Below are 72,089 nucleotides of genomic sequence, written 5' to 3' on the forward strand. Positions count from 1 at the left end.
CGGCAGACAGTGTAATGAATTTTTATAAAGCGCACTGCAAATAAAACTAAAGACACACAAAGGAGATTGCATGTTGATGGTTGTCGGGCGATGCTGACAAGGAGAAATGGGTGAGGACGCTGTTGAAACTTGTAGCGGTGCACAGTCTGGAAAGAAAACATCCAGTAGCCTGACGCTGAACTCCAGATCTTAAAAACAAAACAAAACAAAAAACTTACCCACAACATCGTGGAACAATGGACTTCAATTGAACCTGGGCTTTCACGTGTATAAAGAGGAGCGATCAAACAGGAAGTGAAAAGTTTGAAATAGTTTTATTGCCACAAGAACTGCGACAAAGACAAACACGCTCCGTTATTTGTCCTGCAATCCGAACACACAAACGCACGTGGCACATCGAACGCAACCTCGTTTACACAGGCGTGATCGTGTCCAAGGGCCGACACGACTACATGTATCCACAAGTGTGTCGACAGCACACACCCAGCATATAGTCTGACATTCTCCTGGCCACAATACACCACACAATTAAAATAAATCTTGTACGAGGGCCACATGGTGCTGCTTTTCTTTCTTTTTTTTTTCTAACAAGGGAACAACTCCATAGCAACACCAGAGAAATGTTTACTTATGAATATATTTGGATTTGCACTGTCGGAAACATAAACAGGCTTAGTGTCATAATTTAGTTAGGAACAGGAGTTGTCTTTGTATTGACTTAAAGAGTCAAAGAAAAGAAAATAACGTGAGCTGGAAAGTCATGAACTTCCATTTTTCTCGCAGTGGGATTGTGACAGTGTGTGTTCTCATTACGAGCACACCGACAGCCCTCCGTGGGTCTCACTCTCTGAGTTTCTCTCTCCCCCATCTATCTCTGCATTCCCAGACAGCTTTAGCAGTTCAAACCCTCGCACTGCGGCATTGTCACACACTACACTGGTTGCCATGGAGAAATAGTCCTCCTGGTCTCCAAGGTACCCGAGTCTATTGTCTTTGGCTTCTTTATTTAGATGAAAACATGATTTGTTGGAAGGGATCTACTTGTTTTTTCACTGCTTTTCTTTGCTGCTTTCCCTTTCTTCTTCTTCCTCCTCACGCGCATCAGTGTAACGTTGCATGATGTGCATTGTTTCATCCTTCTCCTTTCCAGGAGTTTGACTACGCGCATGTGTGCGTCAAGCTCGTCTGATGTTTTGTAGCAATTAATTTCAGTGTGTCTGCATGTCAGCGCCCCAGGAGGGGGGCTGTATAAAAGTTTTCCCCATTGCCACAGCTCTTGCCAGGGCTTATAATTGCCTTCTATTACCAGGGCTGGGTGTCACAGTGCCTGCCTGTCTGTCACCAAGAGACTCTCAACTAACGACAGATGATGAGGCAAAGGAGTTGGAGTTTTCTTACTGCCGCTCTTTTTGGCAGAAGAGATAATACAGGATATATATATATTAGGCCAGCGGTTCTCAAAGCAGGGGCCAGGGACTCTCAGAGGTCTGCAAAGCGATTTGGTGTAAATGATCAAATTGGGCTATGATGTTTTAAGTGCAGATAAACACACGTGGACCAATTTATAGCAACAACTTGAGCGTACTGCATCCATTATATTTAGCTCCACAAAAAACCTTATACAGCGGTGTCACATCATGTCATGCCATGAATGCAAATAGCTTTGGCAATGGCAATGAGAACTACAAAGGGCATTAAATATATGTTCGTAACTGGTTCTTCTTAGAGAGAAACTCACTCTTAGAAATCTGCAGACCACAAAACACAGAAGACAGAACCACTGGATTATGAAGTAAGCAAGAAAGTGTGATATGTGTATGCTCCTGGTTGTTGTGTTATGCAAATATATCACCCACAGTGATTTCTGAGATTTTGCTGCTGCAAAAGTTGATTTGGAAACACTTATGTAAAAGCCATGCAGTCAAAAACAACAAGCTTAAGTTTAAAGCAAAAAGAAAGAAAGAAAGAAAAAAGAGTTAAGTGATTCTAATGTGGCTTTAAAAGCAGCTGTGAGAGCTTACAAACACTTACAATCAGCCAGCTTTAACCTTTGACCCTGTTTATTTGCATGTTTCCAGCTCCACTCGCAGCTGTCACCAAGCTGCTACTTCTGTGCTTGCTTGCAGTGCAGCTGAAAACCAAACAGGAAGTGACATCACATCCGTTGCTCCGTGAGTGGAGCAAGCGGCTGATGGGTGGAAAGAGGAAGTAGACTGTGTTTCGTTCTCATTCAGTGGCTGTGGCTCAGACGTCCCAGACTCTGTGGTCTTGTTTAAGGGCAGCCAGACAAATAAAAATATCTAATTTAAGTCACTTATCTGCTCAGTCACATAAAGTTTCCCTTTTACTCTCAGATGGCGGTCTTAAAACACCACATATAACATTTTTTATAAACATTCAAATCTCCTGAGAAAGACTTTCTTGAGCTGTGACTCACTCATTTCTGGTACTTGCTTTCTTGCATGTTTTATAAATTACTGACCTTAACTCAGTGTGTTTCCCTCGTCTAACTCAGCCATTCTGTTTTATCACAAACTCAATGAGCAATATTTGCTTTAACTATGAAGTTGACACTTTTAAACCAAAGTTTTTTCAGAAAGTGGAAGTAATTTGGATGGAAGTGTGTGTTTTCCTAATTCTCTTCTGAATCTACTGAATGTAACTCTTAAACGGAACCTGTTAGTTTACTAATACTCCTACTTTATGTTTTCTCTTTTTTTTTTTTCTTCTTTTTTTTTTGTCATGCATGGTGATGCAAAGGTGGAAGGAGAGGTTTCGGAAACTGTGACGCGGTGCTTCGTCAGCGCAGGGTGCAAACCAGGGTAGGTTACTGTTGTGTGCTGTTGTGGGAGAAGCGTGCAGCGGCTTGTTGTTCTGGCACGAAGGCTAAGTGCTGAGTGAAGTGGGTGCAGGTGAACATGCTAAGACAAGCCAAGTCAGTGTTTGTCTTGCCTTGCTGACATGTATCACGTTTGCACACCTACTGTTTTTTTTCTTTATCAGTTTCTCGTATCTTTCTGTGCTGAAGGATTTAAGCTTCTACTAAGGGGAAAAAAACCCAAACAGCTAAGAGTAATAAATCTGGATCATATTATAAATAGACTTGGTCTTTTTAATAATTTCAGATAAGGCATGGATGACTCCCTTTCAATCTCTGAATCCTGTAAGTTTTTGCAAGTGTCTGCCCACCTAAACCTGAACAATCCTCTCTCTAGATTGAGCAGTAGTGTTTCATCATCGATTTGTTGCTTTGATGATGATGGTGATGATGATGATGATGACGGTGGTGACGATTATGCGCTGATGATGATAGTCTGACTGGGCTAGGATAGAGCCACAAATAGGCACAAATTGTTTTTAAAAGCTGCCTTCATTTCTCATTTTCGGAATGGGGAACCAGAGAAAAATGAGTCAGAGCAGATGTGGTGAGCTGCTGAGACAGCAGACACTGATCTGGGATCAGTTCTACATAATGGTTTTATAGGGAAACAGAGTCTATCAGGGTTAAATGAAAAAAAAAATGGTCCAAAATTTGAGTTCTGCTAAAGGTTGGTGTGTAAAGTGCTAAAAAAAAAAAATTAGAAAAGGAGATGACCGACTGTGAGAAGAAAAAATAAACCAGGAGTTCTACAGTACAGGCTGTTGGGAAAAATGTCCACATGGACACACACACGCACGATATCACTCATGAGTGAACGAGCCAGCAGGAACAAGGGGAAGCAAGTGGAAGTGAGGGGAGAAGGAGGGGAGGACTGTGGGAAGAGAGGCAGGAGGGAAAGAAGGTCTGGAGTGAGTCCAGGGGAACTCCAGACTTCTGTTACCCAACATTCTCTCTCAACAGTGGCTGGGAGACTGCTGCTGCTGCTGGTAGAGAGACACAAGGCCCAGAAAGTGAGCAGCCACACACACATTCAAAATTCACATAAAACCCTTATTCCTGGATACACACATATGCTGCCGTGGCTGTGTCACCATAGTAACACAGTGACCCCGGCCTTACAGTTGCACTCCCGAGCCTGATCTCCTGCAGGGTTCTGAGGACGGGGTGGAGTAAATCTGTCTATTTTTAGCTGGCTCACTTTTTTTTGTGCTGGTGACAATAAGACTTTCTCCAAAGTCCGGTTTACTTTACATCAGGCTATCCAAGTTCCATGTACATCCACATGGTGTGAATTAGGGATGAATGTGGGAAAATGAGAAAATGAAGAGAAGGCAGGAAGTACTAACAGGGGGGGAAAAAAGAAAGGCAATAGATGTAAACTAGCAGACTGAAACTATTAAGACTATTATGTGTTCATATAGTCTTTCAAACAATCTTGATTCTACAATGTGAACAGACCAGCAGTGTACTCTGAGTGTATTTATGTGTGTGTGTGTATGCGGCGAAACACACCCCCACATGAACGCAGACCAGACTTTGACCAACATGACTCGGCAGCATTTGGGTAATTGCCCCACAGTTGGCTTCTGCTTCCAGCTACACTGAGCTAGCAGAAGCGGAGTGTAACTTTAGCTGGACTGAAACCCACTCTGGCCCTGGCCGCGGTCCAAGTCCGCCGGTCTGTTTGTTCAACCCGCCTCATCACAGCCGCACTGATTCTAACTGAATGCCAGCGCACGGAGGTGGGTTAAGCCGAGGCCTCACAATACCCTTGACACAAAGGGTGGAGAGGAGAGCTGCTCCAGATAATGGGGCTGATATTGATACTGCTCTTTCTTTGCTGATACAGTCCAGGAAGTGATCTGAATATCTTCAGCAGTGTCACGCCGGTGCAATTTTAACGTTATTTTTTCCCCTTAGTTTGTTTTTTTTCCCCTTCTTCTTTTTTTGTTTTTTTCCATGTCATGTATTTGTAATTGGTCCCTCTTCTCTTTCACTTTGCATTTTCCATTCAGCGCCCATTTCTTAGTTCTCCTTTCCTGTGGTGTCAAATCATGAGCCACAAGGTTAAAATAGCCCATCGTATGCTATTTTTACGCTGACTTATGATGCCAGATTTGACCGATTTTGACGTGGCTGTCATTTCACTTCCTTAAATTCAGCAACTGGTCTTAGGCACATGACCTGACCCCAGTCATGATACATATCTATGGAATGTGTTGTCTTTGATACGAACAGACTTCACTTCTTGTGTTTTTGTCTGTCTTTGGCACACTTTCATGGCTAAGCCGTTAAAATGATCAGTGACATCACATCTACGTCAAAACTATGGTCGGTCAGTCTCTTTTCTGGCTAGACATCAGCCATGTGACCGTCATGGTCAGTTGTGTCTTAGTGGCTAACTGTCCTGACTTCACTAGCTCCTCTCTAATCCTACAGCTTGTTAATTGGTTTAGGCTGTTTCCTTTGTGGCAGACTGCGTCACAAAGTAAACGTAACCTCAGCCCAGACATAAGTATATTAACATGGTTAAGTAAAAATAGCTACGGGTGGCTAAATAAAACTTCGATGTATGTGGAAGTGAGTATTTTGGGCACCTGTGATCTTGTTATTGGCGTTAAATTTAGCTCTGTGGTCCTCAGTGAGGAGTGGAAACAGTGACAGGGACCTGTTTTGCCACAACACACTTCCTGTGCACTGTGAGTAGTGAGTAAACCACAACCCAGTGACGCAACGTTCGGAAAAAAAAACAAAAAAAAACAGAGCGAGCAAAAGAAAAAAAAGAAAGTAACAAAGAAGAGAGGAAAATCAGTAATCAGGAAGTTGTGGCTTCATTTGAAAAAGGAAAATTGTTGACTGAACTGTAAATGGATACTGTAAGTGAACTTGTGTGAATTTCCTGTGTGCGGACTTTCCCCTTTCAGATAACACAATGATAAGGTGAGCATAGACCTGAGTATAGGGCTGCTATTATTGCTGTTGCTAATGTGCGTGACTGAAGAGTCATATAGTCATATATACACAGGCATATATACACAGGCATATATACACAGGCATACTGGCCTTTTATTTCTCCTTTATATTTTCGAACTCTTGAGCCGTTGTAGCTCTTCTCACTTCCTGTGGGCTATTCTTTGTGACCTGAGCTACAAACGCAGCACAAAGCCTTTGCAGGACCACAAAAAAGGGACTTTGTACTATAGACTCAAGCGTGCTGCAGCTTTTCCTGATAATGTATGATAGTGGAGTCTCATATTAGGAGGCAGTCTTCTGAAAATACCCCGTTCCTATAAAGTGCTTATTTACACGAGTGAATTTATAAGAAAACACTGAGCAAATGTTGCCTATTGTTATGTGATTATGACATTTATATCCATGACCACGAGCTGCTAGTCAGAGGAAATGTGAAATGACTGCATGCGAAGATATTTTTGGTTCATTTGTGTCAGTTACCCTAAAAAAGCATAAATGAAGATGCACACTTTTTTCAGTTTGTGTGGGAGTTGGAACAGTGTAAGCTCGGGAGTATATGTGTGTGTGTGGTTGTTTGTGTGTGTATATTTATGAGTGTGACATAGAGTGTTGGAAAGAGGCAAATTTATAGCGTGAATTTTCTCTCACTCTCTCAAACAACACTGAAAGTCATGAATCATCTCTGCTGCACAGAGCTAACCACAGGAAGTACCCATGGAACACACACACTCATATATACATGCACCACTCAGTATACAAAGCACAACCAAATACAGTGAGAATGATCTACTGGAACAAACTACAGGCCAGAAATAACCCATAAACACAGACCCATAAACTCTGAATAGTTCAAGAGTATCAATTCGTCAAGTTTGTTTCCAGGGATTTCTTCATATCGATTACAAGTCTCAACAACACAAAGCAAGATTTTTCTTTTAAACGGGCACCAAATCTTGTAGATCAATAAGCTTTTGTCGAGACCTCATCACAACATCTCGGCCGTTTCCTGCAAAAGACAAGGTTTCCATGGTGACCCCTACACACTTGGGAAGTACAGTATGAAAGAAATAGGAAAGTGTGTGTGTGTAGCTTGTGGGAGACAGGGAGAAAGAAAGCCAGTGCCAAGCCTTGACCCCTGAAGTCTCTCTTTTTGTGTATGCTTGTTTGGTACACTGCAATATAACAGAATAGTGGCTCATTATTCCTGCTGTATGAGCCTGGTCCTTGGAGGAGCAGTACAGGCTAGAGATGGCACGATACCACTTTTTTATGTCCGATAACGATACCGATATCATAAATTTGGATATCTGCCGATACCGATATGAATCCGATATAGTGTTTTTTAATCAACAAAACTGTTTTTAAAATATCTTTCTGCATTTTGTATAAGTTCATACTCAAGTTTAAAACAACAACTACACTAAAGCTATTCTGTTATACCTGTATGCAAAAAAAAAAAATTTCATAGTTCAGCAATACTGATCAATCTAATAAACTTAGACCTACACCATCCTCCCTATTCTGGTATTTTAAAGAGTACTTAGCATAAATATTAAGCAACCTAACTAATAGGGTTCCAACTCCCAGCAACAACAAAAATAAATAAATAAAAAATAGGGACCCACCCCTCACGCTCCACCTCATGATGCTTAATCGACGTAATCAACCTTAATTTGATGCAGTGTGAAAAAAAAAATACACAGAAATCAATTCTTTTTCAAGAAATATTAAATAGATTCAACATCTTTCTTCAACAAAATTGCAGACTGCACAGATGGTACCTTCCCAAAGGAAAAAGTACTATAGCTTACTAGGGTATATTAGACTTAACAGTTACTATATACAATAATGGACTTCTATACATTTTACATCAGATTAAAACTTTGGGTGTAAGATTCAGATAAATATTAAATAATTAAAAGCTAGACATTTTAAATGAGAATAAGAAAGAAAAGTATGTCTTTGTGCCCCCTTTTCCCTGTTAATGCCCTATCGGCCCCCCTGGCTAAACTTTCCTAGATCCGCCCCTGCACAGTTACCAGCGTCAGCTACGTAGAAAAAGATCCTGGAGTAGAAAGTAATAATAAATAAATTCTAACAACAGCTGATCAAGCTTAAACGTGCTGCTGTTGTTTATCCACTGGTTTCCTCTTTCTGGTGCAAAGTGGGCCAAAAGCAAACAAGAGACACGGACTCGCGACAGAAAAGCCGATCAGCTGATCATTAAGCAGTTTCATGATTGAAGTAGCAGCCGGAGAGCGAGAGGCAGTCGGTTAAGCTTAACGCAGGAATGCTTTACAAACATTCAGAGATGGACTTACACACTTGCTTTACTTCTCTCGGGGATAACTTTGTCGGAGATGAAATGCCGGGTTGCTAGCGAAGCTCCAAATGCTATCCAGACCACCGACAGGTCCTGCATGCCACAGCCGCTCTATCACGTGATGCATACTGCTCCGACGTGCTAACGTTCTGAGGTGAGTTACGGCGTGTTGCAAGTTTTGTGAGGTGCTTTCGTGATATTTAATGGATCGGATTACATTTTTTATTTTTCTCCGATATCCGATCCAGTAATTTAGGTCAGTATCGGACCGATACCGATACGTAATATCGGATCGGTCCATCTCTAGTACAGGCACACGAATGGACGCCGTACAAATCACATTGAGCACCATCATTTTGCCTTTCTGTTTCTGTTGGTATCAGTCAGGAGCCTTGGGAGCTGAAAAATGAACCAGAGAAGGAAGAGCAAGGAATGCAGTTCCCCAACTAACCACATGAGGCTGGCTGCACATGTCAGTAGCCAACTTTACAGCAGAAATAAACATGTTTACAGCCTGCTACACAAATAGTTTGGTCTATAAAGCATGTAAAGCATGACCCACCTATCTGCATTTTATTAAGGCTTAGCATGACAGGCTGTACTGACAGGTGGGTGTATCTGCTACCTATTGGCTAATCTTTATCTTAGCTATTTCCTGCACTAGACCTGTTGACCATGTTTTAAGATTTTGATTACTTAGGAAGCATTTTTATAAATATTAGGTAATCTAATACTAAAAGTAGGAAATCTGTGCTCTGGTTTGTTAGGGGACATTCTAGTATTTTAGTTGTAAGATAATTAGCAGGAGCGGTAGTTGGCACTGTGGCCTCATAGCAAGAAGATCTTAGCCTGTTCTCTTCATGTCTGCATGGGTTCTCCATGCAGTTAGTGGGGTTAGTTTAACAGTTAAATGGGCTGTTAGTGTGAGTGGGGGTATGAATGGTTGTCTGTCTGTGTTAGCCCTGCGGCAGACTGGTGAACGGTGCAGGGTATACCTGTAATTCTGATTAGGATAAGCAGAAAAAACAGATCGATTAGCATATGTTTGTGTCAATGTGATACAGTAACACAGTCTATTACTGCAGTTTGCTACCATTAATAAATAACTTAGATCTCCACCTTCTTCGCAAAATCACAAGTATTGGTGGCCCAAATGCAAAAAGTTAGAGCTAAAAGAGGTTTGCAAACCAATGGGTGAAGTCAGCGTTGTTGCATCTTCACTGGTTAGAATATAGTGAAAGATGGAGTTGTGAAGCACTTACAGAGAGTAGATGCTCCTGTCTTGTTGCCAGTTGATGCCATTATTTTGATCCCTCAGATGCAGCCACAGGGCTGGCATGCTTGGTTGTCCAGGTGATGGCTACCGTGCAGACAGAGGGCCTGACCGGTCTTGGCCCACTCTGTTACACCAACTGTGCCAACTTACCGTCAACTGGACACTAAACGGCAGCGACACATATGCCGCCTTTCTCTGCTTTAGACCGTGGGCACATGTTTTCCAATCTGAGAAAAGATAACCTAAAAAAGGTGCAGAGCCACTTGAAATCAGGAGATCTGAAATCAGATTTGCCACCCTCAGATCTAACCACATCAGTTAAAAGCGCGTTGAATTATCTGACCCGGCATCAGCGGTGTGGGGGGGAGACTTTGTTGCTGGTGGGCTATAAGCAACGCAGAGAAGAGATTTGCAGAGACAGCCCATAACAGCTCCCTTGGAACCAATGACTCAGATATGCAGATGTGTTTACTTCCCTTCTGTTTCCCACCTCAACCAGCACACAAAAGGCAGGGGGAATGAAAGTGCCTGATAATGTCTTTAAGTGTTGCATTTATATATTTATATACGTTATAAAGAACTCATTTTTTGCTAAAACTTAGACAAGCACTTCAAATGGGCTCTTTGCCTCTTCCCTCTATTCCCTCCCTCCCTTCTGAGGGTATTCATCTTTTGTCTAATGCGTAGCGCTGCTCTCTGTTAGTTTCTTTCTGACACCATGCCAGCAGAGTCATCTGCAAAGGGACTCATGTAGGGATTAAAAACCATCAACAGATCCCCTTTAACAGAGCAGCAGAAAAAAATGGTTGAAAAAATGCAAAAAAAATAAATAAATAAATAAATATAAAAACTCCAGACAGTTTTGAGAAAACTTGCAGAAAGAGAATGCAGATTGTCACCTGACCCTGAGGCAAAGCAGCCCTAAATATAATAAAGAGAAGACAACAGAAGAAGACGAGGCGACACGACACGGGTAATGTGTTTTCTCTGCTGGTGTCGTCTGGCAGATCTGGGATGATTGAGTGCTGATGCCTGCCTGGGCTGCTTCAGAGAAGATCGTCTACCCCCCCCTCAGCTCATGCACACACGTGCACAGCCTCTCTGATGACACACACTGACACATGTGCGCACACACACGCACGCACACACAGATTTCTGTTGTCGAAGTGACAAAAACATCAAGGCGTATTAACTGTCATCATCTCAGCATCTCTTCATCTCTCTTTTTGGTCCAGGGAATATTTCAAGGTAGCACATTATTATTGTAGTGTGTGTGTCTGTGTAGGAGCGCGTGTTGTTGTTTTTTTTTTTTATAGTGGATGTGTGTCTTAATTAGAACGGGGTTTAGTGAATTAGGCCAGGATGTGTAATAGACTCAAATTTGCATAATCTCTGTTGAATAAATCCGAGTGACAAACATGCAAGCACAAAATCATACCTACTTACTGTACGGTGTGACTTCACTTGGAAAAAAAAGTGTTTATGACAGTAATCTATAGTCTTTGCTTACAGAATCTGCGTATTAATCTCTGTGCATTTCTATAATCGCCCTGTATTGTGAAATAACAGCAGCAGATACAGACAAACAGGTGCTGGCTACAGAGGAAGTTGATTGGCTTGATTCCACAATCCATTTTCCCAAGGCTTCCACACCCCTGCAGCTGTCCTCAAGAATATGAGAACTGTATGTGCGCACGAGCTCGTGTGTACGTGGGTGTGTACATGTGTGTCGTTGAAGTGCATGTTTGCGGTTATGACAAATTCACTCCTCGTGGCTTGCCAATAAGCAAGACAATGATCTTTATTGACAAAGAAAAATGAAATGCCGGACCTAATTCTGCGCCCACAAATGAAAGTGAAAAATTTTCAGTCCCGAGACCGATTTATCAGGACTGATTTTTTTTTACATTTTCTCAAAGTTTTAAAAAGTCTGACCTGCTTGAGAATGAGCTTCCTGATGTTCAAAGCAAAGTCATATTACAGGTTTGCGGGGCTTTTGGCTGTTTTGCATGGCAGAATGTTTTGAACTGAGCGGTGACAGCCTCAGCCCGACTGAAGAGTCTACTTCAACTCACCTCATTTCTATTGGAAAACACTTCCACTTTCTCTCCCTCTGCCTCCCTTTCTCTCTCTATCCCTCTCCCTCACCGTCTTCTCTCTGAAGCTGCAGATCACTTGAAAAAGAAAGGGGAAGGAACATGAATAAAAACTGAAGGCACTTCTCTTAGATATGTCTCTTGATGCTCTTCAGATCTTTAAGGCTTCATCACAGGGAAATGCAGGGTTACTCCAAGAAACTGAAGGACTGTGACTTCCTAATCTACTGTACAAGACCTGAATTTGAGAACTCATCTTTATAGCAGTTTCTCCTTTTCCTCTCACGCAATTTTGATCTCTAGTGTTTAGTTTTTATTTATTGATGGGCAGGTAGAGGTGCGGCATCCTTCAATCAGTACTTTTTCGCTTTTTCTTTTGGATGAAAAGGAGAAAACCAGGGACCATATAGTCAAAAGAAAGCCTGTTTGTCCTTGATCAGTTCACACTCTACTGCCTCTAAAAAGAAAGGAAAGATTTAAGGAAATAAACTTTAGATTTCTATTTTTTTTTCGCTTTCACATACCATAATTAATCTATTTTCTTCAAATGGAAATAAAAATAACTGTGTTTTAATAGGCTGGAGAAACAGTTGCAAGCACTCCGTTTTATTTAAAGGTTCAAGATCTGTAAGAGGACATTTGTTAAAGCTGCCCTCCTGATGAACATTTACAGAGATTGCTTTAAAGGAGTTGGAGCCAAACCCGTGTCTGCACTAAGTCCTATCTCCTCCATCCAGAGCAGGTCAGACGTAATGACTGATGTTCCAGACATAATGAAAACATCCTTGCAAAGTGAATCTGATTGGATATCAGCTATCAGTCATCGTTTAGCAACAGCGGTGCACATGAGCTGCCAGCCGAGTCCTTTTCTCTCTCCCGGTGTGTTTAAGCAGGAGTTCACAATGAAGTGCAGCAGTTTTTACCTCTCCAATGTAAACTGTGTGTGCATCAGATAGAGACATTTTAAAATCTAGGGGAAAAAATCCTCCCAATTTTATTCAGTAAAGGCTACTTTCCATTTAAACGATAGTACGGAAAGTTACCTTTTTCTTTCATTTATCTCTTCAATGAATAACATCATCAGTTTTGGAGACTTTACAGAACACATGGTAGGGCTGTTTATTACAGTTAAATATTTAGCTACACCACCACAGTTATTTTTCCCATGACGATCTTAGAAAAAAACTAAACCAAGGTATCATTTACTCAGCTCTTCTCCTTAAATAGTGTCCAATTTAATGTGCTGAGCTGAAGAGAAGCAGGACTTTAGTCAAGGCTTGTGCCAGTAGGGATGTTAGTATTAAATTAAATGTTACTTGGTCTGAGTCTCCTGTTCTTTACAATAAACAGCCACACTGTTCAGACCCTGTAAGATCATGGGAAACAGCGTCCCCTTTTGGAGAGCAACAGCACTGCTTTAAGGAGCGGCCCCCATTAAAGTGATTTGTGACCTTGCACTCAATTACTGTATATGTATTATGTCCTGCAGTCCGAAACATGAAGTTTAACTTTGTATGATTGTATTCTAGTTTCTTGATTGTCACATTTTTTGAGAGTGGACTATGTGCCCCGCTCTTAATTGTCCCTTCCTTTCCTCAAAATATTATACAACACCCCAGTGAAGACAGCTGAGACTGAGCTTTCTATTGTTCCTCTCATCTCTTGTCGCCGCCGCAGCTCCTCAGTCTCCTTTACACTCCCTGGGCATCGCATAGCCAACAGATTAATTAGACGAGTGATAGCAATGTTCTCTCTTAGTGCTGGCCCACTGAGTTTTCTTTTTCTTTTTCACTTCTTGTAAGCCTCTAATTTCTCTCTTTACATTAATGGAGCTTACTCGGTGTGCTGACCCATGGGAGAGGAAAATTAAGTCTCTTTTTCCCTCTAAGGAGGGGGGGGGGGGCTGCAGTTTATTCCAGAACTAGTTTGTTTCATGCATTTGGAGAGGAAACATATTTTACCAGAGTATTATGTAGGATCGTAGACATCCTGAATTTAAAAACAAACAAACAAAAAAACGGATATATCAACCATCTATAAGAACAAGCGTATTGTATTTTGTGAAAGCGGGCTCTGTTTTAATGCTCCTCCATTCAATGTCTGTCAACCCTCTCTGGACAAGGGTCCTGGTTGGTTGCCTTGGAAACGAGCATATGACTATTCTGAGAGTGAGAGACGAAGCGAGTGTAGTAAAGGTAAGTCACTCAAGGACCCTCTGGTCAACCTGATAAAGTGTGATGAAAATCAAAGGCCACAACTCAGCAACGCCTGCGATTCAGCAGAGAAAGAAGAGAGCGAGAGAGGGGAATAAAAAGTTGTTTTCTTTCCTGAAAGATTTGAAAAGAAGCGAGCACAATGGAGCAAATATTGCACCGCTTTGAGAAACATGTCTTATAAAGTGTAGGAATCAATAGGAAAAGATCTTCTTTTTCATCCCATGTACGAACACAGTCAGCGCAGTCATGTGTGACCGACTCTCTGTCACTCATTTTCCTATGCACATTTCTTACATACGTCTCTGCACAATATGTGCATTCATTACACGTGTTTGGAGTTCAAGCCACCCTCTTTACACTAAACCGTTATGTATGAGTCCAGGTGTCGAGCTCCAATGCTTTTTATTCATGTTCTTTGAGGAGGCTGTCAGGCATAATTACGACAACATGCTTCTAACCAGCATGCTTGGAGAGCCTCTGCTTCCCAGCCCCCTCCTCCTCACACTTCGCTCTCTGCTTGAATTTGCTGCTGCTAATGCACATGTTAGTATGTATCACAAAGCACATGTAAGTGGATGGTAACAGTGACTACAGTGCTGTGGTTTTAGTTAAGGCAACACAAAGCAGGAAACTGTTACGTGTTGCACTTGTTAACGCCTCACATCTTATTTAATGAACAGCAGTGCAAGGATTTAATAGCATAAAACCCATCTGAGAACTTGTTGCAGCTCTCCTACTATGCCTCGTGTATGAGTAAGATAAAGTGAATCAAGGTTGCGATGGAAAAATAGAGCAAGAATAAAAAGCAGGATGAAAGAAAGGATACTGTATTACTTTTGTCATAGTAGCCATTCCTGCTGCATGTCATGGAGTTATACACATGCGTATACAAAGCTGCCATGAGGTCAGCGTTTGCTTTCCGCCTTTTGTCTTCATCTTCCTTCTACTCTTGTGATCCAAGGTGACAGTGCAGGGCCAGGGTGAAGAGGGAGAGCGAGCAAGTGCAGTGCAAGGGCAGAGAAACTGGCCTGGGCAGCTTGGATTGGGAAATGTGGGCCTGTTGGTGACAGCTCAGTATCTAGATGGGGGGCCGATAGAGCCACTCCAGAGGGCATAATTCAATCGCAACTTAACCATGATAAAGACAGAGAGACAGAGTTGGGGAAATAAACCGAGAGAGAGTTGGAGGCAGAAGAGTAGAGAGCAGATAGAGTCATGAGTAGAAAGAATCAGATTACCATGCTTTTAAATGGGAGGGCTCGATGACACTCATCCGACCTGATTTAAACGACAGAAGCGTAAGGAATGAATTCTTCAGCTTGTCTGTCCCCTGACCCTGCCGGCGAGCGATGAGAGCGCGAGAGGGGAGCAAAAGAATCGCTCATGCTTGGAGTGAGATGGTGCCTAATCGTCCAGAGGCCGGGACTGAGTAACTGTGACTGGATGCATCCACCGCGGACGACGGGCAGGGACGATCTGAAAAGCTAAAAAGTCCTAATCAGGTTTTTTACGCAAATGGGCGGCCTGCACGCGGACCGCTCGGGGCTATGTGTGATGAGGCCGTCAGCCGCTAGTGGTCCACAGACATGACACAAGTCATTTCACCTCAGCTCCGCTCAGCTCATGCACATTCACAGGATGCTAATCGTTCCCTGCTTTCCCCGGCTGATGCTGTCTGTGTGAATGTAGCAAGTCTGTGTAGCTGGTTGGCTGGATTGAGGGCTTTTAGTCTTCTTATCTGAAATTACATATATTTTTTCCCATTTCACCCTCAGTTCCAGACGCTCTTTGCTTTTGGGCTGTCTATTTTTACCTGTCTTCAACAATCAGGTATCAAATACTGGTAAGAAACAGTTTTGCCTCTACAGTAAGAGCCCCTGTGATTATAGTTGAAGGGCCAGGATATTTTCCTTCAAGGTGTGTGGTGTGTGCGTTTGCCTGAGTTTATGTCAGTGTGCGTGTGTGTGCGTGCGTTTATGCCTGCACATGTTTGTCTTAGACTATTGATCTGGCCAGCACACAGCAGGCATTAAATGAGAAGAGGCTGTGGCCGACAGATAAAGAGGGAAAGAGTGATGGGTGGCAATAAAAGAAGGGGATCTGTAGGCAGGGAGAAAAAAATCACCTTTTTTGAATTAAAAAAAGCTTTAAAGATATAACTTTGAATTGTTTTCTCTTTATTTCTTTTTTTCTTTGCAGTTTTCCACGTTCCTGGATTCTCACTGTGGTTCCTGCATCAAGCTCAGTCACACCTGCACAAAGTTACGAGCCGTGGACAATGATATGGTACATGACAAAAACAGTTTCTTATAAACCCTTCATACTCTGTACAAGCACACAAAATGTGTACCCCTCAACAAACACATAATAAATGTGCTCTTATAAATCAATTTGGCTCCACGATACAACCGGATCTTGGGAAGTGGCTCGGAAATATCAAAACAACCTTGGGGACTTTGGGTTCACTATGAATGTTGTGTGCCTTCACTATGTGTGCTCTTTATATCTGCTCTTTATTCAATCAATCTGCTCCCTACTCTTTCATCCATTAATTTGGCCTCTCTCTCTCTCTCCATCCATTATTTCTGTCATTGTGCTGTTTGTCCTGTTCAGTGGGCATCATAAAGCAGTCAGGAAGACTAACTTGCATGTGATGCTCGCAGAGCAGGCAGTGGAAATGTCACAGTATTTCAGGTACCAAGGCTTATTAACGAGGTCTGTCTAATATGAGGGGACAGGAAATGAGCAGGTTCTCCTTAACTGCTATTGTAAAGATGATAGATGTGTGATTGCACTTAGAAATGCATGGAAAACATGCATGCATGGAGAAACCTATAGCTGGGGTTCTCAAACTTAGCAAACAGCCTCTAAAGCCAGAAAAAATTAACTCAAACCCAAACTCTGTATGTTCACATGAAAAGAGAGACATGTTTGTCAGTTGTTTGCAGCTTATTCATACAATGTACTTCACTCACGGGAGGTCAAGATCACCATCTGTGCATGTTCAATTCTTAATTAGATTCACAACAACTGAATAATGTATTTGTGCGACCAAAATAGATTTGAGGTGGGGAATACCTGAGATTAATATAGGAGTCTGTTTTTGACACATTTCCTCATTGACATCTTCGAAGTCGTCGTGTTTTTTCTTTTCTGTTTCAGGCACAGCTTGTCCCGTGTCAAGCCAATTAGTCGATCTCATTAACCAATGCTGTCAACCAGAAGACTGCGGTTTGAGTCCTGTTTGTGAGCTCTGTTTTTTGCATTCTCTTTTTTCTCCCCTCACAGTTTACTTTATATTCACATTCTGTTTGGTTAGCTATAGGCATCAAATATACTTGGTTCGTTTTAATGAAATATCACAGTTTGGGTAAAGCTTCAAAACTCCCACCGACAAATGATGGCCAAGCAAAGATATGTGGCCATTTTCCAGTGGTCCGGTTCATTTAACTCAAAGGTTTGCATGATATTAAAGTGATTTTCCCCACAAAATGTATTCCCTCTCTCATGCACACCCTGTCTTATTGTGGATTTAGCTATGATAGCTAATGACCGGAGTGTGTTTACACTGGAGTAACCCTGTTGTGGCTGCTGCTGTTCACCCATTGACTTCTCATTGGCACTCACACAGTATCTTTTTGGCGTTAACATGCACTTTAGTCCAACAGAGTTCAATAGAAGCTTCTTTACATCTGAAATATGTAGCTGTGACAAGTTTGTGGGCAAAAAAGTGGTCTGCTGTTTTCCTCTCTGTCATAGATGCCACACTGTGGTAAACAAGGGAACCTTTTTAATGTGTAGTTAAACTGAGCAGACTTAGTTCCAAAATCTATCCCCACAGTGAAAACAAATAAGTTTACTAAAATAAACGACATGAAAAAGTACAAATGTATAAATATTTTTTATAAAGAGTTCCCATTATACAATATTGTACCATCATTCCTTATACCTAGTGTTAGGAAGGTTGTTGCTACAGTCGCACTAGAAGAAAACAGTGGCTGAGACCAATTTATTGCATTTATGATGGAACCAGGTGTGAGAGCGCCCACAGTTAGCTGCTATGCTCAAAGACAGAGATAAAACAACAACAATCGCATTGGTCTGCTTTCAGTCTGTGATAACATGGAGATTAACTGTGATAAATCACTGAAAATTGCAAGTCTGCTGTCAGACTTAAGATAAGGTGTGCTAATCAGCACAGAGTGACTCTGTCTGCATTTATAAATTAGGAGGAAATTATTGGTAAACCTTGACTAATTTGTCTGAGACTCCACTCAATCTGAGCCAGACTGCAGTTGTTTGGAGGTTGCCTCCCACCAGGTGACCTGTGCAATCGCCCTTGCATCGAAAATGGTCATGCAGAAGTTTCTGAGCGCTTCCACGCTCAACCTCTGGGTGACCAGCTGGTCAGTTCAGCAACTTGCAATCAGCTGCCAAAAATTCAGATTCAGATGACTTCATTAATCTACAAAAAGGGCAATGTGTTTGCAGCTTACCCACACAACCTACAGCCTTTAAACACCAAAGACAAACACTGTTACATGTGAGGTCAAGGAAGGAAAAAATAAATAAAAAATAAATTTTAGTTGCAGGGAGGTTGCCGTTCTTATTTAATTATTTAAGTGTGACATGTCCATAGTATACATGCCTTTTTTTGTTGTTTTTCTGTTTGTTACTGAGAAAAGAGTTAAAATGGACTGTGATGCAGGAGGATTTTAAAGGAATCTGAAATCCAAAGTGTGAAATTTGAGCTAGTTAAACCTCCCCACAGCTGCTCATTTCAGTCAATGAGATTAAAACCACCTCTCCAGCGTGCAAAGGGGTGCTGTTTTTACTGACTTACACCACATTTGCCACTTAATACTTGATCACTTGCCGTCATTATGCATCTGACAGATGGCAGAAGATGACTAATGACTATTTGCACATTAATGCTTTTTGTGTCATGAAGAAGTTGATTCATCGCTACCAAAGTCATAGTGTGTGTCACAGAGTGTAAGCGCAGGTTATGTAAAAAGTGTGTCAGCTTTGCATCTGTTCTAAACTGCATGCAAAACAATGCCGAGCTGTGCAGCAAACAGATATTGTACCAAAATTGAAAAAGTAGGAGCTTTGTAATGCCGGTGTATCTCCTCGCTGTCAGCGCTGACACGCTCATAAAACACAAGGCCTCATTTTAAGTCAAACAGGAAATAGCCTGCACAATCCTGGGAACAAACAAGAGAGGACAGCGTTGCGGTTTGATTGGACCGTGAACGGTCGCTGTCGTTACAAAGCACCACTGTAAGCTCCATCGATTATCAAAGGGCTCCGAGCTCAGACGGGGAGTCTACTGATCTTTCCCAAGCTCAGACATGAAAAGCCCCCGGTGACAGCTCATAGCCTGGGCTAGATCATACCGCTGAGCTGAGGAGGGAGGGGGCTTCTGTGTTGCCTGTTTTCTAACCACCTGCTCCACAGGCCGTGGCTGTGTTTTCTTGTTTTCTCTCTCTTAACGCTCCGCTTTGTCAGAGGCGACGAGGATGCGCTTTCATGCGAACTTGGGGCCAGCAATGACATCGGTGTGTGAGAGACACTTGGTACAACAACGCAAGGCAACCTTTTATTACGGCTATGCCTCATTACTTTTTAACCAGCGTAATCGTATGTGCTGCTCCTCATGAATTATTCACTGGTGAGCTCTCGTCACAAAATGACAGGGGGAGATGGCAGAGCGCTGCAAATGAAAAACAAAACAAAACAGAAAACAAGCATAAAAATAGGAGATGGTATATGTCAAGAACGCGAGGCTCTGATACGTTTCCTCATGCTTGCCATTAACTTTCTTTGCAGAGGTGTGAGCACACAACACTGTAGAAAACATACAGACACGGGTTTCACAATATGGATCACATGCTGAGAGTTTGTTTGTTGCTTTCAAATGAAACAAACCAATCTGAAAAGTGGTATGAGGCTTTAGCTCCAGTGTGTTCGCCTTTCATCAGCAGCAGCTTGGCAGCGACTGGAAAATATAAAAAGAAAGAAGGAGTTTCCGCCAGTGCCTGTCTACACAGAGACTGCTCGCTCCCTAATAGTGCCAGCGTGCAGCAATTCATCTACGGCGCACTTGCGGGATAGTCTTCAGTGAGTAGGAGTGAATGGAGCTGCAACAGCTGAAAAAATTATTTACACCTTTTGTTTTACGTTTTTACAAATATAGTACGTCAAATTTTCAAATTCAAAATTGAGTTTAGCAAAGCACTTATGTGTTTTTGTTTTTCCCCACAGAGAGGCCGCTGTTCATTAGCATTACGCTAATGTATGTTGATTGGTCGATCAGCATTCGCTTCAATTGTGAATTGATGGCTTCAATCAAAACAAAGTTGATCAAAGTTGCCGACGGCTGAAATTCTATTGCGGGGCTAAAGAAAGGTCAGAAGATCACCTGAGGTCCTGAGGTAAAGAGTTTTTAGCAGTGTTGATGAGTGTGTGTGTGTGTGTGTGTGTGTGTGTGTGTGTGTGTGTGTGTGTGTGTGTGTGTGTGTGTGTGTGTGTGTGTGTGTTTGAGAAAAAAGGAAAACCTGTATGAAAGCAGTCAAACCCACCGTCACTGCTCTCTCAGTCAGCTTCCCCTCATAATTTATTGTTCTTCTCACTCCTTTAACTTCCACATCTTCTAAGTCCTTGGATCAGATCTTGCAAAAAAAAGGCTCTTTATGAATCCCTCTGATAAAAAAAGTGAAGCTGGAGTTTCTGCAACTTTATTAACTGAACAAAAATCTGAAATGTAAGACATGTTAAAGTTGCCTGAGCTGTTTTTTGTACAGCTGTGTGGGGCAATATTCATAGACGTTTGCTGACTCTGAGGCTCCCCTGAGCGTCTGCTGGTGCTACCACACACACCCCTGAGGATCACAGCTTTCTAAAACATCCATGATCAATTAGACACCAATTAAACAACGTGTTAATGAGCTGCCTAATGACTTAACAGCCATATTTCCTCTGTGAGCTTTCTCTGCACATGCTTAGGATGCCTCCCTTGTGGGCAAAGACCAAGTGCCAGGAGTCGTAGAGTGGGTGTGCACTGTGCAGTGTGACTTAATTTTGGTGATATTACATCTTATTCTCTTGGCCCCCTCTCTCCATTATGTTTTGGTAGAAGATGTTTGATCCCTTTAATCGTGTATTGGCTGTTTGAAATGTCTTAAAGTGCTTGGTGGAATGGCTCGTGAAGGATCTGAGGAGCATACTGTAAAGATTTGTAGTAGCACAGGAATAACATATTGGCGGTTGTTACATAATGTGGCCTACTGCTAAATTCGATCCTGCATGACTTGCAATGTGCAATATTGGAGCTCCGCATTAGTCGTTCTACTGACCAGCAGTGCCCACGTGGGTTAGCGCAGCCAGGGCTACACACAAGTTGCCGTGACTCAGAACTCAAAAGTGTGAGAAAGTAAAATAAAATGAAAGGTGAGTTCTGAAACCTCTAGTTCACCCGTGCTATTCTCTCGCTCCACTCCTCCACTCCTCTGAGTCAACCGCCTGCTTTTCAAGGCTTTTATCCACAGAATGCAGAGTGAATCACTCCGTTTATATCATTAGATATTTTTTTTGGCCAAACTTTGTTTTAAAAAGTTGAAAATGCTAATGTTATGTAGGGGAGTGAGAAAAGAAAAGGAGCTCAGAGGGAGATGACCCACTTAGTGTAATTATCACTAACGAAGAGATGGGAAAGTTGCGAGCTGGGGAAAAACACCCGGGCCTAAATGCGTTAAATTAATCCAGATAATTCAATAGGCGATGATGAAAGGCCACAATCAAGCCCCTTCTGGCTGTGGTGTTTGACTAATAGTGCACTCGCCTGTTTTATGCAAATAGTTTTCTATAACCTTCCTCTTCTCTGTGTCAGGTGGTGTGGCTGTGGTCACTGCTGCTGGGGTGTGCCACACCACACCACAAGTGCATTTACATCCATGTATTAACACGCGCGCACGCACAAGGATAAGCACGCCACCGTATATTGTCACCCTCGGACATTTCCAGAGCCTCATGTGAGATTCATACAATGCGTTCAACCGTGGCTTTCCCCCCGGGGATATGCAAGTGCAGCGTCTTGAGGTTTAGTAACAAGATCATTAAAATAATCAAATTATGATAAGAGAAAGTCATTCGTGCTGAAACTAGTTGTTTTGAGTCCATCAGAAGCGATGCTGTTAGTGCGCAGAGCGACGACCGAGGAGAGGGCATCATCAACATTAGCTGACAGCATGGGAAAAAGCCTGCGGTGGGTCTGAGCAATAATAGCATTACCAGCGCTTTCTCACAATAATAACGTCGCAGGAATAAAAGAAAAGTTCCCCTTTTTTTGTAAGTTAAGTGTCCCACTTTTAAGCCTTGGAGCAAAACAATCTTCACTCATCAGATCCTGTCTTAATATCTTGTCAGAGGAGATGTCTGACTGGCTCACCTCCTGTTAGCAGGCTGCTGGTCTCTTTCTGGAGGCAATGCAAAACAAAAGTGTCTCTTCTTAATTCTTCAGCGCGAAAACAGAGAGGGAAAGGAGGCGAGACTCGCGAGTGTCGGCACCTTTATCTCCACTGCAAATATTTGCCTAATGAGAAAAATATTATTCCGCCTTTAATTACAAATGTGCCTTTCCCTTCTGCTTACAAACATCTCCTTTGAGACGTTGTCTTATTACAATTGCTGTTTAATCTGAGACGGAATTAAAGCAGCAGTAATTAGTTTATAGAGGAGTCTAATTGTCTTACTGTGCCTTTAAAAAAAACATTGCTTCATCTCCTCAGGAACTTTGAAAGTAGGATAGTGTCTCCCCGCTTGCAACCCCGCCACCTTCCCCCAATTCAACTTCTTTACTGCAGCTGTGCAACAAAACTATTAATTTAAACCATTAATCTCTAAGTCATTACCACTTATCAAAAGGGCTGCAAATTAATTATGTTAACTGCTGGAATTTTTCATTAGATCTTTAAATGTGTGCACTTCATCAGTTCTGAGAACTCAGCAATTTGATTACAGTTGATTTCTCTCCATTTAATGAAGCGAGCATTTTGTTTTTTTTCCCGCTGTCCTTTTTTTTGTCCGTCTCCCTCTTTTTTTTTTCATTAATTGGATTATGATCAATGCGAGCTTTAATGTTATGGAAAACTTAGCCAAAGCCTCTATCTGCTATGACACAGTTTCCCGCCAGAAGATTAGAGAATGCCGTATCTTCGGTCGTCAAATATCAAACTGTCTTTCCTTAACGATGTAAGAGTGAAACGTTGCTAATCACTGCTGACAAACGCACACTGCTGTTCTACAAAGATAATGAGTCTGCCAGAGTCAAGGGGAGAAACAAACAGCCGAAAGAGAGAGCAGAGGAGATGGGGAGAGACGAAATGTGACAGATCAACAAAACACAGATACTACAAGTGCAAGCACAGACTGACAACTCATGTGTACAAAAACACTGAAGGAAATGAAATAAAGGGAGATATGTAAAAGGGTGTGAGGTGTTGGTGGGGGGAGAGACCGTCACATTGTTTCAGGTTAGAGAGTTGACCTAAATGAAGCTGTGAGACAGAGCTGGAGAGACAGAGTCAGAGACATTACTGAGACATGTGTCAACCACCAGGGGATGTAAGGTGTGAAAGAGAGAAACAGAGTGAAGAAGGGTGAGAAAAGGGGGGAAAACTGAGGGAAGAGGAGGGCGAAGCGGGAGCCGTAAGGGATGAAGACCGACTCTGAAATCGTTGGCGAGAAAGAAGACAGCCGAGTGAGCCTCGTCTTTTGTGTCCACTTTTGAGAACTTTTTTGCATCAGTCGAGACCTAAATAGAGGATTTCCCACATGAATCGCTGAATTTAATTACACCTGCTCGTCACTGCTTTGGTTTGGCTGTAAAATCAAACCGCCGATCCACACCAGCTAAGAACTTTAAAGTCCTGATGATCTGTACACGTTTCACATCCCCACAATTCGCACATAGTTGATTTATAGACTTGTGAAATGCACCTGTGTGCTTTAGCCTCCTCCACCCTGGACCCGAAATGTCACCCGGACGCATAAACGCACACAGACACACATGAGCGGACGCATCTACACACATGCACAGGTGCTGCCGGGTGGACCGTGGGGAAGAGGTGAGAGCGCTCTCGCTCCACTGAGTGGAAAACCTGATCTTCTTACCTCAGCAACTTCAGATGGAGCAACTCAGTGGAGAGACATCTGTGTGAGCGCGAGTGTGTGTTGCGCGAAGGGGAGCAAGGGCTGAGGAATAAACAGAGAGATTGAGGAGGAAGTGAGAGATAGGCAGACGGAGCTGGAGACACTGGGCCCTCGGCTGTTGTCATGGCAACACATTAGCGAGCCTTAGGGTAAACAGGTGTCTCCTTTTAACTTAATAAGTCCAGCTAAATGAGCTAATCAGCACTTGTGATATGAGCCGCAGGCCTGAGGAGGAGCTGAAAAACTCCTTGAGCCTCCCCCAACCCAACCTTGTTTCTCACCAGTGCGTCCGGCGGCCAGCCCGTCCGGGGTCAAATGGATTTACACAGCAGCCCGCCATTCAATTGAGTCAGCACTGAAACACCAGCTACTGCTGTTTCTGTGTATGACCACCCACTACTGTCATTAGCATCAGAGAGAGAGAGTACCGGTTTGTGTGGATTATCATTGCTACGCGTGCCCATTATCATAACAGTTACGATAGCTACGCCTTGTTGAATGGATAATCAGCAAGGTATTATGTGCTGGGATAATAGCACCATGTGAAAATGGGAGATGCACTCCCGGCTAACGTGCACAACCGTACCAATTATTACGAGCAGGGTTCATGCTGCATTTCGTTAAAGCTGTATATCAGCGCAGATCTGATTACGATAACAACAGAGTGTCCTGTGATGATGGTTATTAGGACCGTTGCGGCAATGATGAGGGTGTTATTTCAAGGGAGGAACTTACCTTTGTGAGTTCAACAGCTTTGTGTGTATGTCTGTGTGTGTCTTACCCACTGAAAATCATTGTGAATCTGTCACAAGACTAGCATTATCGTTTGAACAAAACACTTTGTCTGAATGGTTGAATTATTTAGTTTAAATAAAGTCCTTCTCCAAGCAAGTTTTCACACTCAGCCACCATCTTAGCAAAACCGTTATTTAATGTTAACAAAGACCAAGCTCCTTACTAAATGGGGGACATGTAGCACTTCACAATCTGGTGAAAACTGCATTAAACATTTGGTAAGTGTAAGGGCCGCAGTTTAGATGATTGAATTGAATTTGATTATATTTGATTTATATAGCGCCAAATCACAACAATGGTCACCTCAAGGTGCTTTATATTGTCAGGTAAAGACCTACAATCTTCCTCCTAGCGTTTTTCCCGCTCGGTTGCAGGGTCCGCTTTTCTGCAAAGTCGTCTCCACTTGGGTCGGTCAAGGGCGTCGGTCAGATCGGCTTCGATCTTCTTCACGTCGTCCTTGATTCGGTCCATCCATCTCCGCTTTGGTCTGCCTCTAGGTCGACGTCCTTGGGGGCTGAGCCGCAGTGCTGTTCTCACCACTGAGTTCTCATCGCTCCGTACCACATGTCCGTACCACCGCAGCCTCGCTTCTTGCATCTTATCTGTGATTGGCGCGATTCCCATCCTCTTTCTAACGTCGGTGTTCATGACGTGGTCCCATCGTGTTAGGCCTAGGCACCATCGCAGCATCCGCATTTCCATCGTGTAAAGACCTACAATAACACAGAGAAAATCCCAACAATCAGGCAACAACCTGTGTGCAAGCATATAGTGACAGTGGGAAGAAAAAACTCCCTTTTAACAGGAAGAAACTTGCAGCAGCACCAGGCTCAGGGAGGGGCGGCCATCTGCCACGGCCAGTTCATGGTGAGGGGAGGGAGACAAGACAAAAGTCCTTTTTTCCCCCGTCCCCTTCTTCCACAGGTGAGACATAGCAAAGAACAAATACTTTCTGTTACTGTGCTTAAGTAGAAAATTCAAGTATCATGTTTTTTTTTTAACTTTTATTTCCTACTCCCTAATACTAATATCTCTACTTTCTGCTCTTTATATTTTCAGTCCAGTTTAAGTTTAAGAATTATTATTTCTCATCATATTTCTCAGATATCTAATTTATTTGAATCTAAATGGAGGGAACAACAGCAGATAAATCCTATTGGTGTATCCATCATCAGAGCTTATTGCACAAGAAAAGATGAAAGAGACAAAAATGTAATTTATGCATCTTTTTTGGCACTATACTTTGCGGTTTACATGGTCAGAATGATTCAGAACAGCATTTATGGTGCAGATGTCCATAAATTGTGGTGGCGGTACCTCAGCATCTAGCTGGATTATTGCACCATATTTACAGTACACATCATCTGACCTAAGTGAAGGAAAAGCTTAAGCTTAAAAAAAAAGAAAAAACTGCAGGGGGAAAGAAAAAAAAAAATCAGGAATCTCCAACTTAAACATGACACCCATCTCAGTGGCAGTACAGCCACTGAAACCGTGATCCAACTATTAATACCTCTCAGGAGGAGCTGCAACTCCCGTCAGTTGATCCTCCCCCTCCAGGAAATAACAATTAACCAACTAAACCACACCAGTGCTCAATCTATCACTGAAAATACAACTTCAACAGTGAACAGTGGCAAAATTGATGTAGTTATATTAAGAGAAAGTACTCAATATGTAACACCTTAAAATCAACACATCCTTCAAACCTCAGAGAACAGTCTTCCTGGGACGTCCCAGAAACTTCACCATAATAGATGTCCTAAAGGACCTGGACTGGTTTGGCACTTCCTGGGTCTGAACCAGTTGGAGTCCAGGTGCAGTCTGAAGAACAGTTGAAAAACAAATAAATTACTCAAACACAAACATTAAAACAAGCAATTTTAGCAAGACTCTATTTAGCATTTCTTGTTTCTTGTTGATTTGATGCACAGGCATACAGCACAGCTCAGTTAAAACCATTATGTATTGTGCATAGAGGTCTCAGGCCTCCCCATGGCAGTGACTTCTGCACAATAAGACAAAGGTTTAGTATATTAGATATTGGATTTGTGTTAGTTTGCATAGGTATTTGCCTATGCAGAGCCTACACAGAGGGGTATACATCCAGTGTAAACATGTTTGCGTGCAGTTCTCCAGTTGCTTGACGTTGACACATACATAGGTCAAAATCTGATTGGATTAAAAGTGGAACGGTAAAATAAAAAGCAGCAGAGTTCACGTGAACTGGATAAGCAACAAACAGCAACTACAGTGGCCTGCAAAGCTTTCTGTAGAGCTTATATACGCTATTCTAGTTTCTGTCCACTGAGGTTCACTTGGGTCAGAGTGATGGAGATTTTGTAAACCTGTCTGTGATATCTCCAGGTCATGTCCCCAAAAGAGTATAACTGTCATTTATGGTTTAAAGAATTTCATTGTGTACTTAAGCTAATCATTCACATAATTAATATATATCTATCTATATCTATCTATATATATACACAACCATCCTAACGCCACCATTTTTTTTGGAATTCTCACATAGATTTCCCACTCAGGAACCTCCAAGCGTCATAACTAAAACCTCATAATTTCTTGTGTTCTCACTTTGCAAAGTCCATAAAATCTGTTTGTGCGTGAGACGCCTGCATCTGTGGGACTTGTAACTATTGTTAGCAGCTGTCATTAGGAGAGACTTTGCCTTAATTATCTCATCACTGTCTGCCTCATGGGATTTTCATATGTCCTGCAAAAGCTAAGAAAGCCAAAGCCATTTCAGTTCTTTATTGGCTTTAATTTTCAACACAAAGGTGCAGACACGTGATGACAAAAATATGATACTGAACAAAAGCGTTTGGCAGGTGAAGTCACAGACTTGCTGTTTTTCAGTTGAATCTGCTGAAACGGGAGGTTCACTCTTCTCATCTCATTTTAAGAGGGCAGCATTTTTGTTGCCTTATATCTTGCCGCCTCTGTGGGCATGTACACATTATTAAGCTGCTCAGGCCCCACACCAGCACCAGGCCTCCACCCCTCTACCCCGCCATCACTCTCCTACCCAGCTCCCCAGAGATAATCACGGTATTACAAATGAAAAGTCAGAGCCATAAATCAGTACTCCTCCACCCCCGGCCCACCTCACAACACCACCGCAGGTTCTCCGCATTCCTCCCCATCTCCCTCACTCTCCTCTCCAGCCTTCATTTAACCTGGGAAATTGCCGGCTTCGCCCGTTTTAGTGTTGCAAAAAAGACACACACACAAAAACAGAGAAAGGAAAGAGGGACGGATTGGGGGCTGGGAGGGCTGAGTAATCCGGGATTTCCACTGTGTGACTTCAGCAGTTGGCCCATGGTATCCATCAAACTCGCATCTGTGTCACACACATCCCTGTGTGTGTGTGTGTGTGTGTGTGTGTGTGTGTGTGTGTGTGTGTGTGTGTGTGTGTGTGTGTGTGTGTGTGTGTGTGTGTGTGTGTGTGTGTGTAAGTGTGAGAGAGTGTGAGTGAGTAAGAGAGAGAGCTTTGCAATCCTGCATGACTCAGATGCAGCTGGTCTGCTGAAGTGGATGTGCAGGGACAGTCGAGGGTGGAAAAATACACAAAAAAATATAAACCAATTTTAGGAATCTAATGTCCTGTGTGGAAATCACACATCAGACTAATATGATTTTAGATTTAGACAAAAGAAGAACAAATGGCACAGATCGGGAGAAATCAGTGCATCATAGATAATAATATACTCTTGTTTTATTCACACCTTTAACAACCCGTGTTGTAAAAAGTGCCAAATGAAGACACCTTTCTTCCCAGCTAGTAGCACTCTAGAACCCAAGTTGATGAAAAACTGATGTAGAACGGTTGAAGGCGTCAGACGTCGCTGGCTACAGATGAAAAGTTACTGCTGTTGTATCAAACAAATGAGGACAGAGGGACTGACATGCAGGCTGATCCAGGTGTCAGGCTGTGCAGTACAGCAGCTAATAGCAAGAGAAAAGGAGAGAACAAGAAAGGCAAGGAAGAATAGATAGCAGGAGAGAGGGATGTCTCCCACCCTCCCCAGCTTGTCAGTCAGTCACAGAGGGGGAGAACGACAGGCCACAATGGGGCCCTTCAACGGCTGGCTGAAAGTTGTAATTTAGCATGAAGAGCCATCGAGGGGCGAGCCTAAATATAGCTCCACATATACATTGTGTCTTGTAGAGAGAATAGCAATTAACAGCCAATTAAATGAATGACTGGGGTCAGCAGCAGCAGCAAACTAATGGTGGGTGTGTTGCTGCGCTACCGGATAATCCGAAGAGACAAAGAGAGAGGTTTGGGAGTGAGAGAGGGCGCATTTCTCAACATTTTCTTTTGAGCAAGGCAGCATAATGAGATTTGAAGGGTTCCAGTAATGCGTCACCTGTCCATCAAATAAATTGTGTGCTTGTATAAAGAACTCGTATAATAACTACTTTATGCATGTCATCCTACATGCATGCACTCAGACATCAATGCACTGTGTGAACTGGGACTTGCAATGGAAATGCAGGGCCTCCAGCTCCAGCAGGAGCTTTTGCAAGTCGGGGGTCTTTATTGGTAACAAAAGACCTTTAATCAGGTGTAGCAGGGCTAATGTCATATTCAACTAAGGAGGTTGATTCAACAGAGGACTTAGCTTTGATTTGATTTGAGCATGATCACTTAGTTCATTATATTGCCCCACACTGGGCTGTTTTATTCTATACTGTTGTTTTAGGAGCAGTAGATCATTATTTAGTGCGGTTTTTAAAAATTAATAGAACTCGGTGTGACAACACTTGCACAGGTTACTTTGACTATTGTAATTACCTTGTCCTGGGTGACACACATAGGGTACAAAAGCATGTATGTGATCTTCATTCAGATTACAAAGAGGTCGTATGCTCATGTGTCAGTGTGCTCATAGCCTGTATATAAAAGATAGAGACCGCCTACTTACTGGTTTCTGGACTCTACGTTACAGAGTTTTGGTTTCTTTATACCTCATTCTAGATACTTCAACACTAATGAGTGATGTGGCAAGTTAGCACCTTCCCAAAAAAGCGAGGAAACACAGTAGCCACATTCAGGTATTACTAGCAAAACCAAGTATTTTTGTCTTTTGTACTTAAAAACAGCTCTGCAGCACATTCAAGGATAGAGTCTGGTCAGTGCTCTATGCATGGCTTAATTTAAGAATCACAAATACACATCAATAGCAGTACAGAGTTTACGTGGATGGTGGCAGTACAGAGTGCCACCATCTTGGATTGCTAACCCGGGGTATTCGACAAAAACATATCTTAGTGGGAACTGGAATTTCCAGGAAAGCACCATTATCAGGAGCAGAAGATACCATATTTGAACAAAAACAGCATTATTCAATTTAGGTTTAGTTGTATAGCATCAAGTCACACAAAAAGATTCTACAGTGTTCATGGAAAAAGCCCTAAGGATCAGATGGTCTCCTGTGAGCAGCACTTTGCAACACTGGGGAGGAAAAACTTGCTTTTAACAGGAAGAAACCTGTGGGAGAGCCAGGGTCAGGGTGGGGCTGTTTGCCCCTTTCAGTCTTTTCAAGGTGAGACGATAAAGCAGAGGAAAGACAGGGATACGGAGCAGAACATGCACCGTGGGAGAGAGAAGACAAGTGTTAACGACTTGCAGTGGTGGTGTGTAAACATGTGGGGACTGAAAAAAGCTGAGTGGAGAAGCACACCACAGTGTATCAGCTAAGGAAGCTTAGTTACACCCTATAGTTAATAAAATCCAAATGGGTAAGTTATAAACATTCACTCATGGCATGCAGTTGCTATGAAGGGATAAACTGTCCACAGACCAGACTGTGCTGTGAAGTTGGGCTTTTTAATGTTACAGTCTACAGGGATTGAGCAGCTTGTTGAACAAGCCTGAAGTGGCCATTAGAGGAACTGGTTAACGAATGAGTGGAGGACACATGATGACTCATAAGAATCTGTAATTTTTTTTTAATTAATTTAATTTTGGGCATCTGTGTTATCATTTCCATAACTCTCCATTTCTGTCTGTCGAAGCTAATGCACAATCCCAGAGTTTTAAGGATCCTGAAAACGGTGGACTTACGTGGAGTCCAGGATTAACATATCAAAAGCTCCGGGTTTACGAAAAAACATATTTGTGTGGACGTGGCTCGAGTCACTGCGGTAGCCGAAGAACATCGAAACAAGTCCCCATCTAATTGCCTCGCCTTTGAAAAGGCAACTACTTGCTTCAAAAAAACAAGGCGAGTCATTAACGCTGTTCTGGCAGCAATCCCACCTCCCCTCCTCATCCCCACTTCTCCTGCTCTCTCTCTCTGCTGCAGCTGATAACACCTTGTTCAGAGCCAGTGATCAAGGCAGAATCATCTCCTTCTCACCCCCATCTTTTCTGCAACTCCACCTGCGTAATTGCCGCACCTAACCTTTTCAGCGCTGCCTCCACTGGGAGTCAGCCAGCCAGCCCAATTGGGCTGCGGGTATTAATAGAATCTCATTTCATGCCTCCATCGGATAAAACAAAGGTTGGGTTTCACCGAGCAAGTTTGATCTTTTTACTGCGACTGTTGAGAAGGTAACTGCGCAGTGTGGATTCAGAAAAGCGTGTTCTTGTGTGTGTGTGAGAGAGGGAGAAAGTCAGCAGGGCCACGTTGGGGTTTGGCGCAGGCAGCTGGGTGGGCAGGAGGGTTAGCCAGCAAAGTGTATAATCATGGTAAAAATCCATCAACAACTCCTGCAGATTACATGATAAGATGCATAATTTGCTCTTGCCCTCCAGAATGACACCGAGTCTGGTATTTGCTTTTGCCTTTCTCTCTTCCTACTCCTGAAAAACAAATCTCTTTAGGCACAAAAACAACTTGGTTAGACGATTCCGGCAAAACTAATTCATAATTATGGCGACAAGGTGACAGAATCACAGCATGTAGGGATTCTCAAGGGAAATCATCTCAACATCAGGGATTACAGTCACTTAAATGCAAACAGAGGACCTCATATAAACTTAGTTCATGAATAAAAGTATTAAAAGTGTATATATATATATATATATATATATATATATATATATATATATATATATATATATATATATATATATATATATATATATATATATATATACATACATATATATATATATATATATATATATATATATATATATATATATATATATATATATATATATATATATATATATATACATATATATATATATACATATATATATATATATATATATATTTATAACACCTCCTGGATGAATCCACACTTTGTCACACATGTTTGTATATGGTCTAATTATGCCTTTTGCCCTTTGTGGTTTTAATATCCTGGATTGCCACAGTGGTTGAAAATGGATCTGTATGTTATTTCATGGTGAAATGGACCCAGGCTGAGGTTTCTGACCTTTCAGTGCTGAAGTTAAATGAAACTCATTAGTGGCTAAATACTCCATGACGTATTCTCTGTGTTAACACATTCTTCTTTTATTTATTTATTTTTTCGCTGAGCTTCTTCAATGTGACTTCTTTTAATTAAGCTCCAAATTAGGGCTGGATTGTCTAGTTTGTAATTGTGCCACAAAAAGCCGTTCCTGCTCACAAATCATATGATTTTCCAAAGATCACGGCATAATCAGCGGTGTTTAAAGGTGCTCTAAAGGATATTTCAGGTTGCGTGACATGTCGTTTTTTTTCTAGAGCTTAATATGAGGTTGCTCAAATGGCCTTTATTTAACACAGAGCCCTTTGACAAACCATATTGTAACAGTATTGTCCTCCTAGAGATCAATGCAGCCTCACCACGCACACTCTGATGTGAGCTGCTTGTGCCTGAGATGCATCTTGGGAAATCTCTTTAATGAACAAACAAAGCAATCAGCAGAACAAGCTTTCTGGTTAGCAGTCACATTACTAACATACTGAGGAATGCGTGCCCACATTACCATTTAAAACCTTTGCCTTTTATCATTAGTCTCTTTCTGTCTTTCTCTCTGCTTTTTCTTCTTGTTTCTTGCTGCTTTGTGTCTTTCAGCCCTGTAACCAAGGCTGTGGCAGACACTTTGCGGGCTGTTTTTTCCAGCCTTATTAATGCATAGATGTTGTGGATGATGTGGCAAAGACATCTTTGTTCAGGGAATCCCTGGTGTGACACAAATTGATGGAGATCTATGAGAATCCAGCTTGTTACGAGGGAGCCAGGGCTATTTATGAGGTGGGTGTTAGTGGGGAGGGGTGTAAGGGGGCAGATACAAGGCAGAGGAGAAGGAAGGGCGCAGCAGGTCTCCGAAGACCAGGCAGCAACTCTCATTTAAAAAGCGATCGAGAACGAGCAAAAAGTTTGCTTTCATCCAGGAACAGAGTAGAAATCATTATACGACATAAGCATACACCCTATGCGCGTTTCACACACAAACACACACGCGTGCACGGTCGCACAGTTCAGTGAGTCTGCTATCCTCAGCTCAAAGCTCAGTAAATTAAAAGTCTGACCAGAGAAAGCATTTATGTGCAATATGTGCAATAAGGAGGTGTGTGTGGGTGGGCTGCTGTCTTAATTGGGAATTAATGAGGGGGACAGGGTGACAGAGGAAGTGGGGGCTGAGGGAAGGTTTGTAGGGAGAGTGCGACAGAGAGAAAGAAGCAGAGGAGGGGATTACCTTGGAACAGTATGGTGAGTGGGAGGGCTTTTCCTGTCAGTCCTGCCCTCTGGTACGCTGTTGGGACCGGGATCTCCCTTGAAACAGCTAAGATTTTCCTGTCAGTCCTGCCCTCTGGTACGCTGTTGGGACAGGAATCTCCCCTGAAACAGCTGCCACACCCTTCTTTTCTGATGACACATTAAGTTTCTACCTGATTAAGACTTTTGAACAAGTAAAACAGTAAAAAATGGAAACACATGAAGAAAATTGTTGCTGTGTTATGGTGCCACCTTTGGGCTTGGGTTACACAGATTATTTGCAGCCCTTTTTAAAGTCTGTAGGAACGGCTTCATAATCCCTCATTTTTATTCAAATCAGAATAGATTAATGAGAAATGAGAGTCTGACTTATACTTCATGTTTCAGAGAATACTAAATGTGATTATTCATATAGCAGTTTTCTTTCACTCCTCCTATCCTTTCATCTCCCGCTCTCTTTCCTCAACTCTGTTTCCAAACCATCTTCATTGGTTCCTTTCTCCCGTCTATATTTATGTACTCCATATTGAAAAGTTCTTCTGCGCTCAGAGCGAAGCTGTGCGTGGCTCCTCACTGCAATTACTGATTAATTACAGGGAATTAAAGCAATTAGAACTGCTGAGATATACAATTAACGAACACACGCTTCATGACGCCACGCACAGGCTGTGCAATCACTAGATTGCAATGCAAATACGTCTCTCTTTTAATCTCCCTCACAGTTATTCTTTCATTTTCTCATTCTGCTCTCTAGCACTTGCCCAACACGTACACACACACACACACAACAGGGTGGCAGGTTTTCCAGTTCATTAAATAGTATTTAATTTGAAAATACCTCTGTGCAGAGGGAGATGTGAGAACCCCAAGAGACAAAAACTAAAGCAGGAGTGGGCAACGACAAAGGGATTCCTCCATCTGTCGCCCTCGATCCTGTGAACTGGGGAAGGCAGGAAACAACAATTCTTCAGCAACCACAGAAAAATGGTGAAGAGATCTTTGTGATGGCATTTTAGGGCACAGAGGGCAGGGCCACCTTTGCAAATGTATGGCCAATTTAGATTTGCCTAGAAAACATAACCCCATCCATGTCTTTAGACTGTGGGAGGAAGCTGGAGTAACCAGAAAGAGCCCGCCCAGACATGGGGAAAACATGCAAACCCCACACAGAAAAGCCCCAGCTACCAACTAAGGGATTCAAACCCAGTGAGGCAAACCACCGCACCACCATGCTGTCATGATCTAAGGTGTGCCAGGCTGTAATTGTGGAGCAAAAATGGCAAAAACGGGGAAATTTCAGGAAACTTGCCTATTGTATTTCTTGCTCATTGAATGTAGAACACCAAGAACGATCATGTTTGTAGGGTAAATATGAAGCAGAGCCAGTAACCAGTTTGCAAAGATGAAGGATGGAAATATAAAGTAAACTTGACCACAGACAGTATATGAGAGTCTAGAGTGCAGAAGTGTCGTAAATCTATATTCTTTTTCATGTGGCTGCTAAAAGTAGATGCATAGATGCAAGAAAATGAGTCTACTTCTGTCTCATTAAACATTTTCCTGGAGGCTTCACTTTCATAAGTTTCAAGTTTTGTTTAACATAGAAGTATATTTATTCTGTACAGCACTTGTTAGAGTAGAGTTCACCTCAATGCAAGGTATGGCTGAGGGCGTGGCTACACTGTGACTGGTAGATGCTGCTTTATGAGAGTGAAGAATCCTCAATTTGTTAGACCCGGTCTAGCTGAAATGTATAAGCTGGGGATTTAAAAATATCCATGAATCTAACTTTAGCTTCGTCTCAAAAACCAATGGATTATATCTATTCTTTGTATACGGACTATAGGTTTGATGCCCTGCAGTTTAAAAAGCTTCAAGAAACTGGACCAAACGCAAAGCAAATGCACTTCTTCTTTTTCACTTGTCTTTGTAAGATGTGTTTAACTTATTTTGGATATTTTTGCGATCAACCTGGTGTCAGGCCCATTTTATAAGCACTCTTTAAACCAGCGTAACACCATTACTGTTTGTGCTAAAGAGAAAATTCAAACAGTTTCGGAAAGAAAATGAGATGAGCTTTACGAGGACATTTGGTACATCAAGGTAGCAGAAAGTATTCACAAGGTGGTGCTTTCTGAACACAGACAGAAAAATCAGATCTGCCCTAATTTTACCGTGTGTGCTGCTTCACATTACCGTAACTCCTCAACCAGTTTGGGTTAGAGTGAAAAATGGTTCCTGGAAGATGAGAATTATTTTGTAAGTTTACAACATTACAAAATAAGTCCAGACGGCCTGCATAATTCTTCTGAGATGTAGTCATAAGAGTGTAGCTGCATGAGAAAACACCCCGCCTGGCTCATATTAAAACCATTCATTCAGTGTTTTGTTGATTAATTTAACATTCACTCATAAAGGTGTCATGGTGCCATAAACTGCTTCAGATTGCTTGATTCCCAGACTGCTGTACGGGTTTCCTCATGATGCTCTGTTTCCCTCCCACACTCCAAACATCATTAGGTAAGAACCGCAATGTGAATATGAGTGCGAGAGCGTGTTTGTCTGTCTGCGATGGCCCTGTGAATGTCTGACTGGTGATCCTTCCCGAATCCCTGGTGACTGTGCAAAAAGATTGAGTGGGTAGAGACTATAAATGAAGTTGTGACTTTCTCACCCAGTTCAGAGGAAATGCGATTGTGTAAGTGTTTCTCAGGCTGTGGTTGGAGCGACGCACCAAGATTTCCATCATCTGTTCTGTCGGGATGCAACGATTAATTTCAAACGCAGGGAAAAATGGTTGCAGAGGAGCAGAGGTACATGAAAAGGAGAGCATACAGTAGCAAACACACAATTCACTGAACTAATATAAGCATAAACTATACTGTTATTGTACAGTAAGTGAAAACTGACAAGGATAACTCTGACAGCCCAAAGACAAAAAGAGAGACTTGCAGCTTGGGGGACTTATTGTGCCCTCTCTTGAGTTTCCACAACAATGACATACTTTCACATACAACAATACGTGACTTGAAAAGCAGGGAGGTTGAAGGGAAAACAATTCGTAAAACAAATAAAACTTGAAGTGGAGAGATTGATAGGTGACAAGATGCTCCTCTACTCCTCTGTCTCCCTCTTTCTGGCACGCTGAGTGTGATGCCCTGAGGCGGTGCCCACGGATATACTCTCCTTTTTTCCCCCCTAACCTCTTTGCCTTCACTTAACAAAAAAGCACACCATCTCCATGACTCGTATGAACTTTCTCTTAAAAACTTTTCTCACCTGCACGTATACATCCTGTGCGTTCACACCTATCAAAAGCTGTACACTGAGATAAACCATTTCAAAGTGTATTATAATTTCCAAAACAAACCCTCACTCTTTCCGAGCTTACATAAATGTTGAAATATTCATATACATACATATTTCTTCTCTTCATTTTTTTTCCCGTTTGCCGAGTTTCAAAAAGGAACATTTTTCTACACTTTAGGATTTGCTATATTTATGAGGAGTGCAGGAAGTGTCCCCAAGGCAACACAGTGACTCATCTCACGGTCCTCCAGCAGTGAAGAGATGAACCTTAGACCACATACTCACACCTTCTGCAGCACACAAATACAAATGCACAGAAAATGTTATGAGTGGAGAGAAGAGGTCGGCGTTCTTTGAAAGCGAAGGAGGAATACTCGCAGTCAGTGTCATAAAAGAGGAAAAGAATGTGTCAGTAATATAAAGCTGATTAGCCTGGTATCTCTACTACCCACAGAGAGAAGGATTTGCCTTTAAATCTATGCAGATCCTTTATACTCGACTTAAAATCAAAGGGTAATGAAAACAAGCGGCTAATGGAAATGAGTTCAGGTTGGTCACTGGTAAAAATAAAACCACAACCTGTCTAGCGTTGATGCTTTTAAAGACAAGTCTGTAGCTTGCTGAAGCAAAAAAGATGAGGCTTATATAATGTCATCAGTTCTGCAGAAATGTAGTAACAAATCAAATAAAAATTAACCTGAGACTGACACTATAAAAAGATGCCCTCTTGAGATTTTCAGCACCTCTAATTGATTTTTCTTATTCGTAAAACATTTGCAAAGCAAGTATTTTAAATCCTGCATTGCTGTACCAGCTAGCGGTCTTCACAATCTTTATTTATATGGACAACGTTTGGTACTCTGGGCTTTACCCTCAGTAGATTCCCTGCTGCTTTATCCTATTGATGCTTTAGCTTTTAATCACAATTGTCACATAAGCTGGTTGGGAGCTAGTTATGTTCAGAGTTTTGGTTTAAAATCCGTGCGCCCAAGCCGTCACACTGCCTCCACCATGTTTTGGATCATGAGCTGTTCCATGACTTCTCTATACTTTTTCTTGCCATTATTCTGGTAGAGGCTGATCTTGATTTTTTTCTGCCCAAAAATGTGGCACATGTTAAGGAGCTGAAACTCCTAAACCCTTCATCCAATCGAATGTGGATGCCCTCAAATGAAGGCCGAGAGTCTACACATAATGTCCATGTCAATTATATACTGTACCTATAATGGACCTAGCTGTAAACTATTGACAATAAATTGGACTGAATTGAAAACACCACTGCGCTGTGCTGGAAAGGTCAGACCCGTCTCTATTTCCTGAGGCGGCTGAGGTCTTTTAACATCTGTCGGACGATGCTCAGGATTTTCTTTGAGTCTGTTGTAGCTAGTGCTATACTCTATGCTGTTGCACTGAGGCAGCAGACTGAGGGTTGTGGATGCCAACAGACTAAATAAACCAACTGGCAAGGCCACAACACTGTGGGGTCGGAGAAGGACTCTCTAAAGGTGGTGTTGGAGATAACTTAAGGACAATGCTGGCCAGCCACAGGAGCACATTCAGTGAGAGACTGAGATTACCCAGATGCACCACTGAACGACCACAGGAGATCATTCGTGCCTGTGGCTATCGCTCCGTACCATTCCTTCACCTAAAAGCACACATCAAGTAGACACACACTGTGAAAGTTCTACATTTTTAAAATCTTTACATCCTCTACAGAGAAAATAACTCTGTAGTTATATATAAACAGGTACTTAAAAATAAATAATAGAAAATAAATAAGTCAATATGACAGGGGGCACCTCAATTTCAACTTTATTTATATTTCAATGTCAAGATATTTATATATTTTATTTATTATTATCTGTGTGTTTTACATTGTGAAACTGATGCTACTAGAACACAGATTAGAACATGGATCAGGCTATTCATCACCAATTTAATACCCAGCCTCTATTAGGCTATTGGATAGTACCCTTTAAATAAATCCAGTTTAAAGTGTCAGAGCTCTGATGTGCAGCTGTCATGTTACAAATAAACAGCAGCAATGAGAGCGCACTCAGCAATAAAAGAATTAACTCATGTTAAATTGTTTATTTTACTGCTCTGCACACTAGATCACCAAATCACCAGCGTTAATTGCTTGCTTTATTTGCTGTTAGATTTTATGTTGTTTATAGATTGTCATCACCATTTTATCATCGTCATCTGATAGTGTCTCTGACTGTAGAGGGAAGAAGAGTCACATGATGCATGAAACACCAGTTTTTTATGAGCCTGTGTGGGTGAGAAACCTGAAACAGACCGCACAGCTCAACAGCTAAAGTTGATAATTGTCTCCAGCCGATCACTGTAAAAAGTGACGCTGAAATGTCTCCTCCACCCGGAGGGTGCCTGGCTCCAGGACAGGTCTTCAATCCTTTCTCCTTCATGTTAGTGAATGGAACAAGGGTCAAACTAAAACAAGAAATGTTCACCACAGATGCATTACTACTTATTATGCAGTACTTTACTTAATTACTCACTGGAAAAAGTACACAAATGAGGACACACGTATAACTTTCATTGTGCTTTTTACATATGAAAAAAAAACTGACACCACAAAGCAAAGTCAAAAACCTTCCCAAAAAGATTTAAAGGTTTTTCCATAAACATATAAAGGTAGAAATGGAAGCGACGGAGCTGCTAGCCTCATCACTGCCTTTGTTACCTGCTCGAGTTCAGGTAACCCCGAACCGTCCCTTAGTTAAGCTGTAATAGGCTTAGCCATGTACTGCTGGGTGGTTTACCACGATTCACTGATTGTTTTTTGTTCACTGATCTCTTTTCACTCTGTTTACTGCATGAAATCATTAGCAATTCTCAAACTCTTTCCCCTCACCCTCAACCAGTTGCAGCAGATTGCTGCCCCTCGGTGAGCCTGGCTCTGTCAGAGCTTTCTTCCTATTAGAAGTTCTTCTTTCCCACTGTCACCAAGTGCTTGCTCATGGGGCAGGTCATGCGACTGATGAGATTTCTGTCTAAAATTGTGTTTTGTGGATAAGTGTCAAACCTTGTCAAAGGACTGGCCCAAATTTCATATTTTTCTGTTCTCTGCCCTCTCCTAGTGATGATAGAATAATGTAGCATTTACAGCCACCGTTTACATTATATTTCTGTACTTTAATTTGCATTTGGACATTTTCCAGGAAGTCGTATCAAAGATTGATGAGTTGTTCATTGAAATTCTGCCAAATTCAAGGTTAGAGCTGTGTAAGTCTGCCACTGCTCTTGGCTCATTTGTGCACAGTCCCCTCAACACTGGCAGTGCAGTGAAGAGCGCTGATCTGGGTGCTCTGTCCTCTCTGTTTGCACCTCTATCCTAATGTTTCTTTCCTCCACTGAACACATTTTATATGTCTACTTTGTCTCTCTAAACTATCTAAGGTGCTGTGATTTATGCTACATGACTTAACCTTTGTGCAAAGTTCTGGCTTACACTCTCTTCGGGATGCTGAAGAGAAGAGTGGCTTCCCTAATTTACTGGCAACTCCCTTCACTGTGGTGGATCTTGGATATCTCTGCTGTTCCTCTGTGGAAGTGGCATTGGGATTAAGAGGGAAAAAATTGGCCTAAATTGTTGTGAAGCATAAAAATGTATGCTTCACAACAATTTAAGACAAGCTCCCAATACTTGACTCATGTCTTCTTAAATCTGAAATGTGTGCCACTGGATCACGGGCATTGATGCAACACAGACACACAGCTCTCCATCCACATACTCCTTCCCCACCAGTTTAAATTATTAGTCTGTTTTACATTGGGAAACTGATGCTACTAGATACCCAGCTTTTATTAGGCTATTGGATAGTAACCTTTAAATAAATCCAGTTTAAAGTGTCAGAGCTCTGATGTGCAGCTGTCACATTACAAATAAACAGCAGCAATGAGAGCGCACTCAGCAATAAAATAATTAATTCATGTTAAATTGTTTATTTTACTGCTCTGCGCACTAGATCACCAAATTAATGATTTTCTGTAGCATTAATTGCTTGCTTCATTTGCTGTTAATTTTTATGCTGTTTATAGATTTTCATCACCATTTTATAGTCGTAATCTGATAGTGTCTCAGACTGAAAAAGAGTCACATGATGCATGAAACACCAGTTTTTTATGAGCCTGTGTGGGTGAGAAACCTGAAACAGACCGCACAGCTCAACAGCTAAAGTTGATAATTGTCTCCAGCCGATCACTGTAAAAAGTGACGCAGAAATGTCTCCTCCACCCGGAGGGTGCCTGGCTCCAGGACAGAGCTTTAATCCTTTCTCCTTCATGTTAGTGAATGGAACAAGGGTCAAACTAAAACAAGAAATGTTCACCACAGATGTGTTTTTCCCAAAGATGCTTTATGCCATTGTGAGTAGGTTTTATCGTGCTGTCTTTGGGGGTCTGTTTTATCATAAGTTTGATTTTAATTACTGGGTGCTGTAAAACTGGAGTGTAAGGTGAAGGCTTTGACTGACAACGGCAGTGACAGATTAACGTGCCTATTTGTGTTCAGTAATTGCAGCTAGTGGGAGGAAGTGGAGTCAGGTCGTCCATCTTTTATCAAACCAAAGTTGTTTAAAACAAGCCACAGACTGAGCCGATCTGTTGGCCGAGGGCGGCTAATGTTTAGACGCTACATCCAGAATCACATTCAAAATCCTTCTACTCCAGTGTTGCGGTCATTACTCAAAAATACTAATGTATTTTATGTTACGGATTACTCTTTTTGAAAGTACGTCATTCTTGAAGAGCTTTGCAAGTTAATCATTTAAGCCACATGTTGCCTAGATTCTTACACTGTGAATTCATGTCTGTCAGATAAATGCATAGTGTCTTTACTGAGCTTTCTTTACTGAGCTTTCAGCAGATGCTGCATAGACTCAAGATGGAGCATCTGCTGCAAGGGCCGATGCCGCCAGTTGGTACAGAAGCCTGACTCGGATGGCCGTGCCTAAGACCAAACTCATATCTGCCTCATCGCTGATTAACGTTCACCGCTCACGCCATCCTTGAGTGTGACTGCAGGGCTTAACACATGCAAGGGACCAGTTGAAGATGTCAGGTCCTCGGTGAATCCACTAAAACAGATAACCGTTCTGTGCATGGCATGCTTTGCACAAATGTTTTTTGTTCAGCTGGAAGGAGCATCGTTTATAAACCCTCCACAACCTACAGACAGATGGAAGGTGGGGAGTCTTGGGTTTGTTTTGTTTTTATTAATGAGACTGTCTCAGATTTGTGCACAGGAAAAACTGCTTCCTGTTTGGTTGCTCAGGAGCTGCAATTTTTGTTTTTTGATAGTTTGGTGTGCCCTTGACTGTTGTAGTTGTTGCCGGCTAATCTGCTGTATCATGTTGCTTCTGACATGTTAGTAAATTAATTTGGTTTCTTGGGTAGTGAATCAAGGCATATCCTAGTACAGAGCTGCCTTCTTAGAGTTGCAGAGATTATTGGAAAGAATACAGGATTAACTAAACACTTAAAAAGTATTGTGAAGATAGCCGTGCAGGTCCCATTCAGTGGGAAATGACTCAGTTAAAAAAAAATCTATGGGAAAACTTTCATCAACAAGGCGGCAAAATGTATGCTTGTTACAGGAAACAGAAAACAGAGAACAACAAAATTATGTACAATTATGTATTATATATATTTAAAAAAGAGAGATAATTAAAACTCTGTATTTGGGGGATATTTTGTGGCTTGAGTGTAACAAAAACAAAAGCTGAGAAACAGACCGTCATATTGTATTTGCTAAAGCTACACTACATATATAAACTATTTAATCTGGTAATCAGTCAGTCTGTCTGCTTTTATGATTTATTACTGTAAAAATTAAAGCAGTAATAAGCATGCTGATTCCTAATTATAATTTACTGTTAAGTGAAGATGAGGAAAATTTGTTTTTAAAACAATGTTAAGATTTTAAATATTATCATTAAATGATTTTTCACATGTCTGTTGGTTTTCAGTCTTAGACTAAACCATGTTTACTGATTGCAAAGCACTGCAAATAAAATACATTGAAAATGATACAAGTATCTGACTGCGTGTCCAGCTATGAAAGCAGAATGGCAGATATGTAATGTTTTTGTTTAAGTGGTTCCCAAAGTGGGGGGTGCAGAGCAATTGCAGGGGGGGCGCAGTATGAATTACAAACCAACTTCCTTCCCCTAAGCCAAAGACTGGAAAATATGATGGGGGGGGGGGTTGACATCTTTTTTTTCCAAATAAGAAAGCGTAAAAAATTAAATCTAATAGTTTTCTCAAGTATTTTTTTTTTCTTAAATTACTTACATAGCTTTTGCCTGTCTATTACTGTGTAATGCACAACTACTGCCAGAAGGGGGCAGTGATTTACATTTACGCTGTTTGCTAATAGCTACAAAATCAAACCACAAAAGCTTAAGACGATGAAACTGTCAAATCTGTGAGGCACAAAGAGATTAGACGCTACTTTACAAAAAGGTGAAAAATAAAAAGCCGAAGTACACTCATTTGAGATCGGTGGCAGTTTTAAATGTCGAACAGTATTTTTGCTTGACATCGAACCTCTCAGTTAAAAGTTACAGTTTTTTTCAACAACCAAAATCTCAATGTCTTCTTTGACTGGCTTTTGTGACTATTGTAGGATATATTGTCCTTCCCTAATTTAGCATTAGGGAAGGACAGACCCAAGTATCCTTCCTTGACTCCTTGGTACAGTTCATTTATAAGAAAAAGGTGCCTCTGAATATAATCCAGGGAGGGATAACATTTACTGTGACAGCATAATTGGGAAAATGATCCCAATTATATTGTAATATTTGAACAGAAAGTGATATCTAGAGGACAGTGCGGAAATTGTCAAAACTGAGAGGTTAGTGCCAGTGAATGCTTTACTTTTTGTTTTAGTATCAACATTATAAAAAGGCATGTAAATGAGATGTAGATTTGTAGCACAATAATATGACCTTAAAGGCAAAAAAGAGCACTGCTGTTTAAAAATTTGCATTTGAGTGCCAAGGCCATATTTCCATATTGTTTAGATTTGCGTGTGTTTGTTCTTGTTCATGTGTTTGCAGTTTAAAAAAATGGTAATCTGTCTAATGTCATATATATTCTTACAGCTGTCACTGTTAAGAGCAGATTTAGTGTATATTAAGGTTGCACCATCATACGCAGACCAGCTAAAAACGCCACAGTCGCTCAGCGGTGAATACAAAAAAGAAAGACAAGAGGCCATTTTCCCTATTTTCATCTCCCCGTTAATCCTCACTCCTCTTTGCACGCAAGCTGCAGAATACTTTAACAGCGCCGTAAATGGAATGCAGTTTACCATCACTCTCCCTCCCTCTGTCCCCCTCCTGTCCCACTGTTTCCCACAGAACAGTTTAACACATTATGACCGCACTGGCGTACACTCGCTCAAATGACATCTAATGCATTCAGCTCGGATAATGTGCACCGTGGCATGTTGCATTTCCATACCGCTGCTTAGTACATCACCGTCACAGGAAGCCATTATGGTAATACAGCACCTGAGGGAAGAGAGACGGAAAGAGGGAAGAAGTTGTCAGAGAGTTTGGAGGGAAGGGGAAAGATGGAAGAGAGGAAGACGCAGGCTTACACAGATTAGAGAAGGGTTAATGGGTACTCACAGGGGAAAATGGTGTGCAAAGACAAGGACGTGTGATGTTCTGATGTGATTTGTAGGCTCATAAAGTAAGTTTGCTCGCAGGTGAACAATAAATGTGATACTGTAGCTTTTGAACTTGAGTACGGGAACTACTTAGGTTCCAAGAATGTGCTGTACACATTGTTGACTAAAAATCTATTTTTTAACTTGTCCTGGGTTCATGTGAACTCTCGGCCATCAGTCTCAGCTACAGTAAATATTAAACTTCAATACTTAAGCCACTCTGGTCTTGGTCAAGACTCATTTAGGTTGAACCAGCCTTTGCTCAGAGTCATTTGCTCATCTCTGGAGTCTTGGACTAAAATTCTTTACAGTAACACTAGTCTACATGCACAAGTAATCATGCAGAAGAGCATGTAATGCCTTAATACCAAGTGACATCATGACTTTAAATGTGTTATACACCAGCATGTGGCATAATGTGATACTTTTATAAAAACAATTCAACCTTTTAATTTCTATAATCAAATAGAGCGTAGAGCATTCACGTTCAAAGTCATTTAACTTGTCCTTCTTCTCCATTCTGATGCTCAGTTTGAACTTCAGCAGGTGATCTTGATCATGTCTACAAGCATAAAAGCTTAGCCTTGTTGCTGTATGATTGGTTGATTAGATATTTGCACTAGCAAGATTTTGTACAGGTGCGCCTCACAAAGTGAGGGAACATCCCCTTTAATATCACCTTGAAGTATGGATGCACTTTTAAGATAAGATAACATTTATTAGTCCCACACGTGGGAAATTTGTTTTGTTACAGCAGAAAGTGGACAGTGCAAAGTTACACAGCAAAAATTAGAAAAACACTGGAATAAGATAAGATGATACTGTACACAATAGAATAAAATAAAACTAACAAATTTACAGCCAGGCTAGCTAGCACTCACTCGTGTTTGGCGGCACAAACACGTGTTCATGTTCAAATATATTAAATTGAAACAAATATGCTGCTTGCCTGTTCATTTTAGGATAGATTTTAAAAATGTATTGCCTGCCCTCACAGCCCGGCTCCCACTTACCTGGCAGACCTTCTACACATACACAACCCACAAAGGTCTCAGACTGGCTGACTAATCACTTCTTGTTGTCCCCACGGCAACACTGAAACACCGGGGAGACCAAACTTTTGCTGTGGACATATTTCAATGTCTATTTTTATTCTATTTTTCCATGTTTCACTTTTATTATTTTTCCCTTTAAAGTGGATTAATATGCATTTTGTATTTTACTGCTGGAAAGCCCATTGATCTAATATGCAGGGTTTTTTTTAAAGTGCTCTATAAATATAGTTGGATCAGAATAATGCCAGACCCAAACCATCAAGACATTATCTCATTGAGAGACATAATTATGGCTTCATCCATCTTTTATACAGTAATGTTAATACAATGCAGAGAAATGTATTTTGATCGGTGCTTGCACAGGCAGTGATAGTAGAGATATTTTTCACCTCTTTGCTTAAGTTTAGGGAAAAGGACTTGGTGAGGGTTATAGGCAGAGTTTTAGTTAAAGGAAATCATCCTCAAACAACAACCGACACAAGGTTTAGGTTTTGGGAGCAAAATGTACATTATGCATTGCTTTAAAATGGAAGAGGAGAACAATCGCTTTTGTAACCAATTCATAATTACTCTGACTACAGGAGGAAGCTGTCAGTATAAAAAATATTGTACTGGGTGATTTAGTTTTTCTTTTCTTTTCTTTTTTATTTTGAAGGACAGTCAGGCTCTCATGGACAAAATTTTCATGCCCAGCTGTGGATCCTTCAGGCCGCTACATGCTTTTTGCATACTGCCCTTGAAAATAAAGCTACAACACAATACTAGAAAATGCATCTTTATCACCTCTGATGCTCCATCACTCTACTTAACTCGCTCCTGATCCTCACTCTTTCCATGCGCCATTATCACAGTCTCACCTTTACTCACTTCCTTTTCAGTTTCTCTTCCTCTTCTCTTTCTCTCGTTCTATCAGTCAATAACACACAGTGACAGCTTATGTAACATGTCAAGTTCCAAACTGAACTCAACTCTCCTTGATCTGCAGCCTTTTCCCTCTTCTAAATGACTCACTTCTGTTATAACACTTCAGCCCGAGTGAGAGACACAGCGGAGAGGGCGGGAGGAGAGGGGTGGCAGACAGAGACATGACATGAGAGAAGAGGAAACGCAGGTTTAATTATTCATACCTACTGCAGCAAAAAGAGAGCAAGAGAGGGAGAGAGAGACACCGAGGGGAAAGACAAAAAGAGAGGGCGATAAAGGAGAGCAGGGTTGACCCAAATGGGAAGGTATTCCTAGTGCAGTAGTGCACTCTGGGAGCCAAAGCTGTGCCGCCCTGGGGCCATGAATGTGAGGGAACTCCACCTCAAGCTGCCAGAAGGCCGCAGAGAGAAATCAAGTGGGTGAGGAGAGAGATACTCGTGAAATCTATGAGAAGTAGCCCATTAGTTGTATTATGCTTCCTTAGCTCAGTCTGGCTGTTATCTATATTGAATTCCCTTTTTACTTTCCCTCGAGCCTAACATACCCTATGAGCACGAATACAGCAGAGAGTGGAAGTTTTAGTCGTAATTTTCACTTGGGACCGTATCCACCAAGGTGTGTGTGTGTAATGCACTTATGAAGCGGGAAAAATGTGAACCAAAGTTCCCAAATCCCACCGACCTACCCCGGAGACATCTCATCACGAGAGATGACGCGCCACTGCGGGGAATGAGCGCCAAGAGAGCGCAGGGCCCCCCCATTCATCTGCAGTGCTCCCTCGAGACCAGCTCTCTTTCATCTCCTCACATCCTCGGGGTGCCCAACAACAAACCTCCGATGGAGAAAGAGGGGAAAGAAGCACGGAGTAAGAAGAAAAGGGAAGCTGTGGCCTGAGGTGGGATGACAGCAAAGCCTGAGCATTCCCAGCTAGAGGTCAACCTGTTCTGTTTATCCTAGTTTGGCTGGTGTGCTCGCGAGCCGGGTGTCAACATAACCTTATTTTCCTCTCTCTTACCAGAGGTTATGTATGCGCAACCGAGGAGGTTTTGTGTGGAAGTCAAAGCACAATTGTCTTTATTTTAACACCGATCCGCTCACTGAGAGCAACAGCGGCTGCCCGGCCGAAGACGCCGAAACCATATTTAATATTCCAGAAGAAGAAGAAAGTGGGCCTGTGCGGTGGTAGGCCAGCTGATTAGCTGTGATGTGTCTTTGTTGATGGTGGGAGTGAGGGAGGATGGGAACGAGAGGAAAAGGGAAGGGAGTTTTACGGAGATGAGTTGTGGCAGGTGTTGGACAATGACGGGAACAAAAGAGAGATTTGAACATTGTACTTCAAAAAACTCTTTCCCCTTTCTATTCTGTGTGAGTCTTTCTTCCTCTCCCTTCTTCCTCTTTTAATTGCTGCTCGCCGAGTCCCTTGTTCTTTCTTCTCATCCCCCCTGTGTTCTCCTGTGTCTCCCTGCTCGGCTCCCCTCAGTCCTCATCCATCTCCCTGCTCTCATTTTAATGTTGTCCTCTTGGAACCCCCCCCCCCCCCCCCTCACTTCGTCTCCTCTGTTCTAACTCTCTCCGCTCCATCTCTCATCTCCTTCATCCTTCTCTCCTTGGCTTTGCGCTCCTCCGCGATGAGCCGCTCACAAATGGCTTTTGAGGAGGCAGCGAGTCGTCACGGATGCAGTGACTAAACTTCCGATAAAATCAATGTTTAATTCAGATGACTGCAGGCCATTGACAGAAAAAGTGGAACCCTTTCATCTATATAAGGACTGCGAAAGAGGGGGGGATTGAGAGAGATGGAGGGAGAGGACTGACAGGATTAATGGAATTGTCATCAGTTGTTTCTTTAGCAGTGAGAAGGAACCATCAGCCTGCTGTTGCCACCTCTCAATAACATGTATTTACGAGCGAGCGAGCGTGCGTGCGTGCGTGCGTGCGTGCGTGTGTATGTGTGTGTGTGTGTGTGTGTGCAAGTACGTAAATGATTTTTCCTCTCACCTGCTGTTCATTCTTCCTCCTGTCTTCCTGCATCCATCTGAATCATCCCCGCCTGACATTTATCTCATGTCATTCACAACACTCATCTCTTTCTTTTGGCATTTTTAGGATTCACATATATATATATATATATAATACTGATCAAATGCTGCTCTCAAATCTACCTGTAAAATGTGAAACAAGGCTTCAAAGCTTGACCGGCTCATACGTCAAATATGAAACCGCACAACTAGGGCGAGCCATTTCAGGTCAGGTTACAAACATGCCGAAATGTCTCGTGCACGCATGTGTATTTGCATCACGTGTACGTGAAGATCAACCCTTCTGGCTCCGCGTTCAAATGTCAGACCTTTAACCTTTTAAAATGTGACCCGAGGCGGCACCCAGGCATGTCAGTCGCCAACTGCCACGTGCCGGAGAAAAATAAGACGTAGAAATGAGATGAAAATGCCAGCACTCGATCCTTCTATGTGCTGAAGAACAGATTGAAGTGTCATGTGGAGAGAGGAGAGAATCTGTTCCCATACAGGTGGTGAACAGAAGGTGAAGGCTGAGGGGAGGACGGGGTGGAGAGAGGGAGGCGAGGAGTGAGAGCAGAGGAGAGAAGAGGTGCGGGAGGAGGGCTGTTACTCTCATTACATAATGAATGAGGTGAGAAGCCACACATTTGCTGTAGAGGCTTTAGTCATTTTTATTCTGATGCAGACTGAAGCTTTTGAATCCAGCACCTTTATGCGCTCTCACTTGTCTGAAAAAATACATGCAGGGACACTGAATATGAGGCATAAATCTAATCCTAAAACACTGCAAGGTGCATATGTCTCTACATTTTCATTGCATGCATGCATAATGATATAGTATATAAGGTATTACCACAATTATAGTGAGAGCAGACATGCATGTGGGAAATGTGCATGTGTGCTGCATATTTATGTGTGCGCATACAATTGTGTCAGTGCGAGCGATTGGCTGACAGACAGCTCAAAGAATGACAGGTGACCACGCTACAAAGATAGAGATGTCTAGCTCAGCTGGGGGTTGAGAGGCGGAGGGGCAGGGTGGGGAACGGCAGGAAGCCCGGAGTGATGACTACATCGCCGCAGCCCCTGTCACTTCCCATTAGCAGCTCATACACACGAGCACAGTGGCTGTGATTGTAATTAATGCCGGTTTGGGTTCTGTGTTTGTTGCCGTTTGTGCACGTGGCGGCGCACGAACCAGCGAAGATGTGTGTATGAAAGACCAGAGAGTCTCTGTGAAGAATGAAAGCTGACAGAATTTATGGTGGCGTGCTGTGTGTAACAGCAACAGGATGCTGCCGCACACACTGTGACACCATTACCCCTCTGCACGTCCTGTCATGCCGACTTATGCGTCTTGTATTACCCACCGGTCAGCTCTACAACTTCCAATGAGCACGTACCAGAAAGAGCAGGTGGCACGGTGAGGCGCTGACTGGAAACTTAGTCGAGTGAATTTTTCATCTTCTATTCTACTTTTATAGCTTACGGGTTTACTATCGTTATTGTGTGGTTGGCAGGTGTTCAGACAAAAGTTGCTTGAGGTATCACTGAAACAGTGATATATGAGGAGTGGCTACAATGTTTTGCCCATAACTGGTTTAAATCTAATTGATTGTTCTGTCAAGAAAGTGACTTTGTGGACTTCCAGACTGCTTCCAGGATAGCTTCAAATTTAGAAGCTCCCTGGAAGATCCTTTCTGACCACTGGATTTTAATTTGAGGGAGAGACTTCGTAGGGAGGCCGCTCTGGCATGTAGTGCAGCTGGTGAGAGAAGGCTGTACTTGTGTGGAAGAATACTCTGGATTTAAAATTGACTGCACGCCGCTGCACAATGGGGTGCATTACAGTTCGGGTTGTTTGAGCTGAATGTTTTCCCTCAGATGCCTGAAGATGATACAATACAACTCAACATTGACAGTTTGACCCTGTGGGAAAAAACGTAGCGCATATTTCACAACATAGCTGGTGAAAAGAAGAGAAAAAAAAGTAGGGCCTCTTTGTTGTGCTCCTGTCTGCTTCTCCACTGAAAACTGTTGCCTGGTCACTGGGTCATAGCTCTCATTGCTTTGATGTGAAATTCAGGTCAGGTTTACGCAGACGTGGATGTTTTCTACCTGTTCAAGTTTGAGGTCCTTGGTAAAACTGCAGATTTGCATATGGAAATTGTTCAAAACATGGCTTTCTGGGACCAATCAGAAAAAAAACTGCAGCAGTGGTGGAAACGGTCCAGAAATATACAAGGAGAATGCTTTTTATGGGGAGAGCAGCCAGATTTAATCAAGTATGGTATTTTATTTTTAATATCAGAACACCAGGACTGCACCTTGTACAATACACAAGGTCCAGGTTGAATGAAAGATCCAAGAGGTTGAAAGCTCCTAAGACACCTGCATTGTGGAGGTATAATACTCTGAGACTGCGCAAAAAAGGTTTAAAGTTTTTATTCCAGCAGAATCCACCTGAAAGAAGTGTGCCTCAGGTCTAGAAGAGCCAAACATCCAACGTGTTTACAGCTGCCACCGGGGAACTAACCATTAACCCTGCATTTTTAAAGCATCCACTCTTCCTGCTGTGCCATTGAAGCTGCGCTCTTACGTGAGGCGATGCTGCCTTTAGCGCTCACCCTGCTGAAGCGTCCTTCATTGTTACCTCAAGTCCACATAACCACCAGCAACATCTCCATCACCACACTGACCCTGAGCATGAGTTAGAACTGTGGAAAAGCACGTGCAAACTTATTTTTATTATCAGTTCTTTTTTAAATATGTAAAGTTCAGGACCCTCTCTGTGGTTGTGTATATTTGTTGTTTGTTGTTTTCACTGTGGTCTTTGTTTGCTGTCACTGTAGCAGCATGGTTTTTCTGCCATAGGAGACACTGGAAATAATTACCAAGGGACTGCTTTGTTTTCTGAACTACGCGGACTTAAACAGACCCCCCCAAATGAGAAAACAGGACTACAGGCAAAAGGTTTTCGCAGTGCACAAGAATTTAAATCTTTATTCTACTTCTATTTGAACACACAGCTTAGTCTCGTACCCACAAAGATGCACTAACAACACAAGCCAAGCCAAGAGTCAGATACACAGAAAGGTGACATCCCTGTTTTCAAAGGAGAGCAGAAACAATATGATATCATGGACGAGCGTGCTCCAAAACAAAACAAAACCTCTGTGTCAGATCCAGGTCTGCCCAGAAATCTGTGGGTGGTGCTTCACGAGTAAGGCCCACTAATCTGAGAGCGGGCTCTGACCCAGATCTCACTGAGTGGGAACCACCCTGACCATCTGTGGGTCTCCACACCCTCCTGGCATCGCGCACACATGCTCGTACAATAACGATTCTTTCCTCAAAAAGTAAGGCAAAGAGGAAGAAGGACAGGGCAGCTTGAAAGAGAAGAGGCAGAAAAAAGAGACTGTGAAAGAGAGGAAGAGCATTACGGCTTAGAAAAATGTCACATTCCTCCGGTCGGTTTAATAGAAGGGCACTGCTATAAATCCACCTGCTCAACGACATACATGGCACAAGCTGGCTTTCAATACCATTTTTTGGCTCTCTTTTTCTCCCTGGCATTGAAGTGTGGGTCTGGAAGGCGGCATTGCAGGGCAGGCAGGCGGCACGGTCGAGTCGACCTTCTGCAGTGGCTGGGCAGGAGGGCAGGAGGACACCCTGCGCCCCAGCCCAGGCCTGCCGAGAGGCCATCTGGACAGGGGGAAACACATGCAGAGTACCTGGCCAGACCTGGAGCTCAACTCTGACTCACACACACACGCTCACTTACACACTTACACATGTATATATACACATAGCAGCACTCGTACGACAATTAGGAACAGACACACACACAGAGAAGTATAAATGTGGATCCCGATATGTTCGGCTGCTGAACGTTCACAGTCGATGTATATCTGTGGGTGAGTATATGACACACAAAATGCTCTTTGTAGATTATATGTATAATCAAGACTACATCAGTAGACTATATCCAGCTTGATACTCCCACTCAAACCCACACATGCTTTCCACACGGCACTCGTGAGTCTATGGTGATGTTAACGTTAAGCCCCTCAGATTCTGCCTGCCAACGAGTGTTTTACATTTGGTTAAAACAGATTCTGCCTGTGTTGCTTTGGAGAGTGCTACATTTGGTTAAAAGCCATTATTATGGTAATGTGAGGGTGCTTGAGATAATGGCAAGATGAGAGCAGCTCGACTGCCTCTGACATAACAACCCTACTCTATCTATCTCTTCAGCTTCTTTTCGCTCGCCCTCTCTCTCGCTATACTGTACCCTGCCCACCCTCCCTTCATCTATACCTCACAGTTTCTCTCCCTGACTCACCTCTCTCGCTGATCGCAAAGGTGTGGTTTTTTCCTCCCTTTTCCTGCTTGCAGCATAGCTGTTTTGTCATTAAAATCGAACATTATTGCGGGAGAGCTTTTGCTGTGGCCACAATTCAACTGTTTTTAAATGGACGCTTTTTGCACAATGCTGTTTTGGGGGGCGTTTTTGCACTGAGGGTTAACATTACACTCTATCTTCTATCTGTTGTCATCTATCCCGGGTCCTACCTGTGTGACAAGAGTTTTTCCCCTTGGAGGAGGGTGGATGGCAGATTTAGTGCTGCGAGCAGAAAACAGAGGATCAACTCAGAGAAGAGGAAAATATAAGTCACTGGTTAGGAATTTTTCAGGTCACTGGCGATAAAAAATCAGGAGGCAATGATGATGATGACAGAAGAGGGACAGGGAGAAATGGAGGAAGAAAGTCAGAGAAAGAATGAGGGCGAGAAGAGCAGAAAGGGGGTAAGGGGGGTTGGGAAAGGGAGATTGGGAGCAATGTAATGCCATCCACATCGAATTTCCCTTAATATGATTTTGTGTTCTGTGTCTATTCAAGTCAGCCCTGATTTGGTTGTGTGTATAATCGCATCAGAGCAGGGATTTGCTTTGGCTTTTTCACTGCTGTTGTGTTGTTTTTTTCCCTCTTATTGGAGTTGGCATCAGCCTTCATGACACAAATCCCTTCTGATAAATTAAAAATGATTGATTCAGAGTCAAAGATGGAAACTGCAACGCAGGGAGCGAGCGAGCGAGCGATCGTGCCCCCCCCCCCCCCAACTTGTGTCTGCACACAAGCGCATGCTTTTAAGTGCATGCATGTGCACGAATGCTGCGCTGCCCTTTTTCGGTTCATGCAAGCGTGCGAGCCTTGTCGCCGTGGACAATGTGTTAGCAGGGCCCCTACAGTACGCGTGTACATTTGCGGGTAATGCAAAACGAAGGATTGGCTTATGACATCGTATTCCTGACACCTTTAAAGAATGTGCGAAGATTGCAGATATCTGACGTGTGAACCTCAAAGCCATCAGTGTGCATTTAATGCTCTGAGCCGCGTATCTTGCCAACATCGACTAAAAGCGTGAAATTCGAGACCAAAAAAGTGTGAAAATCCACCAAGAACATAGAGTGAGCTGCGAATATCTACATGATCTCTATTACATACACCAACATACAATGTGAAGGCTTAATTGAGTGAGCATCTATATAAGTCTACTTTGTCTTACATTCACTTACTCCAACTAAAACAGATGCACATGCTTTCTGACACACACTCTCTGGTTGTGGGCTCTGGCTCTCCCAATTAAGCAGAGGAGTGTTGTGGAGCATCGGTGTCGGGGGATTCTGCTTTCTTCTCCTCTGTCAGGACCCATCGCAAAGGCTCCTCATTAGTGTCAACCTCAGCTGTGCCACCACTTTCTCCTTCCCTCTTCCTCTCTCCCTCTCCCCTATCTTCTTGACTTTTCCTTTCTCCCTCTACATCTCCATCTCTCTCCTGTTTGACTTATTCACATTTTTATTGATTGCTGACTACCTCTCTGAAAAGCTGCCACCGATGGCCCCATTGTTACCCCCGTTGGTTCTGCCGTGGCTCCGCCTGGCTCTCTCCACAGTGGATCTCATCTCTCATACAGACAGAGCAGAGCCGTCGGCTGCACTGTGCTCCCGTGACAAACGGCAACAAACAGGTGTGTTTTCACAGCACTTTAATGACAACAAGTGAAGAAACATTTCAGCAAAAAGACAGGGTTACAAAGTTGGTCTGATCATTAGACCAGCAGAGATGGTTCGGAAGAAAAGTTGATTTGTTGATTCGACGTGTGGTATCATAGACACATAATGATGTTAATGATCAGCGCGCAGCGAACGAAGCGGCGGCAACAACATGTAAACAAGGCGACAGGGGAGTTGGCATGGAAGCGCGGAGTTCAAAGATCACTCGATGCACTCAGAGGGCGAGATGTGGAGAAAAGGCAGATAAAACAGATGATTGTTGTTTGTTGTTGCAGTTTTCCCCTGAGCAAACCGCTTCCTCTTCCCCTTTACCCCTACTGCTACCTAGTTCTTCTGGTCCTATAATATAATAAAAACCCCATTCTGTTTGTGTGTGTCTCATTTCATTCTGCAATTAAGAAATTGAGCTTTGATTTCAAGGAAGGGTTATGGGTGCCATATTGGGATGCAGCATGAGATCCTCCACTCACCAAGTTCCACTCCCCAAGTCCCAGCCTGAGCCTCCCCATCGCTCGACTCGGCTCACTTTTTCTGCACAATTTGGTATCAAAGACATGATAATTAGGCTGAACAGAAGTTCATCTGGCTTCTATTATTTCTCTTTAATTAATAGTGTATAATAATGACTTACAGTTACTCCAGTGCACTTTGTGACTCATTGTGTGTGTCTCTGTGTGCGTGTGAGCGAGAGAAAGAGAGTGTGAACTGGAGCCTGTGCATGAATATCTTTTAGAGCACACATAACTTTAGATGCCGCACAGATAAAAGGCGGCAAGTGTCAAAAGCTCCCAAACTTTTCTCCGTTTTCTTCTATGTCTCCTCTCCTCTCCTCTCCTAACCTCCTTCCCTACCCTGCATTTGGAGACCTAATGAGGACATTTCTGTCACGCTCCTCAATCACACGCACAGCTGCAAGCCCCAGCCGGCTATAAGTCCCAGGTATTTGAGACTTCACTCCTTCCCCCCCAGATGATACAAATAAATAAATAAACAAATAAAAGCACATTTAATGTAATGCGGTGATGTGAAGAAGAAGAGGAAGGGGGAGTATAAGAGAGAATACTTAAAAGGAGACACAGTGGGAACAGAGCAAGGCTGAATTCACTAATCTCCGAGGAGGCATAAAGTGAACATGCCAACCACCTTCAGCTCCAAGGAGAGAAAAAAACAAACAAATTCCACTGGTTTGGTGATAAATAGGATTTAAGTTATGGTGACAGCTCTTCTGTATGTATGCGTATGCATGCTGTGAGCTTGACTGTAAGTGCATGTTTGTGTGTTTTTGTGCGCCTAAGCACATTCAACTGATACGCAGCAGTGGGCATCCTTCCAGCGAGCCCCGGATGCTTTGCTCCGCGCTCGTTGTGACTTATCTCTCAGAAACAAAGATGGATGTGTCAGTGCGCTTATTAAAACATGCTTTTAGCCCTGGCCGCCACTCTTCAGGAGGAAATCGCTTTCTGGCGGAGATTGACAGAACAGAAAAGAGAAAACAACATCCTCATTTAGGCCCAACATCTCGGACATGATTGCTCGCTTTAAGCTGGGTGTTCCTATTGAGGTTTTTTAATTGTTGTTTGCTTCTTTTGCTCATAGCTACATATTCACCAGCCAGGCAGTCATGGTTGGAATCTTTAATTACCTTCAATACTCATCCCCTTATTTCAAACAATTGCGTGATTAAATGGGCGCTGCATATATATGCGTTCCTCCTTTCTGCGTCCTCAAAAGCAGCACAGTTTAGTCAACATTTTAAGTTTTTTTCAGTTAGTTGGCTTGTTTGTTAAACTGTTGAGCTTGTGTTTTGTTTTTTAAAGCCACAGTGCACAAGCCCACAAAGACTCCACTCGTACAGTGGCATAGTGGCGGCCCGGCTTTTTTGAACGCACCCTGCTCAGATTCAATCCGGCTTCGCCTCTATCACATTATCGCGCAGACATGATGGTGTCAGCTTACAGAGAAAATAAAAAGATTGTTGTTGACAAATCAACGCTGACAAGAGTAGCTGAAGAGATCCCTCCAGCTTCACACAGGATTAGCTGTGTGCCATCTTAAAGACAAACACAGTGGCCCATGTGTTGCTATTTCTATCAGGGATGAAAACAAAGGCAAAGGGGTGGGGGGGGAGGCTTGTCTTAAGTCTTGGCGAGATGATGGGCTTTCTTCATTCAGTATTAGCAGATTAGACATGTTTTATGAGCCAATCACTCCGGATGATGTGCTGCTGTGGGTAAACGCAGGAACACAGCATGGTTTGGTTCACTTATGGATTCATAATTAAAGAAGAAATACAATATGGAACGGGAAATGTTGTCATCTGTTGAGATGGAGCGCTGCAGCGATGTATCTGCTCCAGCTCCGTCTTCTGTCAGCTGAACTGAAATTCGGTGCACGTTTGATCTTAAATGGATACTTTATTCATGAACTGTGCAGCTAAACTGCAGTTTGCACACATATATCTGTCAGTCTCGTCCTTAACGTTCGCATGCATCTGACACGTTTAAGAAAGAAAAGAGAAAAAAAAAATCTTTTGTTTGACCAAAGTATATTCCTCTCTGTGAGATGGCAGATGCCCACTAGCTATGATAGCGCTACACTTTTAGTCATGCAACAGTAATTCTTCGCTTGCTTGCTTTCTCCCTGTTTACTGATTTGCTTCTGATGTCTTGCCAGAGTAATCGAGGTAATCTCTGGAAGGAGAAGAGAAGATGAGGAGAGTGGGGAACAGGCAGAAAGGGTCTGCCAGCACATGAAATCAGAGCTTATATAAGTGTAGCCAAAACTCCTGAAATTCACCTCTCGCACACAGTCTTGGCCCACCGACGACCAAGGTTTAGGTTTTTTGTGCTTAATTAAATGCAAAGCTGCCTCATTGGAGTGAATGGAAATGCTACAAACAGCCATTGTGTTGACACATTGCAACATAATGTGTGAATCTGAAACTTTTCATTCCATCTCCCCTGATATCGGTTCTTAACGAAGTAGGAACAGGATCAGTCCACGCATGGAAATTCGCTTCACAGAAATCCAGCCAACAAAGACTTGGTGATGAATCAATCAAGAAATCAGAGTTGGTTTTCATCTCTGGGCTCACAATCAGTTAATGAATCAGTCAGTAATTATATCTTTAGAACCTTTTGTACAAGTTAGTGCAGTCCCTAATGCGTTACAGATGACTGACAATCCAATAACAACACAGTGCAATTACAAACTGTTTGAACCAACTGAAGACTAACATGAACAACAACAACAAAAAGAATTACAAAACAAAAACTTTGATTATGAAACTAATAAAATTAGTAAAAGGCAGTCCCAAATTAAATATTTAAACTTTTTATACTACAAATCACAAAAATGAAACCTGAATGTAAAAACATATACAACAAGGCCAATGTTGAAAATGGTCATATTAATATTTTAAAAACAAGCAATATAAAATATGATTTCTTTTACAGCAGACGAGATGTTGGCTATAACAACAACAGCTGGTTATAAGCTAACGTTATTTCAGCTAACGCTAGGCTCAAGTGTCCTAAAAATCGCATTTTCAGTCTGATAAACAGTTTCATTACATTCTCACATGCATGAAAGTTTAACTGCCTGACTCTGAAAGTATTAGATCCACTTCAATGAAAGTTTCAGTAACACTGGCTAACAACGGCTAACACCAAGAAACACCAACACCTACTCACAGAGAAATTCAGGATATCTTCAACAACAATTGCTGTCGTCACATAGAAGTGAGCTTCACTGACTAATTGTTCCATACTGGACTATTTTCCTTAAGAATATATACATGCTTCACACCCCACATTTTGACAGCTGAGGTAAACACTGACCTGTCAAACTACACTCACTACAGATGAGCACCAGCCAGTGTTGGAGGTGACTTGCATTAGAAACACACAACTATTTAATTGACACACATTTTTTCCTGATTTATTATAAGATAAGATAAGATAAGATAACCTTTATTAGTCCCACACGTGGGAAATTTGTTTTGTCACAGCAGGAAGTGGACAGTGCAAAAGTTATGACGCAAAAATTAGAATACAATAAGAATAAATACAGTACACAGCTGTACAGAATAGAATAAAATAATATACTATATACAGTAGAATAAAATAGAATAAAAATATACAAGATTATGTCAGTGTTTTTCAAATATATTCAAATATAGTGTCTGGAAAAAGTTTTTCATACAGACAACAGGAGAAACATCAGCTGATTACAGCTGTCATAGCCGACAGAGGCTTATTTAATGCTATTTAATGCTAATCAGGAAGGAGGTTCTGCAGCATCCAGTCCCGTACCAGCAGACTGAGAGACAGCTTTTTCCATCAGGCCATCAGACTGCTGAACACTTCATAGACACCTCAGCTTCACTACTGGAACTTTAACATTATGCACTCCATACTGTACAGTAACGCCACTGTTTAGCACATGTCTCACTCTGTATGTTTTATTTTATATATTTTATTATTGTTTACTCTATTTAATTTGTAAAATATGTGTACACACACACACACACACACATACACACGTAGAAAAATATTTAGTATACACATCCAGAAATGCATATACTATTATATATTGTACATATATTTATTAGTTTCAGATGTAGCCATTCTTGTATTTTGCTTGTTTACATTATTGTATTTTGCTTGTTTACATTATTGTATTTTGCACAACTCTGTTGCTTGTGAAGCTCGCACACAAGAATTTCACTCACATGTGCTGTACCAATGTACCTGCACATGTGATGTGACAATAAAAGTGATTTGATTTGATTTGATTTGCTACAAAATGTTCATTTTGTGATTTATACATGTAGTTTTGATCAGTTTCCTCATTTTTTTTGTCAGATCTACTGCCATTTGTGATTTCTGGTTCCAAATATCTAATATGGTTCAATTCAATTCAGTTTTATTAATATCGCACCAAATCACAACAACAGTTTCCAACAGTGCTTTACATTGTAAGGTAGGACAAGACAAGACTGAGACAATAATAGAGATAAAATGCCAACAGTCAGACACGGCCCTGTGAACAAGCACTTGGCAACAGTGGGAAGAAAAAACTCCCTTTTAACAGGAAAGTGCAGGGAGGGAGACAAGGCAAAAACTAAGTGAGGGTTCACAGCAGTGTTAATTTCATTGATTGTTAACTTTTGTCATAGTTTTCATGAACAGCCCTTTTTTTCATACGAAAACAAGATGATAACCGAATAAAACCTAATGCACAAGGACAAAATCTACATTAACATGTATTGACACTTTCATCAGTGAATAAAAAAGATGAAAATCAGTACTAATTAAATAGTGTGGAAAGACAGAAGCCTAAGCTTTAAAGTAAAGAGCATCTCCTGAATTTCAATGGGACCTGGTTCCACAAAAGAGGGGACGGAAGCACGGTCGCAGCTAAAATGCTAAAGTCAAGGCTTTAAAGCAGGACTTCTCAGTAATTGACATCTTGTTTATACAGTGTATAAACATGATGAATAAGTTGTACATCTGCACAACACAACAGCACCACTTATATACACACCCACTCACGTGGCTTTTTTCTTCTGGCCTCTTAACCTTTATTTTGCTGCATTAACTGATTAACGTTTACTACAACAACCACACAGCCCAAATCCTCTTATTCCTATCTTAACACTAAACTTACTAAACACTTACTTGAAGAACTGAGTGTTTCATGTACATAGACATACAGTAGCAGGTAACACACACACATATGTGCGCACACGTCTCCGTCAGGTCAGCATTCATTATCAGCTTATAATCAGTTTTGTCAGTCTTTAATGTGGCTCCGTGTTTATAATAGGTCGAGTTGTGGTGGGTACAGCTTGCTGCCCATGATAGAAACGCCTCTGTCTGCTTCCTGCCATGTCCAGGGGGGACAGCCTGTACAAGCCAGCCCCGGCCTATCCCGTGCCCTCATGTGCCACCCTGCCTAGTCGTGTGGACATCTGCCATTCTGACTGGTGTCAGCGCCCGTTGCCTCACTTTGGCTAACGGCTTGTGACACTCCGGCACCCCCCGGGCACCACGCTGCGCTGAGTGGTGGGCATTTCATTTGTGTAGCGCATTTACAAACCAGCAGACACATTGACCTATTCTTTTGGCTTTAGCATCAATGTCAGACTGCTGCCCGCCGCTTGTTCACTCCAAACACCTCCAGATAGACCCAGATGCCAGATAACCCCATCAGTGGAAAACATCAAAGAGACAAATAAGCGTGCCGCCGAACACGCCTATCAGGGGAGTAGTGGAGTTAACCCTTTCAGCGGAGCACCTCTGGGAAAACTTCAAACGCTTAACGATGCCATGGGCAGGAACAGCTAGTGATTACCGCAGCAACTGCCTACAGTGGTTGCTATAGAGACAGCTGAGGAACCAAGGAAAGTCTAAACTCAGGCCTGTTCGAGCTGGTGGAGTTCTGATAGCAAAGTATAAACTTTCACAGAAGTGCTATCAGCAGAAGTTTCTTCTAAACTTTGAGGCAGTGGAAAATGTTGTGGGATGCATATGCGCATCAGCACATCGGGCTCCTACAGGCCTGTATTAAATGACTCTACTGTTGACCAGCAAAAGTATGGATCCTCTGTGTGCCATATATCCTAGACATATCGTTATATAAGTGTTAGCCTGGGGGCAGCTCACTCTCCTGTCTGTCTGCCAGTCCTGCTTTCACACTCACCCTGAGCACATATCTTGTATCAAACGACATAGCGTGCTTCTATTTCTGTGCACGCTGCTATGAAGACATGGTTTTAATGCTCCTGTTCCCTGAAGCGATCCCTCAGTGTAAACACACAGAAAGATGAGGAAAATATAGCACAGATGTTTTTTTGTGTCCTTTTCAATCTATGCAGCTCATGTCCAGCACAGATATGCGACACAGTCCGGAGACTGAAAAGAGCACCTGGTTACTGAATATTCCCGCTGGCTTCAAGACTATCAAGCCCTTTCATGTAGCCTCTATATTACATTACTGTATACACATTATTAGAGAGAAGGGGCCTAGGTGTATTTGTATGAGTCCCAGGTATGGGAAGTTATGATTACCTATGGTGGGATAATTCTCAGCTTCATAAAGATGGTGGGTGCGGAGCAGCATCCTTAGGTGCGTGCGAGTGCAAGCAGTCATGTATGCATTGGCATGTGTGTGAGTGTTAGGAGGCCGTGACCACACCAAAAGATCCATTTAGAGGTAATATGGTCTTTCTTTCTAAAGGTGAGAAAGTCCGAGGGAGAACGAGGCAGGATGAGAGAATGTGTGGACTTAAAAGCCTCTGGGCCTTTAAGAGATTACTACCTTATTGCTTTGAGACTATCCAATCTGACATCAGCTGTGTAGCACTAAGAACAGCTGACCACACACACAGACACACATAAACATACACACACAGAGTAATAAAGAGTGAAACGCAGGCTTAAAGCAATGACGCACAAAGAGATGGCCAAAAAGAAACAAAGCAGCATCTTTGATCGCCGTAGAAAAGTTAGCGCTGTTGCACTTTATACAGACGTATATCGGTGAACTATGGGGGGCAGCGTGGGGTAGGGGTCCATGACAGAGAAAGCTTGCATGAAGGACAGAATGAATAGAAAAGAAAGAAAGCTAAAAAGGGAACAGGCGGGTGGGTGTAGAGGTTGAGATACTGGAGAAAAGGTCTTTCCTCAGACTACCGTGGAGTTCGGAAATCTCCATTCAAGAGCAGAGGGTAGGAGGCCAGCGTGGGTGAGCGACCGAGGAAAACCCATAGAAGAAACCGAGTCGAGGGAGCGCGAGATGAGGGGACTGGTGTTGGAAAAAAGTGAAAGATTGTGTAGGTGGGAAAAAGAGAAAAGAAGCAGAAGAAGAAGAAAGGACAACAGGCACAGGAAGGGGGAGTGGATGTGAGCTGGAGAGACGGAGAGGGAGAGCGGTAGTCCCGTCCATCGCCCCCTCAGCCCAGTTACAGTGTCATGAGGAGAGAGGAGAGCCTAGCTGCTGGTAGCCACCCACAGAGCAACAGTAACCAGGGGAGCCCTGCTTCTGCCTGCCTGCCTCCCACTCTACATCCAGTAACAGCCAGTACCTTTCCTCCCACCACATTCTACTTACAGCTTCTACTTATTACCTCACCCACACACACACACTCTCACTCCACACTCTGGCAGACGGATGATTAGTCAATAATGGTGAGAACGAACTGATAAACAAATGGTGTGAAAACTGTCATATGACATGGAGGTGTACTGCTCCTCCATGGGGTTTCCTCTGGTATTTTACAGAGTGGGTGTCACATTGACACGTAAATTCTTGCAGCAAGTTTTTGTTTTTATGGATGCAGGTAAGATGATGAAACAGTGTTGTTAGTTTTAATGGCTGTGGATAAACTAGAACAAACCGGACAACAGGATGTTGCACTAGCTAATGATACAGAGTCAGAGCAGAGAGGATCATGTTCTCGTATTTTTTCCACTGATAAATCTTGATCCAGTTTCATATTTAATGCATTTAGCTATTTTAGTCTTTACTCTTTAAACAGTCAGAAGCCATTTCTGAACTCGGTGACAGTGTCAGGAAAATCATATCAGAACATTATCTAGAGCTGCCTTTCCTGTAGCACACAGCAGGCTCTAGTCTGCGTTCTCACTACTGGAAATACCCCATTTGGTTTCGTTGAGGTTACCTCCTGGGTAGAGCATGCATTTGACATTCACTGTAGTCACTGTATAGCTGTGAACATTAGGTTTTCACATGGGTTCAATCATCGATCACATAGGCTGCTGGCAGGGTGAAGATCCTGACTTGGAATTGTACTTTCTTACATATGGCTCCACTGGGTTATTGTTAGCAAAGCATGCAGTGCATGTGTGAAAACAGCTTTAGTTTAATTGGGGTCACATAAGGAGCTTTCAGAGTTGATGGTGGTTTAACAAAAAGCGGTAAAGAATAACCACAGCTGTCAGGATAACCCACTTGAAGAACAAAGCACATTTCAAGTTCATATCCACAATTGTTTTGTTTTTAAAAAAACAATGTAGCAACATTAAAAGCAAACCATCCAAACTCGTAAACTTTTAAAATATTGCAGCAGTCCTTCTCAAAGTTATTTTAATGGAAACTAAAGTATGAACTGACAAGGCAACATTGCCTTCTCAATGCAAATAAAAATCTATTAAAAGTTAATGCTGTATAGACTGAAAATAGTTTTCATTTAGTCTTAAATACTAAGTACTTTGTATATTTGTCATGCTTAAAAAAACATTTTAACATTAGAAAGCGATAACCCAAAACAAAATGCAGTTTTTTAAATGATGATTTCATTTATTAAGGGGGAAAAGCTACCTGAACCTACCTGAAGTATGAATTAACTGTGATTAATCACATTTTTTGGTTTGGGTTACAAAGACATTTCTAAGGCTTTGGAACAAGTTAACAATACTGAGAGACCTTATCCACAAATAAAGAAAACTGGAACAGTGGTGAGCCTTCCTAGAGTTACTCCAAGAACGCATCAACGACTCATCCAGAAAGCAACAAAAGAAATCAAACATCTTTTTTTTTTTTTTTTTTTTTTTCTTCTTAAATGACATCAGAAACAGCAGTATGCGACATTACGTGATGGCAGAGCTTCAGTTCATCCTTTGTCATTTTTTTTTTTTTTTTTTTTTTTTTTTTAATAAATAGGACAGGGGGAATGAATGAGAGAGAGAGGGGGAGAGAAAGAAAGAAAACCCAAGGGGAGAAGAGACGGTGAGAAGGGGGGGGAAGAGAGACAAAAAAAAAAAAAAAACTCCTGGGTCACCTGTATGGAGAAAAAACAAACAAACAAACAGAGGAGACAGCAAACAACAAAGAGCAACATAATAATAGAGAAAACAAAGCACCATCACAATAAACTAGCTAGTCATAGATATCAGTATTTACTAAGTAATAAACGATATTGTGCAGCACGCAAGATAGACAGCGCACAGTGTGCTTTGAGGCAGCAGCCAAGAAAGCTTTAGTCCGCGTCTGTGAATACCCATGTGTGCATACCTGTGTGGATCAGCATGCTTGCATTCCAAAGGTTTCTCCATGTAATGATCTGCTAGGGAGTGTGGGGGGGCCACAGCCCCGTCCTCCAGGGTGTGAAGCGGGTATGGAGGAGATCAAAACTCCAGACATCCAGAGGACCCCAGAACACAAGAGACCATGGAAGACCAACAGAGGGGCAGCCGCGCCACTGTTCCAGTAAGAGCTGAGGAGAGTCCCAGATGAGGGCTTACTCAGCAGCCGCGGAGCAGAAGCCAGGGAGGGTTGCAGTGACGCGCCCGTGAGCTCCGCCGACCCCAGCTGCGCCTGAGTGACCGAGCCCTAGGCCGAGAGGCCGGGGGCACCCCACCTCCAAAGGGGCCCGAGCGAGCCCCAGGCCCCAGGCCCCGACAAGCGGCCGCCAAGGAGTGAGCCGGTGTGTACCCGGACGCCCACCCCCAGACACAAAGAACCACCAACACACCGACACCTGAGGGAGTCCGCCACCGGCAGGGGAAGTGGTGGTGGGTGGAGATAGGCCTCCAAACCTTGGAGGGCCTGAGGTGTCCCCAGAGAGGTGGCGTCTGATACCCAACCTGACATATAGACACAGACATACAGGCACACACAGACACAAACATCCATTCCCACCCTCATGCTCTCATATGCACTCACTCCACACTCAACCAACGTGGAGACAGACATAAAGAGACGCTGTACACACAATCACACTCCCCAAGCGTACTCTACAAACCGGGTCTAGGTACCCTTGCCCCTGGAGGGGGGAATTGCACCCAGACCCAGGTGGTGTTACCCTTTTCCCTGCGGTGGGGAGAGGCAGACCACCCCGACTCCGCAGCAGCAGGGAGGCCCCACACCCCAGACCGCAGTCGGACGGCCAACTCCTCCTACTAGCCCCCCCGCTCCAGCAGGCCGCAGAGAATGGGGGTGGGAGAAGACTCCAAACCTCCCTCCACCCGCTCATTGTAGTGTTGATGCATATGTGTTCTAAGGTGCAATTAAAACCCAGGAGGGCATGGAGCTACCTGCCAAGGAGCAGCAGGTAAGCGCATGGTCCCTCCTGCTAGCCCTCAATGACTAAGTGTATTTAAAATTGAGAGGTGGGCAACGACGTCAGAAATCAAACATCTAAAGAACTGCAGACCTCACTTGTCTCAGTTGAGGTCAGAGTTCATCATTCAACAATAAGAATGAAGCTGGGCTAGAACAGCATCCATGCATCCATGGGAGAGATCCAAGGAGAACAGAGAGGTTTGCCAATAAACAGCTTGATCATAAAGAGTTGGGAAAACATTCTGTGGACTCACAAGCAGAAGTTGATCTTTCTGGAAGGTAGGAGTCCGGTTACATCTGGCATAAAACTAACATAGCATTTCATGAAAAGAACATCATACCAGAAGTCAAACATGGTGGTGGCAGTGTGATTGTTTGGGGCTGCGTTGCTTCTTTAACACCTGGATGACTTGCTGTAGTATGAAGTACGAATTTTGATCTCTACCATCTTCAATGGATTCAACAAAAATAGAAAACCTGTTGCTGGTATTTTCCTTCAATGCACTCTTGCTGATACTTTGCTAGGAATGCAGTACACTGTTTTAAAGCCTGTCTCTGGATATACTTTTGATATTTAATGGCATGCAATTCTAAAAGCAAAAGCCCAAGTATATATTAAATCTAGATAGAGATTCCAAGGTACCTTATCAACAGTCTACCAAAGAAATTATCCCAGTATTTAGGGGTCCATTGATTGATACCATTTAATGGCATTTGAGTCATCATTCATAAGAGCTGGCCGTGGTATCAATCTGCAGCTTTTAGGTCAACAAAGGCTATTTAAAAAGGGGTTCTTCTTTTCTTTGTTGTTTAAATGGCTAGACATGGGATGTTTATGGCATCATGAGTAAAAATGCTGTGTTCCCCTGCACACACACATACACACACATGCACACTATGCTCTTTCCCACAGTAGTTGAGCTCCAGAGTGAAAAAACAGAACTCAAGCCTTGTCTGTGCCCTTAGGATGTGGAGAAGAGAGGGGGAAACGAGAAAGGGCAGAGCGAGAGGAAGAAAGAGACAGAGAACATTTGAGAAATCCAGAGGCTGATGGCTTTGCAAAAGATGAGCACAAAAGCACACACAATGATGCACAGACTCACACAGAGGGAGGGAGCTATGCACAGACAGGTATCCAGACACACTGAGTGGTTAGCCCTTGGGCTTTCCCCGGAAAACTGCAGCTTCATTACAAGAGTAAACAGACACACACACACAGACAGATGTACAAAGGGCTTCCCCGATGCTGTAACAGCTGTGAGGCCTGTCAAACAACAACACCTATAGACACCAGAGAGCAGGTGAAGCGTAAAGCATGCATTATTCAGTGAATCAACGGATGATCCACACACATATGTAGACTATAAGCAAATAAATATGGTGAACAGTGTGTGATAGAGTTGTGTGTGAGCCTCACAACATCCAGAGTGCTACTCACAAGGTGTTTTTTTTACCAGGAGTTTTTTTTTTTGTTTGTCTAGCTGCTTTGAATAAATAAGGAGGCAGGATTACGTGGAAGGAAAACCCATTAATGTCAGATTATTGATGTAATATTTATGAAGCCATATCAAGAGGGTCGTGTTCATTATTCAAAGCTACAGTTTTAGTACGTGTGTGTGTGTGTGTGTGTGTGTGTGTGTGTGTGTGTGTGTGTGTGTGTGTGTGCGTGTGCGTGTGCGTGTGTGTAGGTGTGTGTGGACTCGGCTCTTGCTAACAGACTGCAAGAGCAGATGTGGGTGGAAAAGGGCTTTCCCGGTGCCATGAAACAGTGAAATGCCTGCTACTCTTATGTAAACATGGACTCAAAGGATCTTTTCTGTAAAGCACACACCTACACACACACGCAAATAAACAGCCAATCTGGATTCATGTCAGATGCTTAGGGCAACTGTTACATAAAGACAAATAATAAAATGCCTCCCTTAAATAATGCACACGGAAGTCGCACACACGTCGATGATCGTGAACAAACACAGACTATACAACGCACTTGAGTACATTAGTAACACACAAACACAGTGACGTTAAGCTGAAATGCCACAAGAGGGGAAAAAAGTCACACACAAAAAAATCACACCAACAAGGACGAAACAAGATTTAACACCTAAGCAAAGTGTTAAAGCTGCTGCCCAAACTGGAGCTGCTTCAATAACAAAAGTTTCCACGTGCAGCAGAAATGCGCTCGTATATCACAGGTTATCTCTTGGATCTGATCTGCCATAAAGGGCAGACATTTAGCAAAAAAGTAACAGCAGATTTCGACTCGCTCCTTCATGACACAGTCTCAAAAAAAGCTGCATGTCAGCACTTTCACAAAGTCTTTAATCACAACATGGCAACAACAGCAGCAGCAGAACAGAAACCTGGAGCCCTGAGCCGAGCAGAAGTTTTGCCACAGCTACTCGATGTGAAGCGAAGAAAGGGAAATTTGCATCACTGTTGGCTGAAATCTGTCGTCTTGATTAAATGTTCTGGAAAGAAGCAGATTTCACATTCATTTCCATCTTAGTGTAAGGACAAGAAAGACATTGTGGACAAAAACAAGACACCCTCCATAATCTTTAGTTACAATATTATATTTGGTTAAATGTTCTGATTGTTCAAACATGTTATTTTCTTTGGTTGTTGTAAAATAATGTGTGCCCCAGTCTCCAGAAAGACATAGTGCGGGAAGGGTAGTTATTCCTCCGTTACACCACAAGAGGGAGTATCCCCTAAAATGAGCAGCTCTAGCGGGAGTAAATAAGCCCAGCTACTAACCATAAGGCAGTGCGTTTAAAAGAGCTGTGAGAGGTTGTACAACTGTGTAACAATGCACTATGTCTATACATTTGCAGGTAAGCAGATACACCATAGGAAAGAACTTGAGATGTATCTCAAGATAAGTCCCCAGGGTTGATGAGAATGTGGGAAAGTTGGCCGTTGATCCCCACAATGTGTCATTAGTATAGAAGTTATTGGTAGCTATGTAGATTAGCCGTGAAGCTAACGATTAATAGCTAGAGCTAGAGTTAATTCACTAGTTTGTGTGGAAACATCATGGCGCTGTTGTGGACTTATACCTGTACTGGGCTGTAATCACAGCGAATGAAGACTGGTGAATCACACTATCTTTTGTTTATGTTTATTTCATTGATGTACTGTAAGAAGCTTTAGTGTTTTGGGTTTATACATGTCTATACATTTGCAGTAAAGGCAAACTCACAAAGCTACACTGGTTTCGATTCATCTTAATCCAAGTGTGCAACATACGTTTTTTAAGAACATTGTAAGAGACCGTTCTAAATGAACTGAACTGGGAGGCAGCTAATTGTTTTATGTACTTATATATTTAAGATATTCTGAAATGGCAAGAATTTTTTGTGTTTGATTTGTGCATTTTGACCACTTGGGGGCAGCAAAAAGAGCTTTTTTTTTCATTTTCTGTGCTTATCAAGTGAAATAATCCCATATTTCCAGAAATGTTTTACTGACATTTGCATATCATCAACCTTTAAGTCGAATATTCAATTTTTTTTAATCCCTTCCCACCTGTAAGCGTAAAGTCTGTCTCTTTAGGAGCCAAATACTCCACCATGTTGCTAACGAGCAGCTAACTACATCCTTTTTGCACATAGCTCACGTTTAAATGATCTCCATGAACTCCTTCGCACTTGTTTTCATGTTGCACTGTTAAACAAGCGTCAAGTCAGCCTTTCTTTTGGCAACTTAGCAACAGAGTCACAAGAAACACACCTTGCTGCTACTCACACTGACTGATGACATCAATTCACACTCACTTCTACACTTCCTGGCACTAAAACGTATTAGCAGTGTGTACAAAATATTTTCAAAATAAAATGACAACACAATTAGAAAGTATTCCCCTTCTTCTCTATAAGAGTTCAATTAAAATGTGGATTGTCTTATTTTTCGGGCACAACATTCACATTGTCACTTGATATCATTATAGGAATAGAGATCTTTACTTTTTCAACCATAAGTCTCTCAAGTAATTAATCAGGTTAACCAAAGATGAGACTATCAAGAGAATCATAAAAATATTGAAACTTGCTGTGTCAGTAGAATAATCATTAGGTTTACATTAAACTATGTAATCAAGCTTTTTGTTTGGTATAAAACTCACGCGATGGTTTTACTACAGACGCAGATGATCCTGTATGTCCTGTATGTGTATGTATTTCAACTCAGATGTAACGCACTAATGACAAAGCCAAACAAATAAGGGCAGATGTTGTGCTTTAAAGAGAAATATTACGTCAGTTTTACCGTAATTTCACAGTCGCATTAATGAATGTTATTGTAGACTCAATTGCTACATTTTGCATCTGCCTCTCAGTGTCAATGCAGTCCAGTGTTACATTATACTCATTTGTTACTGTTTGTTGGTTTTCTATAGACACACGCACGCACGCACAGGCAGGTGTTAATGCTACAATTTGTCTGCTCTGTTCTTTAGATCAGTGTGATTCATTTGCTCTGTTGTCTTTGAAATTCTCTCTTCTTCATTATTGATGAACGCTGCAGTACTTTCTTAGCTTGTGGTGCACGGTAAATCAAGCTTGGTGTGTGTGCATGTGTGTGTGAGTCTTACATGCAAATGAAATGTCCCCATAGTAATAACAGCCTTATTAAAGCACAGATTACTTTAAATGTTAATTAAATTCCTCTTTAAGTTGCATTATTATGTATTTATGCTACACTCCAACTGCAGTATCGCTTTCTTTGCCCCCCCACACACACATCCAGTAATTATGTCGCCTCGCAAACATGGCGATCGTTGTCCCTTCATTTCTCCTCCTTTTCTTAACCTCCTGCTCTTCTCTGCCTCCTCCAGTCCCTTCTTCCTGCGTCTTTTTCGTTCCTGTCTGTTCAGCACATTAAAGCTCAGCGAATGCCCCGAGTTCTCGTGACTCACCCCTCCTGTGTGCCTGCGTGTGTTTGTTTATGCGCGCGTGTGCGTGCGTGTAGGCTCATCGGCCTGGCATGGAGAAACAAATTGGTTTGTTTTCAGTCCTCTGCCCCACGCCCAGAGAGGTCTTCAAGGCGACTGTCGGGATGATCCCGTGTCTGACATACACGCCTCAGCAGGATTTCCTCATTCATTATATACGTTCAGATTACTATTAGTATGTCCAGAGCTTCTGTGTAGTGTGTATGTTTATTAGATGTGCATTTAAAAACATTTTTGCTGCTTGGAGAGAAGAACTAGTTCACTCGGGTAATAAAATTAAGAGCAAAACTGTAGTCATGATCTTAACCATAACAAATATACTAAAATGTTAATTATTTATTTAATCATTTTCAAAGAAATGTGCCCCGGATCCCTAAAATGTAAGGAAACTCTACAGTCAGCTTAGCAGTGATCTCTACAGTCTTTTTTAGTGCACATTTTTGTCTTTCCTGATCTTATTTAAATGTCAGGCCATGGTACAGAATCCCCAGAGGTCTTGGATTCGTGGGAAATGGCCAACTGAAATGTAAAAACACAAATTTGGCAACAATCTGACAGATTTTTTCACTAATCTATCATTTTGGTGAATCAGATTAACTCAACCATACAGCAATGGATGCTGTTGAGGAAGCTTTAACCTGTAAACTCTAAATCTCTCTACATTAAATATCTGCACATGGATTTTGGTAAGTATGCATGTTGATAACAGTGATTTTTTTTTTTCCCAGCAAAACTTCCTTGACTTGAAAATTCAGTTTCGCTGATTTCTCTGTCGCTTTGTGCCTCTCGCACAAAGCTGCAGTAAAAATTAGCATTAAAAAGCACTCACAAATGACATGAACAAGATTTATTTCTCCGCAGTGGCAGCGAGCACAACACGCAGGGCTGCCGATAAATGTGCCGCATTCACAGGTTAACAAGATATTTAGGGTAAATGATAGCTAACGAATAGTAACTGAGACTCGCCCCACAGAGAAGAACATCAGAGAGCTGCTCATAGGAGACCTGCTAGCGCTCAGTGATAACACAGGTACCCACACAGAAAGTTTTTCATAAGTGCTTCTAACCAGTGTCAAAGCTCTGCCGCGCTCTTTGCCTTTATGGTGAAGAAAATGAGTGATATCGACGCTTCTTCTGGCTGTTTAGCAGTTGCTGTCAGCGCCATGTCACAGCCATGGTCTGACTATAGGAGCTCACTTTAGTCCCCCCCCATTATCCTCAACGTCTGTTGGCCCATGAGGCCACACTTTGTAGAGTTTGCCACCTCATTACCCTGCTGCATTTACTTATTGTGCTTGTAATAAATAAGACAGGCTTCTAGCTGAATGTGAAGAATAAAATTACCGTGACACTAGAAGAAAACAACAAAGAACACTCTCTCCTGTGTAAGATCTTTAAAGTGTTGAACTTAAAGACGTATTGTAGAAAGAGATTTTTCAAAGATTGAAAGGAAGAAGCTGTTTTTTTCTCTTGCTTGACTCTCTACAGACTCTTTATTCCAGAG

At 42.3% G+C, this 72,089-nt stretch overlaps 2 long non-coding RNA genes across 2 annotated transcripts; one reads left to right on the plus strand and one right to left on the minus strand.

Moving 5' to 3' along the window:
- Positions 1 to 283: 283 nt before the first annotated feature.
- LOC145431461 (uncharacterized) lies at positions 284 to 20,791 on the plus strand. Its single transcript, XR_013911770.1, has 5 exons — positions 284 to 5,821; positions 15,965 to 16,051; positions 16,928 to 17,011; positions 19,750 to 19,888; positions 20,033 to 20,791. It is a non-coding gene; the product is annotated as an uncharacterized LOC145431461 (long non-coding RNA).
- Positions 20,792 to 24,890: 4,099 nt separating this feature from the next.
- On the minus strand, positions 24,891 to 28,014 carry LOC145431463 (uncharacterized). Its single transcript, XR_013911772.1, has 3 exons — positions 27,892 to 28,014; positions 26,482 to 26,596; positions 24,891 to 25,485 (listed from the first exon to the last, which is right to left on the minus strand). It is a non-coding gene; the product is annotated as an uncharacterized LOC145431463 (long non-coding RNA).
- Between the last annotated feature and the right edge of the window lie 44,075 nt (positions 28,015 to 72,089).

Source organism: Astatotilapia calliptera, chromosome 2 (assembly GCF_964374335.1).
Source record: "Astatotilapia calliptera chromosome 2, fAstCal68.1, whole genome shotgun sequence".
Taxonomy (NCBI): Eukaryota; Metazoa; Chordata; class Actinopteri; order Cichliformes; family Cichlidae; genus Astatotilapia; species Astatotilapia calliptera.